Raw genomic sequence first — 72,089 nt, forward strand, 5'->3', positions numbered from 1 at the left:
TCTTAATTTACCGCCTGTTGAAGAAACATATGATCTTCATCCTTCACCTATTGAAGAAACTCATGGTCTTGATAACCCGACACAGGTAGTAAAGGTAAATTCTCTGTATAGATATGATAAAGCTGAAATCCCTCCTACTAAAATTGCTAGCCAATGCTTGGATGAGTTTGATAACTTCATGGTTGGGCAAGAAGATTTTAATGCTTATTTTGGTAGACAATTAAAACAAAATGCTTATATGATTGAACACTTGGGTGATTATATGTCTAGAGTTAAAGGTGAACTTAAACTCATTACTAAACATGCTTCTATGGTTACCACTCAAGTAGAACAAGTACTTAAAGCTCAAAATGGTTTGCTCAATGAATTGAATAGTAAGAAAAATGATTATGATGTTAGAGTGGCTACTAGAACTGGTAAGATGACTCAAGAACCTTTGTATCCTGAAGGCCACCCTAAGAGAATTGAACAAGATTCTCAGAGAAATAATATTGATGCACCTAGTTCTTCTAAAAAGAAGAAAAAGAAAAATGATAGGACTTTGCATGCTTCTAGTGAACCTATTGCTGAAACACCTGAGAATTCAAATGATATTTCTATCTCTGATGCTGAAACACAATCTGGTAATGAACATGAGCCTAGTGATAATATTAATGATGATGTTCATGATGATGCTCAACCTAGTAATGATAATGATGTAGAAATTGAACCTGCTGTTGATCTTGATAACCCACAATCAAAGAATCAATGTTATGATAAGAGAGACTTTGTTGCTAGGAAACATGGTAAAGAAAGGGAACCATGGGTTCAGAAACCCATGCCTTTTCCTCCTAAACCATCCAAGAAAAAGGATGATGAGGATTTTGAGCGCTTTGCTGAAATGATTAGACCTATCTTTTTGCGTATGCGATTAACTGATATGCTCAAAATGAATCCTTATGCTAAGTATATGAAAGATATTGTTACTAATAAAAGAAAGATACCGGAAGCTGAAATTTCCACCATGCATGCTAATTATAATTTTAAAGGTGGAATACCAAAGAAACTTGGAGATCCAGGAGTACCTACTATACCATGCTCCATTAAAAGAAACTATGTTAAAACTGCTTTATGTGATCTTGGAGCCGGTGTTAGTGTTATGCCTCTCTCTTTATATCGTAGACTTGATTTGAATAAGTTGACACCTACCAAAATATCTTTGCAAATGGCTGATAAATCAACTGCTATACCTGTCGGTATTTGTGAGGATGTGCCTGTTGTGGTTGCAAACGTTACTATTTTAACGGACTTTGTTATTCTTGATATTCCCGAGGACGATAGTATGTCTATTATTCTTGGAAGACCCTTTTTGAATACTGCAGGGGCTGTTATTGATTGCAACAAAGGCAATGTCACTTTTCATGTTAATGGTAATGAGCATACGGTACACTTTCCGAGGAAACAACCTCAAGTCCACAGTATCAATTCTATTGGAAAAATTCCATCGATTATTTTTGGAGGTTTTGAATTTCCTCTTCCTACTGTCAAGAAGAAATATGATATTCTTATTATTGGGGATGTGCATATCCCCGTTGAGGTAACATAGTGTTATTCGGAATTTCTCCGGTTCCATGTTATTCGGAATGAGTTTGTTAACAAGACTTGATCAACCTTGTTAGTGGATTCCTTTTGATGAGCATGAGATGGATGAAACTAGAAGGCACAACCTTCTGTACCCTCTTTCTACTTTCCGTTAATTAGTTGAAATAAAGCAAAAATAGTATTTTTCTGTCTGTTTTCTGATTTATCCGTGCAATATAAAATAACCCGAAAATAAAAGTTCTCCAAATGCCCTGAAAATGGAATATGATTTTTCTGGAATATTTGAGAATATATGGCACTGAGAACACATCAGGAGGGGCAAGCACCTGGCCACGAGGGTGGAGGGCGCGCCCTACCCCCTGGGCGCGCCCCCTGCCTCGTGGGCCCACGGTGGCTCCCCTCCACTTATTCCTGCACCCACACACTCCTTCTTCCTCCCAAAAAAATCACCATCCAGCTCAAGCACGAGTTCTAGCTCATTTTGCTGCGATTTTCGATCTCCTTGCTCAAAGCACCTCTCACAAAACTGCTTGGGGAGATTGTTCCTTGGTATGTGACTCCTCCATTGGTCCAATTAGTTTTTGTTCTAGTGCTTTATTCATTGCAAATTTGTGCTGCCTAGGTGACCATGTTCTTGAGCTTGCATGTCAAATTTATATGGTTCCAAGTAGTTCTAATGCATGATATAGGCTCTAGGCACTTGTAGGAGTAGTTGCTATCAATTTTGTTGAGCTTGGTTCACTTTTATTTGAAGTTACTAAAAATTTCAGAAATTTTTCAGAGGAAGAAATATGCTTAGGAAAATGTTCCAAGGTGGTTCTTCAAGGAAGCAAGGACCCAGGCTTGCAATGTGTGATGCTGATGATGAGCCACCAAGGGACGCTCCAGTGCGGCCTTGTGAATGGCCTTCAGAAAACTTTATGGATCGAGCGGGAATCAAGGAAGAATTTAACGCATATTTGCGTAACGCTGATCTTGTGAACTTTGAGGGAGAAAAGTGCCGCCAATACCACTATCTCACTAGTTCCTTTGTGAGGAGGTTTGAATTTTCATCTTCACGTAATTCTCCAACTGTCCTGTTTGATCTTTATGAAAAATCTTATACGATGGACTTAGAGGATTTTACCACTGCTTGCAAACTTCCACAATGGGGTAGTGCTAGTGAACCCCGCAAATCTAAATTTAGAAATTTTCTTGCTAGTATAACTGTGGGGGAATCTAGAGACATAGCACAAGCTACCATAGGGAGCACTCACTTTCCTGTTATACATTATTTTGCTCTCTTCATAGGTAGGTGCATAAATGGTAAAGATGAAGCATGTCACATGTGTGTCCCTGATCTCAGTATTCTTAGGAGTGCTGTGTTAGGAGACAAATCTTATAATTTGGGAGCCATTGTTGCGCGTAGGTTGCATCATAATAGATTTAATGGAGATTTCTTTGGAGGAATTTATGCAACCCGCTTAGCTGATTTTCTTGGTGTGGACATACGTGAGGATGATATTGAGTTGCCTCCTACTTATTTAGACTTTAATGTTATGGTTCACTACCAGTTTGTCGAGAGGAATGAATCGCCTCTCCGGTATCGCTTAATCTTTGACAGACGTCGTGCCGTCCGTATTACTCTCCCTGCTCCTGCCTTCTTTGATTATCAGGCAAGAGGAAGACATTTCATTACCAAAGAGGAGGCAGATGAGTATGAGAGGAGGGCGGAGGCAGCTCGCCGCCACGCTGCAGCTCAGGAGGCAATAACTGCCACAGCTCAATACGACCCCGGCTACAACTATGGATATCCGCCAGGCCATCTGTGGCAATAAACCAACTTAGGCCAAAAGCCTAAGCTTGGGGGAGTACGTATCTCTCGCCGACATTACATTTATGTTCACACACTCATTGCTAAATGTCGGTGCTCATACTCTTTCACTGTAATATCCATGCTAGTTTATTTTCTTTTTCTTGCTTTCTTCTTGTGTGTTTGATAAACCTTCAGAAAAACCAAAAAAAATAGTGTAGCTTTTAGTTAGTTTACCTTTCTTGCTGTAGTAGTAATAATTAAAAAGAAAACCCAAAAAGATTTCCTGTTCTTCTTTTGCTTGTTGGGAGCTTTCCCGTGTAAATAGTTTTATTTCTTTTCTTTTCTTTGGGGGTCGTTAGGAGAAGACCATAATTAAAATTGTTGAAGTGGCTCTTATATGCATTATTGTTGATTTACCCAAGAGCCCATATTGCCTTGTCTTCTCCTATTTATTGAATGCTCGCAGATTCCAGCTTAGTCCAATGCACGTGCACTCTTATTATTATTCACTTCGTCCGGTCGTGCAAGTGGAAGGTAATTATGACGATATATGATGGACTGACTGAGATGAGAGAAGCTGGTATGAACTCGACCTCTCTTGTTTTTGTAAATATGATGAGTTCATCGTTCCTGATTCAGCCTATTATGAATAAACATGTTTGCAATGACAATTAGAAATCATAGTTGCTTATGCCATGCTTGATTAGCTATGAGTTATAATGGTTTACCTTGCGTGCCAACATGCTATTAAAATGGTTGTGATGTGGTATAGTGGGGTGGTATCCTCCTTTGAATAATTTAAGTGACTCGACTTGGCACATGTTCACGCATGTAGTTGAAACAAATCAACACAGCCTTCACGATATTTATGTTCATGGTGGATTATATCCTACTCATGCTCGTACTCAATGTCTATTAATTTTAATGCATGTTCATGACTGTTGTCGCTCTCTAGTTGGTCGCTTCCCAGTCTTTTGCTAGCCTTCACTTGTACTAAGCGGGAATACTGCTTGTGCATCCAATCCCTTAAACCCCAAAGTATTCCATATGAGTCCACTATACCTTCCTATATGCGGTATCTACCTGCCGTTCCAAGTAAATTTGTATGTGCCAAACTCTAAACCTTCAAATGAAATTCTGTTTTGTATGCTCGAATAGCTCATGTATCAACTAGGGTTGTCCGTATCTTCCATGCTAGGCGGGTTATTCTCAAGAGGAGTGGACTCCGCTCCTCACTCACGAGAAAATGGCTGGTCACCGGGATGCCCAGTCCCATGCTTTATGCAAACTAAATCAAAATAATTGGAAACAAAACTCCCCCTGGGACTGTTGCTAGTTGGAGGCACTCGTTGTTTCGAGCAAGCCATGGATTGATGCTTGTTGGTGGAGGGGGAGTATAAACTTTACCATTCTGTTTGGGAACCGCCTATAATGTGTGTAGCATGGAAGATATCGCCATCTCTTGGTTGTTATGTTGACAATGAAAGTATGCCGCTCAAAATATTATTTATCTCTATTTCAAAACCGAGCTCTGGCACCTCTACAAATCCCTGCTTCCCTCTGCGAAGGGCCTATCTTTTTGCTTTTATGTTGAGTCATCACCCTCTTACTAAAAAGCACTAGCTGGAGAGCGTTGCTGTCATTTGCATCCATTACTATTAATTTATATTGGGTATGACTATGACTGGATCTCTTTTACCATGAATTACAATGTCTAGTCAATCCTTGATCTTTAAAGGTGCTCTGCATTTATGTTTTGCGGTCTTAGAAAGGGCTAGCGAGATACCATCCTGTTATATCATATTATGATTGTTTTGAGAAAGTGTTATCATCCGAGATTTATTATTATCGCTCGCTAGTAGATTATGCCATTGATATGAGTAAACATGAGACCTAAGAGTTATTGTGAATGTGGTTAGTCATAATCTTTGCTGAAAACTTGAATGCTGGCTTTACATATTTACAACAACAAGAGCAAACAGAGTTTGTAAAAGTTTTTCTTTATCACTTTCAGTTTTATCAACTGAATTGCTTGAGGACAAGCAAAGGTTTAAGCATGGGGGAGTTGATACGTCTCCGTCGTATCTACTTTTCCAAACACTGTTGCCCTTGTTTTGGACTCTAACTTGCATGATTTGAATGGAACTAACCCGGACTGACGCTGTTTTCAGCAGACTTTCCATGGTGTTATTTATGTGCAGAAACAAAAGTTCTCGGAATGACCTGAAACTCCACGGAATATCTATTTGGAAAATAAGAAGAATACTGGTAGAAAAAGCCATGTCAGGGGGCCCACACCCTGTCCACGAGGGTGGAGGGTGCGCCTGCCCCCCTAGGGCGCGTCCCCCTACCTCGTGGGCCCCCTGACGCTCCACCGACCTCAACTCCAACTCCATATATTCACTTTCGGGGAGAAAAAATCAGAGAGAAGGATTCATCGTGTTTCACGATACGGAGCCGCCGCCAAGCCCTAAAACCTCTCGGGAGGGCTGACCTGGAGTCCATTCGGGGCTCCGGAGAGGGGAATCCGTCGCCGTCGTCATCATCAACCATCCTCCATCACCAATTTCATGATGCTCACCGCCGTGCGTGGGTGATGGGTTGGATGAGATCTATCATTTAATCGAGTTAGTTTTGTTAGGGTTTGATCCCTAGTATCCACTATGTTCTGAGATTGATGTTGCTATGACTTTGCTATGCTTAATGCTTGTCACTAGGGCCCGAGTGCCATGATTTCAAATCTAAACCTATTATGTTTTCATGAATATATGTGAGTTCTTGATCCTATCTTGCAAGTCTATAGTCACCTACTATTTGTTATGATCCGGCAACCCCGAAGTGACAATAATCGGGACCACTCCCGGTGATGACCGTAGTTTGAGGAGTTCATGTACTCACTATGTGTTAATGCTTTATTCCGGTACTCTACTAAAAGGAGGCCTTAATATCCCTTAGTTTCCACTAGGACCCCGCTGCCACGGGAGGGTAGGACAAAAGATGTCATGCAAGTTCTTTTCCATAAGCACGTATGACTATATTCGGAATACATGCCTACATTACATTGATGAATTGGAACTAGTTCTGTGTCACCCTATGTTATGACTGTTACATGATGAACTGCATCCGGCATAATTTTCCATCACCGATCCAATGCCTACGAGCTTTTCACATATTTTTCTTCGCTTATTTAATTTTCCGTTGCTACTGTTACAATCACTACAAAACCCAAAAATATTACTTTTGCTACCGTTACCGTTACTTCCATATTACTTTGCTACTAAATACTTTGCTGCAGATATTAAGTTATCCAGGTGTGGTTGAATTGACAACTCAACTGCTAATACTTGAGAATATTCTTTGGCTCCCCTTGTGTCGAATCAATAAATTTGGGTTGAATACTCTACCCTCGAAAACTGTTGCGATCCCCTATACTTGTGGGTTATCAGGGCCCTCTCGGTAATACACATCATAAGCTTGCAAGCAAATGACTAAGGAGTTAGTCACGAGGTTATGTATTACGGAATGAGTGAAGCGACTTGCCAGTAATGAGATTGAAATAGGTATGAAGATACCGACGATCGAGTCTCGGGCAAGTAACATACCGATGGACAAAGGGTATTACGTATGTTGTCATAACGGTTCGACCGATAAAGACCTTCATAGAATATGTAGGAGCCAATATGGGCATCCCGGTTTCGCTATTGGTTATTTACTGGAGAGGTGTCTCGGTCATGTCTACATAGTTCTCGAACCCGTAGGTTCCGGACGCTTAACGTTCGATGATAATATAATATTATATGAGTTATGTGATTTGGTGACCGAATGTTGTTCAGAGTCCCGGATGAGACCGCAGACATGACGAGGAGTCTCGAAATGGTCGAGAGGTCAAGATTGATATATAGGACGATGGTATTCGGACACCGGAAGTGTTTCGGGGGTTATCGGGTACTTATCGGGTCACCGGAAGGAGTTCCGGGCACCCCCGACAAAAGATATGGGCCTTATGGGCCAAGAGGGGAAACGCACCAGCCACAAGGGGCTAGTGCGCCCCCCATATGGGCCGGCCTAAGAGGAAAAGGAAAGAGGGTAAAGGGAAAGGAAAGAGTGGAGTAGGATTCCCCCTTCCTTCCCTTTCCCCCCCTCTTTCCTTCCCCCTCCGACAAATATGGCAGGGAGGCGCGCGGCTTGGGAGGAGCCCAAGTAGGATTCGGTCATACTTGGGGTGCCCCTTGGCCTCTCCCCTCCCCCTCCCACCTATATATATGTGGGAAGGGGGCGCCTAGCACACACCAGATCAATCGTTAGCCGTGTGCGGCGCCCCCTGATAACCCACAAGTATAGGGGATCGCAACAGTTTTCGAGGGTAGAGTATTCAACCCAAATTTATTGATTCGACACAAGGGGAGCCAAAGAATATTCTCAAGTATTAGCAGTTGAGTTGTCAATTCAACCACACCTGGAAAACTTAATATCTGCAGCAAAGTAGTATGGAAGTAACGGTAACGGTGGCAAAGGTAACAGTAGCAGTTTTGTAGTAATTGTAACAGTGGCAACGGAAAAGTAACTAAGCAAAGATCAATATGTGAAAAGCTCGTAGGCATTGGATCAATGATGGATAATTATGTCAGATGCGATTCCTCATGCAACAGTTATAACATAGGGTGACACAGAACTAGCTCCAGTTCATCAATGTAATGTAGGCATGTATTTCGAATATAGACATGCGTGCTTATGGAAAAGAACTTGCATGACATCTTTTGTCCTACCTTCCTGTGGCAGCGGGGTCCTATTGGAAACTAAGGGATATGAAGGCCTCCTTTTAATAGAGTACGGGACCAAAGTATTAACACTTAGTGAATACATGAACTCCTCAAACTACGGTCATCACCGGGAGTGGTCCCGATTATTGTCACTTCGGGGTTACCGGATCATAACACATAGTAGGTGACTATTGACTTGCAAGATAGGATCAAGAACTCACATATATTCATGAAAACATAATAGGTTCAGATCTGAAATCATGGCACTCGGGCCGTAGTTACAAGCATTAAGCATAGCAAAGTCATAGCAACATCAATCTTAGAACATAATGGATACTAGGGATCAAACCCTAACAAAACTAACTCGATTACATGGTAAATCTCATCCAACCCATCACCGTCCAGCAAGCCTACGATGGGATTACTCAGGCACGGCGGTGAGCATCATGAAATTGGTGATGGAGGAAGGTTGATGATGACGATGACGACGGATTCCCCTCTCCGGAGCCCCGAATGGACTCCAGATCAGCCCTCCCGAGATAGATTAGGGCTTGGCGGCGGCTCCGTATCGTAAAACGCGATGAATCCTTCTCTCTGATTTTTTTTCTCCCCGAACATGAATATATAGAGTTGGAGTTGACGTCGATGGAGCCTCAGGGGGCCCACGAGGCAGGGGTGCGCCCTCCACCCTCGTGGACAGGGTGTGGGCCCCCTGGTGTTGATTCTTTCGTCAGTATTTTTTATTAATTCCAAAAATATTCTCCGTGAAGTTTCAGGTCATTTCGAGAACTTTTATTTCTGCACAAAAATAACACCATGGCAATTCTGCTGAAAATAGCGTCAGTCCGGGTTAGTTCCATACAAATCATGCAAGTTAGAGTCCAAAACAAGGGCAAAAGTGTTTGGAAAAGTAGATATGATGGAGATGTATCACCCTCCTCCACCGTTTACACCCCCGGTCATATTTTTGTAGTGCTTAGGCGAAGCCCTGCGAGGATCACTTCACCATCACCGTCACCACACTGTCGTGCTGACGGAACTCGTCTACTACCTCGACGACTTGCTGGATCAAGAAGGCGAGGGACGTCACCGAGCTGAACGTGTGTAGAACGCGAAGGTGCCATGCGTTTGGTAATTGATCGGTTGACGTGAGAAGAAGTTCGACTACGTCAACCGCGTTGTGAAACGCTTCCGCTTACGGTCTACGAGGGTACGTAGACACACTCCCCCCCCCCCTCGTTGCTATGCATCTCCATGGATAGACCATTGCGTGTGTGTAGAATTTTTTTTGTTTTCCATGCAACGATTCCCAACACCTAAAATTTGCAAAATAAGTTAATTGTTAGTCGCCAAATCACCCCCTCTAGTCGACTGTAACGATCATTTCAACCTCGAAGTCTCTAGCAATGGCGTCGTAGAAAAATGGACATTCTGATGCCGAGAGTCGACGGCTTGCGAATTGCTGGCAAAAATGGAGATGCGCCACACGAATCACCTGCCTGTAGAGAGCGATGGGGAGAGAGGAAGTAGGGCGAGTGGGGAGAGAGCGGGGAGGGGGCTCGTTCGCACGGCTGTCTAGAAGAGTGAATTGTTGCAGAACATGACATAATGATGCTCCCCTATGCCGAGATTCATGCACCTCACCCAATGGCTAGCAGAACATTCACTCAGAAACCGTTGTGATCTGATGTCAGATGGTTAACATTTCTGAAAATCAATTATCTCAAAACTATAATTTTCTTTTATGAAATTTGAGGAGGCCATAGTCTTTTGTTTCTTTTTCTTTTGCGGGATAGGCCCAAGTCTCAACTCAGCTCATTGGGGGCCCGACCTAGCAAAATCCACGCAAAAGATGAACACACGTATCCTATGTAGTATTCTCCTACTCCCTCCTTCTAAATGTGTAAGAGCAACTCCAATAGTATCCCTAAAAATCTTTTCGTACATTCATTTTTTTGGCTTCCCATTACTTTTAGGGGAAATTGTCTAGGAGCAACTTTTGTCAACTCCCGTAAACTTCTTCCCCTAAATCTATTTTCATTTTACTTTTTATTTGACAAATTAGCAAAATGGCCCAGGGCCCACCCAGTCAGAGACACGCGTGAAGGCCATGGGCAGGCAACGATGCGAGGCAGTGCGGGGAACATCGACGGGCGGCAAAGCAGGCTCGTGGTAGTCTCCGGAGAGGGGCGGCGTGGCCGCGGGTGGCATCACGAGCGGCTGGTGGTGGCATTCGGTGGCGACGGCATGAGCAGCGGGCAGCGGTGTGAGATAGTGTCGCTAGTAGAAAAAGGGTCTATTGTCCCTGTTGGTAAGGGCCTTTTGTCCCGGTTTTTGAACCGGGACTAAAGGGTCGTTACTAATGCCCTAACCCTTAAGTCCCGGTTCTTACATGAACCGGGACAGATGGGCCTCCACGTGGCCGGCGCGGCGAGCCCAGGCAGGAGGGCCTTTGGTCCCGGTTGGTGGCACTAACCGAGACCAATAGGCATCCACGCGTCAGCATTTCAGGGGCTGGGGTTTTTTTTAAGGGGGGGGTGGGGTTTTGGGGGGTTAATTTAGGTGTTTCATATATTGTGTTAGCTAGCTAGTTAATAGAGAGAAGTGTCCTCTCTTATCTCCGTGCTTGGTCGACGCTACGTACTATATACATATGGAGAGGACTAGACACGCTAGCTAGTAATCAAATGAAGGAAACAGAAGATCGTCATGAACATATGCATACAGAGAGAAGTGATATCGACCACCTCTCCTTCTCCGAGAGATTGGTCGAACAACAAGTTCTCGTATATCTATCCGACACTACCGGCTACATATATACAATAATTATCTCTTACAATATAATCTCCTAATTAAATTGTAAGAACACAGGGTCCACATAGTATTCTCCTTTTTCAGCGATCACGTGGTCAAGGAAGAATGCCGTCAATTCCTCTTGAATTGCTCGCATACGATCTGGTGCTAGGAGTTCATCCCGCATCCGAAAGATCTAATTTGAAGAAGGGGGTCAATACATATATATATATGAATAAATGAAACTCAACACAAATGATGGTAATAAAATAAAATTGTGAATATTATTGCTTACGCACTTCATATTGTTCGTCAGAGTAGCCCCGCTCGCAGGTCGTGTAGCGGATGGACTCGCAAACATAGTATCCACAGTAATTATTCCCGGGTTCCTGCCACAACCACTTTACAAGAAATAGAGGTCAATCAAACTGATAAGCAAGCATGCTAAATGGTATTGATGAAACTAGCGCTTGAATCACTAGGAGATGCGCGGAACATGCTACTATAGTACTTACTTTCGGGTGTTTAAATTGCAGCTTCTTCGGCAGTCCCGGAGCTTTTTTGGTGAATTTTCTCCAAACCCTGCCAGACAAAGAAAAAAATTACTTGATATCAGGCACAGCATTCTCTGCCTTCCACTACAGCAATTCCAGTACGGTACCGAGCTTTGTGTTGCCATCTTCGCAATTGGGGTACAACCCTTTTTTGTGATCCTCTAACATGCGATCGAACTTCAGCTTCTCCTTTTAACTTTTGCATTGCGTCCTTGCATCGACAATGACCCGGCGGAGATCATCATCATCGGGCACTGGTTCCTCTTGATCTTCAGCAGCTTCCCCCGTTGCAGCATCATTGGGCACATCGTCTAGTTCCTCTTGATCTTCAGCAGCTTCCCCCGTTGCAGCATCACCGTATTCAGGGGGCACATAGTTGTCATCGTCCTCTTCTTCTTCGCCGTCTTCCATCATAACCCCTATTTCTCCGTGCCTCGTCCAAACATTATGGTGTGGCATGAAACCCTTGTAAAGCAGGTGGGTGTGAAGGATTTTCCGGTCAGAGTAAGACTTCGTATTCCCACATTTAGGGCATGGACAGCACATAAAACCATTCTGCTTGTTTGCCTCAGCCACTTCGAGAAAATCATGCACGCCCTTAATGTACTCGAAGGTGTGTCTGTCACCGTACATCCATTGCCGGTTCATCTGCGTGCATTATATATAATTAAGTGTGTCAAAAACCATTACAGAACATCATGAATAGATAATTAAGTGACCAAATTAATAGAAGTTCATCATCACATTAAAACCAAAGTACATACATAGTTCTCATCTAACAACATATAGCTCTCCAGAGGATCTAATTAATTAAACCATACATTGAAACTATGTAAAACATTTCAATGCGAAAACAAATGCGATCATAATCGCAACCAAGGTAACAATTGATCCAACGGCATAATGATACCAAGCCTCGGTATGAATGGCATATTTTCTAATCTTTCTAATCTTCAAGCGCATTGCATCCATCTTGATCTTGTGATCATCGACGACATCCGCAACATGCAACTCCAATATCATCTTCTCCTCCTCAATTTTTTTATTTTTTCCTTCAAGAAATTGTTTTCTTCTTCAACTAAATTTAACCTCTCGACAATATGGTCGGTTGGAATTTCCGGTTCACATACCTCCTAGATAAATAAAATCTATGTCACGTTGGTCGGCATAATTTTCATAAACAATAAATGAACCAATAGTTATAAAGATAATATATACCACATCCGAATCATAGACAGGACGAGGGCCGACGGGGGCGGATACCAAAACCTCGCACTATATAATAACAAGCACTAAAATAGTAAGAAAATTAGACAAGTATCTATCTAAAGTAAGAATTTTTTTTCTTTCAGAAAGAAGATAAGAACAAAAGGCTCACCACGGTGGTGCCGGCGACGAGATCGGCGCGGGCGATCGACGGCGGTGAAGACGGGAATGGGACGTGACGGGCTGCTAAACCTAGACAAATCTCGAGGAAAATGGAGCTTTGAGGTCGAGCTTCGAGAGGAGAAAGCTTAACTAGTGTGGCTCGGGCATTTCATCGAACACCTCATGTGCATAGGAGGTGAGCTAGAGCACCACAAAGCCCTCCCCTCGCCGGCCAGAGAAAAACAAAGCACTGGAGTGCTCTGCTCGCGGGCGAGGGGTATATATAGGCACCTCATTGGTCCCGGTTCGTGGCATGAACCGGGACTAAAAGGCAGCCTGTGGTCCCGGTTCAAGCCACCAACCGGGACCAATGGTGGTGGGCCAGGAGCGAGGCCCATTGGTCCCGGTTCGTCCCACCAACCGGGACCAAAGGGGCCAGACGAACTGGGACCAATGCCCCCACGAGGCCCGGCAGGCCCCTGGCCTCACGAACCGGGACCAGTGCCCCCATTGGTCCCGGTTCTGGACTGAACCGGGACTAATGGGCTGACTCGGCCTGAACCAAAGCCCTCTTTTCTACTAGTGTGTGGCTGCAGACAAAGGCACGAGCGGCGAGTGGTGGTATGGGGACGACGGCGCTGCAACATTCCTATGACGTTACAATCCCGCCAAAAAGATAGAGAAAGGACATCTTCCCGTAAACTTGTGGGGAGAAGAGGCCTCTTTTACGGATCCTCTAAAGTTAAAGCCAGTTTATGGAAACTGTTGGAGAGGCTTTTTTGCCCTAAACTTCCCGTAAACGATTGTTATATTAGAGATAGGGAACTGTTGGAGTTGCTCTAAGAGCATCTACAATCGGAAGCCTCAATTCTCCGCACAGGTCCCAGCGAAGAGCGCATTCACTGCTCGGACAAGAGATAGAATAAAAAATGCCAACCCCCCCCCCCCCCTCCCGACCAGTCCGTAAATCCCCATACCCAGCCCATATATGGGGATGTCCTGGTGAGTCCGGATAGTCGGTCATGTAGGATGCGAACCACTTCTTCTCGTTTTTTATTATTTCGTTTATCTCTCTCTTCAACTTCATTAATCACATGCATGTGACTGAACAATTTAGAGAGTGTGGTGTTCTTCAAAGAAATTAGGAGGTGGGGGAGGTGTCAAAGCCGACATGTCCGGGTACTGACCGAGCGCGTCCGTGGAGGTTTGAGGTTTTTTTAGGGGTCAGGTTATGTTCTAAAGCCCCATCCTATTTTCGGCCTAACTTATACTCTATTTGCCGGGAATAACTTATACTCTATTTTGTGCTATCTAAATATGGAACGCGCAGTCAGAAAGGTTTCTCCTTTCTTCTTCTTTTCAAATGTGGAAAGGCAGAGGGGAGGGCTACTTGCAACCATGGACGGATACGGCCGGGTAAACTTTCTGTGTGCATCGTTTCTCTGTTCCGAATAGCAAACAAATAATACTTTCCACCCCCTCAAATAAAAAAGGGAACAATTCTTTCCATATGAACGGCAGACTTACCTTTGATTCTTGTATCTACTGTATGTTGTACTTATAAATTACACGGTGAAGAAAGAGAGAGCGTCCATCAATCAAATCAAAGAAAGAAGAGGACGCTGGAAATCAGAAGCGGAGGAAACTCGCCGAGCTCTCTCGTGCCTGCGACGAAAATCAACCATGGCCTGGTCATTGTTTGATGGGATCATCACCTTGGGGAGAGGAACTACGGGCTCCTCTGCCGTACGTGGCGATAAGTCGTCTATCCACTCTGTCGAAGCGTCGGCCGGTGAAGTGCTCTGCGCCGGAGCATTGGCAGCTGTGTGCTGGGCGGCGTGGAGGTACTTCCAGTACAGTAGATGCCTGCGCACCTACGGCCGGGACGTGACGGCCTTGGCCGGCAAGGCTGATCCCGTGATTGGGCGTGATGATGAGATTGATCGTCTCATACGCATCCTCTGTCGCCGGACTAAGAACTGCGCAGCGCTTGTGGGCGCCGCCGGGGTCGGCAAGACAGCCATCGTTGAGGGCCTCGCCCAACGCATCGTCGCCGGGAAGGTCCCATCCAAACTCGCCGGAGCGCGTGTCATTGAGCTCAACCTCGCGGCGATCGTGGCTGGTACAACGTATGTTGGCATGTTCGAGGAGCGTATGACGGACTTTGTCAAGAAGGTGGAGGCTGCACGCGGCAAGGTGATCTTGTTCGTCGACGAGATGCACATGCTTCTCGGCGCCGGAGCGGTCACAGGCACCCAGATGGACGCGGCCAACATGCTGAAGCCAGCTTTGGCTCGTGGCCATATCCGATGTGTGGGCGCCACTACTGACGAGGAGTATTGCATGTATATCGAGAAGTGCAAATTTGACAAATTTGACCTTAGGACGAAATCAAATCACAGAATGAACTGTCCGTGAAACTATTTCACGCGGCTGACCTTTTTGTGTGACGCCCGACACGAAGGCGTCACACTACACTGTGCAACGCCTCACAGATAGGCGCTACACGCCTGGACAGCGTTGCACCCCAGACTGCCTAAAAATTGTTAAGTCACTGTGCAGAGCCTAAGAGCTAGGCGCTGCACTGTATAGTGTGGCGCCTAGCTCTCAGGCGCTGCACTAGTGGTTGCACTACAAAATGAAGCAACCACTAGTGCAACGCCTAGAAGCTAGGCGCTACACTGTATAGTGTGGCGCCTAGCTCTCAGGCGCTGCACACTAACTTAGTAATTTTCGGATCACACGGGTGCGACGCTAGCCAGACGTGTAGCGCCTATCTGTGAGGCGTTGCACAGTGTAGTGTGACGCCTTCGTGTCGGGCGTCACACAAAAAAGTCAGCCGCGTGAAATAGTTCCACGGACAGTTCATTATGTGATTTGATTTCATCCATAGGTCAAATTTGTCGATTTTGCCATCGAGAAGGATCCTGCACTCAAGCGGCGGTTTCAAAAGGTGCATGTTAAGGAGCCCAACACGCATTCCACCATTGCCATCCTCCAGGGGCTTAAACCCCGGTACGAAAAGCATTATGGCTTGGAAATTCGTGATGCTACCATCGATGCTGCTGTACACCTCGCTGACCGCTATATTTCAGGTGGTTGATTTTACTGCGTTCATTTTATTACAGTTGTTTCGAGACGAAAATTTACTTATGAGCTGAGTTGTGATATCATTGTTGTGTATGTGTAGGTCGTCGGTTTCCTGATAAGGCAATTGATCTCATTGACGAGGCTTGCACGACAATAGAGCTAGGAAGAGGAAATTCAGTTGTTGTGCCGGATCATATTGCACAGGTTGGTATGCACATCACTTCTATTATTTCAGCAGTGTGCTTGTCATGTATATGTTTGAACTAGGTTTTCTTGTTTGAAGGTTGTGAGCGGATGGACTGGAATTCCTATAACCACGCTTAATGAAGAGGAGAGTATCAAGTTAATCCACTTAGCCGATAGATTGCATGAGAGGGTTGTTGGGCAGAATGAGGCCGTCAATTTAGTTGCAGAAGCAGTGTTGCGTTCAAGGGTTGGCCTTCACCAAGCTGGCCAACCGATAGGCTCCTTCCTTTTTTTGGGCACAACAGGTGTTGGAAAAACAGAGCTTGCAAAAGCTCTCGCCGAACAACTATTTGGTAGTGAGAAGATGATGCTTCGCTTTGATATGTCTGAGTATGTTTGTCCCGAATCCGTGCTACGTCTCGTTGGAGCACCCCCAAGGTTTCATTTATAATACACACACCTTAATTTCAAGCATTATTATTATATCACAATATTTAGTTTTACTCATACAATGTTTTCTTTCATAACACCATAAAGCAATCATGGTTATGAAGATGGTGGACAACTGACCGAGAAAGTTAGGAGGCGCCCATACAGTGTTATCCTTTTTGATGAGGTGGAGAAGGCATATCCGTCAGTGTTGAATGTTTTTCTTCAGCTCCTTGACGATGGTGTGCTGACTGATGGTAAAGGACACAATGTAGATTTCAAGAATACAATTATCATTATGACCTCAAATGTTGGGGCAGAGCACCTAAATGTAGGAGTGGCTGGAGAAAAGACAACGACTGCTTCGCGAAACCTTCTCATGAAACAGGTTTGTGAATCACAGATAGTCCACTTGGAATTTAGTAAAGCAGATGCTCACTGATTCATTATGACATATATTTGTTGGTGCAGGTTAAAAAATGCTTCAAGCCTGAATTTCTCAATAGATTAAGTGAAATTGTAGTATTTGAGCCGCTCTCACGCCATCATCTGAAAGAAATCGTGAATATCGAAACTGAAGAGTGCTCTTGCTAAAATAGCTGGCAAGGGCATATCTGTTGTTATAGATGATGCCGTGTTGGATGTCATTTTGTCGGAATCACACGACCCGGTAAGTATTTTTCTTTTCAAAGTAATCATACGATCTAGCTTGTCTTTTCAAATAGCAAATAGTAATCCACTTTCCCTATGTTACTGAATCAACACTACTTGGATTTTTACAGGCGTACGGTGCAAGGCCCATAAAAAGGTGGATAGAAAAGAACATAATGACAATTATCTCCAAGATGCTGGTCAACGCAGAAGCCACTGAAGGATCAACAATCTCCATTGATTCTACCAGCGACAAGAAAGGGTTGAAATACGAATTGGCACAGAAGAAAAATGTGACGGATTACTGAAGCAAGAAATCTTCCAAGTAACTCCGGAGAACAACGACGATGGCTTGATCTTGGTTGCGGTTTGTATAGAAGGAAAAAAGATGTGCAGCTTACCACTGAGACCATACAATTTCCACTACGTGAAACCATTTTTGACAACTAGTCTTCCTGCATGTGTCTTGTGTATATCAATATATGTATGACTAGTACTACTGTATTAGATTAGATTTTGTTTCCAATACTAAATTCAGTTGTCGCGTATTTTCCTATTTGACCGATCTTCAAAACCTTTTGAAGGAGTTATGCTTGTTGCTATATGCATATGGCCACCCCCCCCCCCCCCCCCCCACACACACACACACACACACACACAATATGGAATGAGGCCGTCAATAAGCCTTGATCCTTCACTGATCAACACACATCGCCAATCTTATTAACGTCCCAGTACGACAAGATGGGGAATGAACCTAACATGCACTACCACCACATGTAGCGGTCTCGAGAAGGAGTTAACGCGCGCACCTGCTTGATGGGCTGACACACCAACTCAACATGGCATCGTTTCTTCCTGAGCGCTATGTTGGTTTTAGTGATTTATTTGGATGCTTCGATTTCCACTCGGTTTATTGTTTACATGTAAATTAAAATATATTTTATAAATCAAAAGATTTTTCATTACATGATATTTTGAATCTCTATGAACATTTGTAAAAATCATAGAAAATGTGTAAACATTTTGTAAGTTCACAACACTTTTGAAATTCATGAATATTTTCAAATAAGCATATCTTTAGTTTTGTTTTAAAAAATAAGATGTGTGATAATTGGAAAACCCTCTGTTTCCACCGGCTGATAATAACGAAACTTAAACCTCCTGCAGTGCTTGCCACGTGCCCCCTGGACCCATCCATCGCTTTGCTCCAGCCTTATCTCTTCACATCCCTTGTCCTCTGTACGTTTTCGCCGCTCATCTTTTTCCCCTCCCCATCTCTGGCCCTCCCGCTCGAAGGAGAGAATCTCCCATGGGCCATGGCAACGCCGGCCACCCCCGCCCAACCAAAAGACCGCGACGCGAGCCCCTGCCCCGCCCCTCTCCTCGCTCCCGTCCCCATCGCGATTTGATTCGTCTCCCCACCTCCCGTTCCGCTGCCCCATGCCTCCCGCGCGCCCCCTGCGCGCCGACTCCTCTTGACCCCGTCCCCGGCGACGACGACGCCGCCGCCACCATGGCCGTCGATTCCGACAGAGGTATTGCTCCACTGATCCCTTTGGTCTGGTTTGATCGGACCCTCTAGTTGTGATCCTTACTTGTGCTGTGTTGGGTGGGCGCAGGGGAGGGGGATTTGGAGATTGGGTTGGCGTCGCCGGGGTCGGAGGGAGGGGTTTCGCCCGTCGCCCCAGGCCGCCGGGCGCTCGAGTCCTTCCTCTCCGGGAAGTGTCTCGACCAGTCGCCGTCGCGGGCGGTCAGGCGCCCCGCGCTAGTCATGTCCAGCTCCGGGAAGCGCCTGGACCAGTCGCCCTCGCGTCGGTGCTGGTCATGTCCCACTCCAGCAAACGCCTGGACCAGCCGCCCGGCCGCCCGGTGCTGGCCATGTCCCGCTCCAGCAACCGCCTCGACCAGTCGCCGGCGTCGTCGTCCTCCCCGACGCCGGCGAAGGGCCCGGCGCTCGTCATGTCCGGCTCCAGCAAGCGGCTGGAGCAGTCGCTCGCGTCCCCGTCCCCGTCGCCCAAGGCCGGCGCCGCGACGCCGCCCGTGCTGGTGCTCTCCAACTCCGGCAAGCGGATGGACCAGGCGGACATGAACCGCTCTTGCTGTGATGCAACTCGTCCACGACAGCCGACATCGATGCCCGCTGCATGGCAGCTATGGCGGCGCCGCGACCGCTGCATCGCACCTCCGCCAGCGTCGACGACCGCTGCATCGCAGCTCCAGCGGCCACTGCATAGCAGCTCCAACGAGGTCGGCGGCCACTGCATCGCAGCTCCGGCGGCATCGACGCCTGCTGCATAGCAGCTCCGGTAGCATCGACGATCGCTGCATAGCAGCTCCGGCGGTGTCACGGCCGCTGCAATGCAACTCCGGCGGCGTCAAGGACCGCTGCATCGCAGCTCCGGCGGCATCGACAATCGCTGCATAGCAGCTCCGACGGTGTCACGGCCGCTGCAATGCAACTCCGGCGGCGTCGAGGACCGCTGCATCGCAGCTCCGGCGGCATCGATGACCGCTGTGTAGCAGCTCCGGCGGCGGCGGCGTCGTCCGCTGCATCGTAGCTCCTGTGGCCGTTGCATCATAGCTCAGACGGCGTCGAGGCCGCTGCTGTCGTGCTTGGAGCAGGACAGTGGGAGCTGTGGGTGATGCATGCGCTGCGCGAGGGGAAGATAGCACTGAGGGGAAGTGCGATCCATGGAACACCAAAGAAACGGCTAGGATTTGCTCCATCGAACGGTTATCAAGGCGGTTGATAACTCTGAGCTATCCGCCGGCTTACGCCTAGCATCGGCCGTGATAATTACTTTAGTAAACATTTTTCAACTCCCAAATATATTTTAAAGTCCATGAGAAGTTTTTTTAACAAATTCTTGGGCATTTTTTTAATTTGCACGTCTTAATTTTTTGTCTTGTAAAAATATGAAAACAAAGATTGAAAAGAAACATATAGCTGGAAGGAAATTGCCTCGAGGGGGGGGGGATGTTTTGGCACTTTTAATTTTGCCTATTTTTCAACGAAACAAAAGTAGAAGAATGGGAAACTTAAAAGTAAAATAAACCAACAGATATCAAAACAAAAACTTAATATTGGGGAATTGAAAAAATTAAAAGATAGATTTAAATAGAAAATAATGTATCTAATTTGAACTGAAACAAACAGCTGTAGAAGGAAAAAAACTGAAAAATGGACAACAAAAAAACAGAAATTGTTTTTGAGCAAAACCGGAACCAAGATATGTGTAAACAAAAGAAATGAGAAAATTAAGAAAAATAAAGAAAAAAATTGCAGCAAAACTGACACCAAAGGATGTAAAAAACGAAAACAAAAAATAAACCATAAAATAAAAATAGTAGCAAAACTGAAACGTGCAGATGTATAGACAAAAGAGTTGAAATAAACAGAAAACAGAAAATCTGAACAAACACATAAACCAGCAGATAATGAAAGCGAAGGGGCCTCCTATGTGACACGCTCCGCGTCAAGTTGCAACCGAAATCGAATGAGCACTGTGGCTAAAAAAACTATATGCAGTTGCGGGGATTCAAACACATGATGCACTGCTAAAAACGGCGAGTTCCTACTAGCCAAGCTAGAAGTTGTAGCTGATTAAAGAGTAGCATCAATTTGAAAGAACCAAACACGCTGCACATATCCAAATTAATTTAGGAATTTCGAAAGTAAATTTTTTTCAAAAATCGGAATGTTCTGTGAAACGCAAACACTTTCCAAATTTGCAAACTAATTTTCAAAAGCTATAACATTTCTCAAAAACAAGAACATTTTTTGAAAATCTTGAACAATTTTCTTGAAAGGAGAACATTTTTTCAAATTTCAAAACAAAATTTGGAAACGTGAACAAATTTTGAAATTCCAGAACGAAATTTGCAAACACGATTTTATAAAAACTTGTGAACAATTTTTGAAACTGGAACATTTTTTGGAACTCCAGAAAAAATGAAAACATGAACAATTTCAGAAAATAGGAACATTTTTGAAAAATTGTTAAAATTTTGAACAGAAACATTCCAAACATTTTTTGTAAAACAAGAACTTTTTCTGAAATGCCCAAACAACTTTTGCAAAATGCGAACACTTTTTGAATTTACGAACTTTTTTAAACACGAATATTTTTTGCAATTTTGAACATTTTGTAGAAAACAAACAAATTTTGAACTTTCTGAACAATTTTCAAAAGAAATGAAAAAACAAACAGAAAACAGAAAAAAGGAAAAGAAAGAAGAAAAGGAAACAGAAAACGGAATGAAGAAAAAGAAAAAACGAAAAACGAAAAAAACCAAAGAAGAAACAGGAAAATCGGTCAAAAAGAAAAAAACGGTCTGGGAACCTTCTAGAAGGTTCGCAAAACCGGCTGGCTAGCTCTCGTATAATGGGACGGCGGGGTATCACCTGTGCGTTCTGACGATAATTTGACGCAGTGAGCAGCGCATAGGGTTTTCCCGCTGGTTGTACAGGAGCTCATATACGACCCTTCATGCGCCCGCCCAACGCACGCCCCGGCTCGTTTTTTTTTCTCCAGAAAAATACTTTCATTGTTCATTCTTTGGCTGGTCGCTGGGTCGCTGCTCAATAGTCACGGTTGACCGGTAAACCGTGGACTTTTGAAAAATAAAATACAAAAAAGAATCATGACTTCAAAATTGTTCATTGATTTTTAAAAGAGTTCACAAACTTCAAAAAATTAACAATGTTGAATAAATTTTGTATCAATTTCGGAAAAAGGTTCATCCTTTTTTAAAAAAATCATCGATTTCTAAAAAATAATTTAAATTTTTTAAAAAGTTACAAATTTCAGAAAAAGTATATCAATTTTAAAAAATATTTCTTAGTTTGAAAAAAAAGTTAATCTATTTCTATACCACTATATAGTGTGCCAATAGCTTCAAATATTGGTCGTTGGATATGCCCATCCAACGGTCAAGAGAAGGCAAATCCGAGCATTATCATCCATTGGATATAGTTTTCAACTCATAGGATTCTGCCACGTGGCCTTCTAATTGAACCCCCAACTCAACCATCTCATGTGTTCTAGAAGCATCTATTCACATGCTTATCTGATACTCTAATAAAAAGAGTCTAGAACAATCTGGATTCTATAAAGGTAAGAACCAAGTTGGATCTTGTCCGATAGGATTCTAGGAAAGATAATACATATTCAAATGTATTTTCCCATGCTTTTTATATATATTTCAATGGCGTGCAAAGCACGTACAATTTACTAGTGGAAAATAGTTCGTCAACCTTGAAAAAAGTTCATCGATTTTGAGAAAGGATTAGCGATTGAAAAAGTTCAGAAATTTAAAAAGAGTTTATCAATTTGGAAAATGTTGAAGGATTTGAAAATTAGTACATCGATTTTACAGATGATTGCGAAATTGAAAAAGTTCACGCATTTATTAAAAGAGTAAGAACAAGGAAAAAAGAAAGAAAAATGCAAAGAAAACCGTTCAAAAAAACAATGAGTAATAAACTCAAAAGAAGGTAACCAGTCACGTCCAAAGGAGTATGTTGTGTGGTTATCACGGCATACACTTGTCCATCCACTGGGGCTGGGCCTATTTACTTATTTATTTGTGTCGTTGCACCCCGTGTGTCGGATTAATGAGCGGCTTACTTATTCAGTTTTTTGAAGCATCCCAGCTCGGTTTTGGGAAGCTTCTCGAAGCTTCCAATCTATTAATTTTCTTCTTTATTTCGGTTTACCTGCTTCAGTCATCTTTATTCTTTTTTGGGCATTTTTGTGTTTTCCATCTTTTTCTAAAAATTTTTCTTTTTTCTTTTTAACATTGGGATTGTTTTACTTTGAAAACATTTTTCGAATTTTGTGAAATTTTACAATTTCGAGAACTTTTTTCAAATACAAGAGATTAATAAAATTAATCATGTTTTTTTTAAAAATTCCTGATATTTTTCAAATTTATTAAATTTTCAAGGTCATTTTTTTAATTCATGAGTCTTTCCAATTGGAGAACCATTTCAAATTTGTGAATATTTTCAAGTTCGTGTTTTTTTATAAATTCATGAACTTTTTCAAGTTCATGATTTTTTTTCAAATTCTTAAACTTTTTAATATACATGAAGTTTTTTCAAATCATGAACTTTTTCATATCCATGAAGTTTTTCCAAATGCATGAACTTTTTAAAATTCATGAACGTTTTCAAATTTGTGAACTTTTTCAAATTCATGATTTTTTTTCTCAAATCCGTAAACTTTTTTCAAGCTTGCAAACTTTTTTATATCCTTGATATTTTAAAATCCATGAAACTCGTGAACTTTTCTACAATTTGAAATTTGTTTTTCTTCATATTCATGTTCTATAAGTTAGGAATCTTGTTAATATCCTAAAAAAAATTCTAACGCTTATTGGCCGCGGCCCGTGTAGCTCCACGTGAGCGTTGGTTATGGTTCGGGGCGCCATAAACACCAAGTAGGAAGTCTGCCGACTATTTAACGATGTAACAATCAGAGAAATCCATCGTCATGTCATAATTCAAAAGGCTAGCCGACATTAGAGCGTGTCCATTTGATGATTTATTTTACATCATCATAATATAGTGCGAGTAAAATATACATCAGAAAACATTCTTTTTACATCACCGAAAAACATCCAACTCTAACATATGATGTAAAATACAATAGCCACGCGGCGGCCGCTCCAACAGGTGATGTAAAAATAGGACAACGGTATCGCAACAGCAACTGAACAGTAGCCAACAACAACAGTAGCCAATTAATTCATAAACAAATAAAACAACAATTTCATCAGTCCACAACATCAAATTATCACATAATTCATCAAATCCATAACATGAAATGAAACTAGGAGAATTATTCCCCATGCAATTTCCACCACTCCTCCATGAGGTCTTTTTTAAGATCATTGTGTGTCTCGGCCTCTCTGATGTCATGACACACCTCCATGAAACATCGGATTTGGTCTTCCCTTCTAATCGGACGAACGTGTATGCCCATGATGTCATAGAAGATGTAATCCAAATCATGTCCATGCTCATTCTCGATGAGCATGTTGTGCATGATCACGCAAGTAGTCATGATGTACCAAAGGTTCTTCTGATCTCATAACTTGCCAGTCCTCGCACAGTAGCAAATTGGGATTGCAAACTCCCCAATCCCCCCTCCACATCTTCACTAGCCGCCGCTCGAGCATTGTGAAAATAGAGTTCTTTCTTAGCTTGGTTGCTTGAGGTTGGCTTCATGAAAGTAGCCCACTTCGCATAGATCCCATCGGCAAGGTAGTACCCATAGTTGTAGGTGCATCCATTTGCTTCGGAGGTCACTGGTGGAGCTTCTTCATGCTAACTTCGTAAAAATAGGTGATCGGTTGAGCATATTGATGTCATTGCAAGATCCAGGCATGCCAAAATATACGTGCCAAATCCATGTCTCCCTATCGGCAGTGGCCTCAAGAATGATGATGACATTCTTGGAGCGTCCTCTGAAGTATCCATGCGATGTTGTAGGATAATTCTTCCACTTCCAGCAGTGCATGCAATTGATAGACCCAGGCATACCTGGAAACCTATGGCCTTTGTTCATCTCCAAAAGCCTCCGAGTGTCCCGAGCATTGGGTTCTCCCAAGTACTCTGGACCAAACACTTCTGCTATAGTCTTTGCAAATTGTTTGGCATAAAGGATAGAAGTGTTCTCTGCCATCGCCAAATTGTCATTATTATAGTGTACCGAAACACCATAGGCCATCATGTGCAAAGCGAAGGTGTCCTTCTGCTCAGTGCCATGTCCAAGCAAACTAGCGCAATTCCTCCTCTGATCGAATGCTCGGCCATCTTGCTTCACGGAATTGCAAATGTGAATAAACAAATCTTTGAACGTCTTGAAACGGCAAAGAAAGTACCTCACGGGGAAAACTGGTGGAGTACCAAAATAGTTGCATATCAACCTTTCGAGCGCCTCTACCCGTTCTCTCCGGATGTACTCACGGCCAAACACAGAACCGTCGTGCTTCAACTTCTTCCTCTTGTGCATTGCTACTAGCATAGCAATGTCCTCTTCTTCCGTCTAAATGAATTCCTCATCCAACGAGGAATCATCCACAAAAACAGGATTCACATGAGCTCATCTGCAATACGGAAATCTCCATCAAACTAGATCTTCAAGCCCGATAGAAAACCCAACAAGTTTAACCAAATTTTTATCTTGGGGGGATTTTTTTGAACATGTTGTGTCCGACGAGAAAGAAACTGGTTGGTTGCTGCTCGGAGCCTTGATGGTGGGCGCTACTGCCAGTGGGGGTGGGCGGACAGGTCTACTATGGCTCCTCAACGACTAGCGGCTGGTGGAGGAGGCTAATTGCGGCGAGGGAACGCCAACTGAAGCAAAACCGCTCGGTGGGGTCGTGGTGGTCACGCGACTCCACCTACTAGCTCCGGTGGCAGAAACGCTACTCCGAACGGTGGCCACGAGCTTCGGGAGCCATCGAGTCCGTTGGCGCTCTAGCGAACAGCTGAACCGCCCGAGAAATGATAGCGGCAGCGCCTCCGACGGCGCGGCTGGCGGAGGGAATGGGCGTCGGGGTCGCAGTGAGGTCAGGGTGGACGGACGAGCGCTAGCGGCGGCGTACCGGGACGAAATCCCCGGCGGCGGGATATAGGTGTACGAGCGGCTGCGACGCGGGGACTTTTTGCCTAGCTGTTAGGCGTTCGCACAACGCAACGCTATTTTACTCGGCAACGGTTGGTAATGTATATTTGCATCAACAATGGATGTATTTTACATCTAGAGTAAACTTGGAGTATTTCTTTTACATCTACATCTGTTGAAGCGGTGTTTTAGGCATTCGTCATGTAAAATGTTGTCATTTATGCATCTACACTATCTATTGGAGATGCTCTTAACACACGGGCATAACTATGTCTTGCTAGCATGCACTCGGGTGAGGCGGCTCCCTAAATGGGCCGGCTCATTCCAGAGGAGGCCACAGGGTCACTGCCTCGTTTTCTCCCTTTTTATGTTATTTTTTCTCGATTACACCCCAAATGTTTGAAACATCTATATTAAACAAATATTTTGCAATTTTTTTTTAACCAATCATTTGAAATGTTAAATGTTCATGGAGAAAATGTTTCTCAGGTATATGAAAAAGGTATTAAAAACAATGTGTAAGAAAAAAATTTGATCATGTGTTTAAAAAATGTAATCAAGCATTTAAAAAATGTTAATCTAGCACTTAATAAATGTTCAATGTGTATACAAAAAATGTTTGTCATGTATGCAAAAATTATAAACAAAATACAATGTATATGAAAAAATGTTGGTCATGTACTTAAAAAATGTTTAACATGTATAAAACAATGTTCCTGGTGTATATGAAAAACGTACACATTACATTAAATGAAAAAAAATAAAACATATATTTTAATTTTTTAATGATGCATTAAAAATAGTAAACATCTATATAAAATCGTTCTTGATGTAACGGAAACATGTACATAAAATATGTTTTTCTGATGTATATAGAAAATGTTGAATGTGTACTGAGAAAAGTTGACATGTTAAACAAAAAACACACTGATTAAAACCAACAAGGTAATAAAGAAAACCAAAGAAAAAAAAAGAAAAAGGACTAAACAAGAACGTCATCCGCGCGAGACTCCAGCCAGTGATCGAACGTAGGTAGCGATAAAAAAATTTGAAATAGGCCGACCTAGTTACAAAGGGAAAGAAAAACCTTAACAAACAGAAGCCACACTCGCAGTAAGTGAGGTATAGTCTTCTTGTTAACAGACACAAGAAACAAGACTTACGGCCAGTTCTTTTGCCGGCTTCTAAAATAAGTTGTACCCTATCCAGTTTATTTTAGAAGCCCAACCAAATTTATTGTTTTACTAGAAGGCTACTAATTAAGACTTGACTAATAGGCTTCTAAAAATAATAATTTGGTTGTATTCTACAATAAGTTGGGCAGGGGTTGCTTATTCTAGAGCCCCAAAAGGGGACAAAATAATTGGCCTGCCCGGCCAGGTAAAATATGCAAAATAAAAATGTGTTTTTAATAAGAAGAAGAAAGAAAAAAAAGGCTTTAGCAGTCTGTTCCACACGCCCGCCGTCATGGGTCAGCCCGCCTCGGCTCGATGCTGTTGCTTGCCAGCCTCCTCCTCTCGACGGACGGTCGGTCCATACTCGACCATTCGACACGTCAACGTTGGAACCAACGCTCTAGACCCGCGCGCCAACCGGGCTCGTCCAATGCCACCACGCCCTCATCGGTCACCCCCTCATCAGCATCGATCCACGAACGGGGATCGCCCGCCCGCCGGTGCAACGCAACGGAGCGGATGGATGGGCGCCCTCGTACGCCGCGAGCCCACGCACGCTCCCTTCCCCGGAAACCCAACCCGTCCCGCGGGCTCGTCACAGAACCACACGCGCCCTCGGTGTTGACCCCGCCGGGTGATTGGCCCGGCGGCGGGCCTTCCGTTCCGTTCCGTCCGAGACATACGACGCCCGCCGCTGCAACTCCAGTGGCCATGGTGCCGCGCACGTGGTAGGGGCACGGGGAAAAGAAAAGGCTGTGCTATGCTGCTAGGAAGACGAACCAAACCAGAAGGGAGAGCAACAACAGGCAGGCCTTTCCCTCTGCCGCTCAGATGTTTCGACCGAAACACGCACACGCACACGCACACGCACGCACACGGGCCTCCAAAATCGATCCATCTCGTTGCCTTTTGTTCAAACAGATGATTCGCACATCATGTGCCGAGCATACATGCCAACCGAGAGATGCCAAGCACCGCAGATGCAAGATAGGCTACCATACTCTGATTTCCACTCCTCGGAGTAGCGGTACTAGTATGTTCATGTGGAAAGTTTGCAGCAGAGATAACCATTTCCGGCTCCAGGTTTTCAGCGGCAAAGCAGCTTGTGAAAACTCGGAAGTCTTGGCAAGGCCAGGGCGCCTCGGTCGTGCGCGCTATGCCTCGGAAACGGCGATTCGTGCCAATCCGTTTCTCAATCCCAGCAAATTCGGGGTGCATGGGTTTTGAACCACTGTTGTGTGCGACTGTGTGGGAGGTGATTTGACACCCTAATTTATGGTTCGGAATGATGGACCTGCCGCTGCGGTGGCCGATGGAACGAGGTCAAGGGGCAGCGCCACTCGAGTAAGTTTAGTCAAACACACAAGGAAGTAATGAGTGGGTAGTAGTTTTATTCATTTTATTTTCTTATACAATAGTGCACGTACCATGCATGCATGCATATCCCTGCTACTACTAGCCCCCTGCCTCACAGTCAGAGCTTTTACCATGGACTGTGGCTGAGTTGACTTCAGAAGCCTGAGCACAGTAGTAGGAGCACGTACGGTGAAACCCATGCACGGTCACGGAGATATGGCGATATCAAATCGTACTTGCGCCAAGTACTCCTGCACACACAGTACATCCTCTCTTTTTTTTTTGCGATTACACGCAGTAGTAGTACATCCCTGCGCGTCGTGTTAACATCACGCGCTGCCAGCGGTACCAGCAGTTTCGTGCTAATTTCCGAGACGTACGCAGTGCGACGCCTGACCCGATCTTGATGTACGTGAGTACGTCCGCGTGCGTGCATTCTGCCGTAATTATATGTGAAAAAAAACTGCATATTTTTTTAAGCATACTGATCGTCTCGGACTCTCACGTCACGGGCCTGGTTGGTGCACATGTTACCTCAGCCCGCGTAATTTTTTTGGCAAGGTTTCGGCCTTGTGAAGAGATGGAAAAGCTTTTTGGCGAGGTTTAGAATCTCATCATGGCCAGCTTCTTTGGCTCGTTGCCGAGATGCGAATCCGTATATATTCCCTCCCAACACCCCATCGCTGTACGTCCATGGTGATGCTCCTCCCTGCGCCTCCCTTTACCTCGACCGATCGGTGACGTCTCCGCAAAGATCCTTCGTCCCCCCGGTGCCGCCGCACTCACGGCACACTCCGGCCACCACCACGCTACTACTGTACCTGACGAGTACGTACATCCCCAGCAATGGAGTAGCCATGAACTTTTGAAAAAAAGATACTAGCGGAGTAGCCAGGTGCTAGAGGTCAAATTGCCACTCACGAGAGCGGCAGTGCAGTGCAATGGAAAAGCCCGCCCACACACTCACTCGGAGGAGAGCAAAAAAGCTTCCACTACTGCTGCCGGCTGCCCTGAGTTGCCCAGCACTGAGAAGATCACTTTTCCGGAGAGAGAGAGATGGATCAGAGCCCTCCCTCGTGGCAGGTTAATCTATACGTTTTCACCGTCGTACGCGTGATGGTTCTCTCCCTAGATCAATCACGTGTCTCCTTGTAATGCGATGGGGAGGTGCATGGCGAGGACGAGGGGAGCGGCGGAGCCGGTGGCTGGCCACGGACTCGCGTCACGTACGCCTCTACCTGTGGCACGCACTGTGAAAAGACGAAAGGAGACGCCGCCCAAAAGTCCAAACCTTTGCGTTTCTCACCGTCCCGTGCTTCTTCCCTTTGACACATGCATGGCGGCAGGGATCTCCACCATGCAGCGCCTACCCGAAACTGCGTCACGAAGTACTTCCATATCGCAGCCCGCTCACCACTCGTTCGCTTTCGGGCCAGACTTCACCGGGCCGGGCCACTAGATAAATTTTGTTTCTTTCTCATCAGTACTACTCACTGCTCTTTCCTCGACGACACTGACCTTTCGAGCTCGCAAATCGCAACGTGGGTGCATGTGTGTTAGTGTCCATGCAGATTAGTAGTACTACCACGAGCTGACCACACAGCTTTGCAGTTGCAGCAGCCATGGGAGAGGAGGACATGGCTCCATACACTCCCTTGCGCCAATCTTTTTGAACTATCGCTGCGTCTTTTCGAACGCCGAGCTCAGCTCGGCACCAAACCAAATCCCTCGCTTCTCGCTTGTTCTCATGCTCCCGTGGCATGGCAGAGAGCGTTGCATGCATTCCCATCTCTTGGCATCACGCCGCATTTGTTTAATCCCATCTATCTAGGCCGCGCAAGGCGACTCGCTCGCTCCTCACTCAGCAGCAGCACCATGCATGCGAGCATTAATGAGTAAGACTTGTGAGTAATTTTTTTGTTTGTTTTCTTGGAGGCACTATTGTTTTTGTCCTGTAATGCCCCTCCCGTTTCCTTTTATTTGGATCCCGCTCCCCACCCACTGGCCTCCACTCCATAGCCGTTTCCCTCTCTTATTCAAACCTGCACCGCTTCTCACGCCTCACGCCTCCTTCCTCTTCCACTGCACTTCACACACACGCCTCAGTCTTCTTGAGTAGTTGCCCACCTGAGTTGCCTTCTCTGGGGGGCCGGGGCTGCGGGTTCCGGCGATGGGCAAGGCGGCGAGGTGGCTGCGCGGCCTGCTGGGCGGCGGCGGGAAGAAGGAGCAGGGGAAGGAGCATAGGCGGCCGGCCACGTCCACGGCGCCGCACGGGGACAGGAAGCGCTGGAGCTTCTGCAAGTCCACCAGGGACTCAGCCGAGGCGGAGGCGGCGGCCGCGGCCGCCGCGCTCAGCGGCAACGCGGCGATCGCGCGGGCGGCCGAGGCGGCGTGGCTCAAGTCCTTGTACAACGAGACGGAGCGGGAGCAGAGCAAGCACGCCATCGCCGTCGCCGCGGCCACCGCGGCGGCGGCCGACGCTGCCGTGGCCGCGGCGCAGGCCGCCGTGGAGGTCGTGCGGCTCACCAGCAAAGGGCCGACGTCGACGGTGCTCGCCGGCGCCGTCGCGGAGCCCCGTGGCCGCGCCTCCGCCGCTGTCAAGATCCAGACAGCGTTCCGTGGCTTCCTGGTGAGTAACTTCCGGCCGAATATCGAGTATCGACGCCATGATTTCCGCAGGATTAAGCGCTGACTAATCGAATCAATGCGTGTTGAATTACCGCAGGCCAAGAAGGCTCTGCGCGCGCTCAAGGGGCTGGTGAAGCTGCAGGCGCTCGTGCGCGGCTACCTGGTGCGCAAGCAGGCGGCGGCCACGCTGCAGAGCATGCAGGCGCTCGTCCGCGCGCAGGCCTGCATCCGCGCCGCCCGCTCGCGCGCCGCCGCGCTCCCCACGAACCTTCGCGTCCACCCCACTCCTGTCCGGCCGCGCTACTCGCTGGTAAGTGGCCACGGCCGGCATCGTCGCTTGCGACCAAAGCAATCAATCTCAATGTCTCCGACCGTCCGAGGTCGCGTTGTTCTAGCTAGCCGACCGTAACAAACGTGCGCGTGCGCGGTTTCTTGCTTGTGTCTGCAGCAAGAGCGGTACAGCACCACTGAGGATTCCCGGAGCGACCACAGCGTGGCGCCGTACTACAGCCGCCGGCTGTCGGCGAGCGTGGAGTCGTCGTCGTGCTACGGGTACGACCGGAGCCCCAAGATCGTGGAGATGGACACCGGCCGGCCCAAGTCGCGCTCCTCCTCGCTCCGGACGACCTCCCCCGGCGCCAGCGAGGAGTGCTACGCCCACTCGGTGTCGTCGCCGCTCATGCCGTGCAGGGCGCCCCCGCGGATCGCCGCGCCGACCGCGCGCCACTTCCCGGAGTACGAGTGGTGCGAGAAGGCCCGGCCGGCGACGGCGCAGAGCACGCCCCGGTACGCGAGCTACGCGCCCGTCACGCCGACCAAGAGCGCGTGCGGCGGCTACACCTACAGCAACAGCCCGTCGACGCTCAACTGCCCCAGCTACATGTCGGGCACGCAGTCGTCCGTGGCGAAGGTGCGGTCGCAGAGCGCGCCGAAGCAGCGGCCGGAGGAGGGCGCGGTGCGGAAGAGGGTGCCGCTGAGCGAGGTGATCATCCTGCAGGAGGGCCGGGCGAGCCTGAGCGGCGGCACGCAGAGGTCGTGCAACCGGCCGGCGCAGGAGGAGGCGTTCAGCTTCAAGAAGGCCGTGGTGAGCCGCTTCGACCGCTCGTCGGAGGCGGCCGAGAGGGAACGGGACCGGGACCTGTTCCTGCAGAAGGGATGGTGATGAACTGATGTTCTCGGATTCACTCGATCGTGAAGTACAATTAATTACTGCTACCTCCAGTAATAGCCTGATAGGGTAGGGGGAATTGTTAATCTCTAGTTACCGCTTCTCACCGTTGTTTGTTTATGGATCGTGTTAACCTCTGTGGCTGTGGCCATGACTCCGTTGTGTGTCTAGGTTCAGAAATGAAACTCTGCAATTTCTCTTGCTTTGTGTAAACATGTTTGTGCGTGCATGGGAAGCTCAAGGAAGATTTAGTACTGTGCTAAAGTTTCAGAATTCAGATTTAGCAGTACACCGGCTTCAGCTTGCAAGTACATCCTTTTTCTGGCTCCTATCAATTCAACCAAGTGAGTGGGCATACCACCATCAGGCTAGCAAAACGCTAAGGCCAACCCCGCCGCGCGACCCCAAACGTAGGTCCGGTTTGCTCGGATTTTGTCCGTCTGGGTAGGGCGATGGGGCGTGTCTGGATCTGTCCTGGGATGCGGTGGCCGTGCGTGCGGCCGCATCCCTTTGCCCATCCTGTCCGCCAGGGCCAAAAATGCTATTTTCATATGTAAACTAGTTTGCACGTCCAAATATTAATTGTCCGAAAATAAAAATAGTTTTACAACCCAATCGAAATTGTCTCTAACAAAATTGTTTTACAACCAAATCGAAATTGTCTTCAACGAACATAAAATGAACCAATATATCTATTGGTTGCCAATATGATCCCACACGTACTCATCCAAGTCATTTTGAAGATCCAAATGAGTGTGCCAATCACGCAGCTCGCGATGGAATTGGACAAACTGTTCAAATGTGGCCGGTTCTTGGTGCAGGGGCTCAACATTTTCACCTTGATAATCAAATCCTTGGTCGAAGATGCTCTCATCACGCTCGTCCTCGACGATCATGTTGTGCATGATGACACAAGCAGTCATCACCTCCCAAAGCTTCCTTTCATCCCATGACAGTGCAGGGTTTCGAACGATGCCCCACCGGGATTGAAGCACACCAAAAGCACGTTCCACATCCTTTCTAGCACTCTCTTGCATTTGGGCAAATCTCTTTCTCTTCTCACCTTGGGGTTTGAAATTGTCTTCACAAAAGTTGACCACTGAGGGTATATACCATCAGCTAGATTGTATCCCTTGTTGTACTGGTGGCCGTTGATCTCAAAGTTGACAGGTGGCGAGTGGCCTTCTGCAAGCCTTACGAAGACTGGAGAACGCTGCAGCACGTTGATATCATTGTGAGAACCTGCCATGCCGAAGAAAGAATGCAATATCCAAAGATCCTGCGAAGCCACCGCTTCTAATATGACAGTGCACGCTTTGACATGCCCCTTGTACTGGCCCTGCCAAGCAAATGGACAGTTCTTCCACTCCCAGTGCATACAATTTATGCTGCCAAGCATGCCTGGAAAGCCTCTAGCTGCGTTGGTCGCCAACAATCTCTCTGTATCAGCGGCAGTGGGCTGCCTCAAGTACTCCGGGCCAAACACCTTGATCACAGCCTGGCAGAACTTGTACATTGACATCAGACATGTTGTCTCACTCATACGCACATACTCATCCACCAGATCCCCTGGAATTCCATATGCAAGCATGCGGATGGCCGCGGTGCATTTCTGGTAAGAGGAGAATCCAAGCTTGCCAAGGGCATCCGTCTTGCACTCGAAGTATGGGTCATGAGCAACCACTCCCTCTCGGATACGATTGAACACATGCCTTGCCATTCGTCAACGGCGACGGAATTTATCCGGCTTGAAGAGTGGGGTGTTGGCAAAGTAATCGACATAGAGCAGGGCGTGGCCTCTCTCCCTGTTGCGGTTCAGGTTGGGAGCACGGCCAGGGAGTGACCCCATGTACCGAGGAAGCTGCCGTTGAATGTGGTCGTGAATGACCAGTGCGGCCACTACAAGATCTTCATCATCCGACGACGAATCGTCCAATGAACAAATGAAATGGTGGAAGAAAAACTCATTTCCACTGTCCATACCTTTGTGGGCAAAGTGTCGAACACCTTGCGGTCGTGGTGGCAAAGAGGCCGCAATGATCACCTCGACGCAGCAGGGGTGGTTGGCGGCCGGCTACTGGCCGCTCTGGAGCTCTCGTCGGAAGCTGCCGCGGCCGCCGTGGTACGTCGCCGGCGGTCGTATCCCCTCTGCCAAACCTCCTCCGATCGACGGCCAAAACTACGGCGAAAGCGCGGGCGTGTTGGCGGCCATGTCGAGACGTGGTTTGGTATGGACGGTCGTGGCCTGCGCAGTGAGGAGGCGGCCGGAGAATAGCGGCGGCGCCGGGGGGGGGGGGGGGAGGGGGAGGAGAGCGGGTGGAGGCGTTGGAAGCGAAGGGACTGCTAGTGTCCCCGACAAGCGGGCCACAGGAGGACAAGGACGTGCGGCGAGCCCGTCCGCGCGATGTCCGTTTGACCCCAAACTCGGCGCAAGTTTGGGCCAGGAATGGGTCGAAAACGGACGGAATCCAGACAATTGTCCGTTTGGGGCCGTGCGTTGGGCCGCGCTATTCGTCCGTTCTACCCCAAACGGACGCACCTGGACAAGATGGGGTCGCGCAGTGGAGTTGGCCTAAGAGCAACTCCAACGGGCCGACCCAAAACGGCCGGCGATTTTGTCCGCTTTTTGTACGTTTAGGTCGGTCAGGCGGACACGAATGTCCGCTTCCGCGTTTGGGTCGGCGCGTGCGCCCAATGCTGGCCCGACCCATTTTGACGTCGCTAGAAAAAAAGAACGCATGCATATTAAAAACATTAATTAAACATTCAAGCCGGCCCCGAAGGCCGGCGAGAGTCCACGCGTCCACATTTGCATTTAAGAAAAATAAAAACAACCTAAACTACGAGGCGGCGCGCTGCCCTAGGCGTCGTCGTCGTCCTCGGGGTCCGTGAGGTCGATGCGCGTCGGCGCCGGACCGGCCCAGGGGAATGTCTTGCTCCAGAGCGCGTTCATGTCGGGCGCAGGCTATGTCGGCGCGGGGGGCGAGGGCTTTGCGGCCGCCTGTGCAGCCGCGGCCTCGCGCGCCTCCTCCTTGAGGTCGCGCTCGAGCATCTCGAGGTACTCGCCGTCGCACGGTCGGCTTAAAAAAGGACGACCGCCGTCGCTGACGGGGGAGCAAAGCTTGCTAGATGTGGACGACGAGTTTGGATGAGGACGGCCCCGCCGCACGGTCGGCTTAAAAAAGGACGACCGCCGTCGCTGACGCGTCGACCCGTGGTTATAAATTAAGCTGACCGCGTGGGCAGCGGGTAGTTGGACAGCTGCCAGGTGGGGACACGGACAACGAGAAGGCGCGCGTGGCGTCCGTTCGACGTCCGTGCCGACGCAATTGGGGCGCAAATTTGAGCCACAAATGCGTCGGCACGGGCGCGAAGAGGACGTGATTTGGGTTTGGGTTGGCGCGTTGGGCCGCCACTTTTGTCCGCGCCGACCCAAATGGGCGCAGGCGGACGAAATGGGTCGGCCCTTTGGAGTTGCTCTAACAGGCTCAACGAGACGTATGGGCCTCAGGCCAACTCGAACGCATGACCCTATCCCATCCGTCCTAGTCCGTTTGGAATAGAACAGACGAATAGCGCGGCCTAACGCGCGGCCCCAAACGGACAAATGTCCGGTTTTCGTCCGTTTTTGACTCGTTCCCAGCCCAAACATGCGCCGTGTTTGGGGTGAAACGGGCATCGCGCCGACGGGCGGTACGCACACGCTTGTCCTCCCTGTGGCCCGCTCTTGGGGAAACTAGCGCTTCACTCACCTCCAACGCCTCCACCCGCCCTCCCCGCCACATCCCGCCGCCCGCGCCGCCACTATTTTCCGGCCTCCTCCTCAGTGCTCACCCCCTAGCCGTACATACCAAACCACGTCTCGCCTTGGCCGCCACCACGCCCGCGCTTTCGTAGGAGTTTTGGCCGTCGTTTGGATGAGTTTTGGCCGTCGCCGTCGTATCCAGTGCCAGTGGGGATACGACCGCCGGGGACGCCTATGGACCACGGCAGCTTCCTTCCGGTGCTCCAGAGCGACCTGTATCCGACCGCCAATCGCCCCTGCTGCATCGAGGTGATCTTCGCGGCCTCTTTGCCACCACGGCCGCAAGGTGTTTGACACTTTGCCCACAAAGGTATGGACAATGGAGATGAATTTTTCTTCAACCACTTTATTTATTCATCGAATGGTTCGTCCTTGGATGACGAAGATCTTGTGGTGGCTGCACTGGTCGTTCAAGACCACATTGAATGGCAGCGGCCTCGGTACAGGGGTCAGTCCCTGGCCGTGCTCCCAACCTGAACCGCAACAGAGAGAGAGGCCACACCCTGATCTATGCCGATTACTTTGAGAATACCGCGCTCTTCAAACCGAAGAAATTCCGTCGCCGTTTTCGTATGGCAAGGCATTTGTTCAATCGTATCCGAGAGGGAGTGGTTGCTCATGACCCATTCTTTGAGTGCAAAACGGATGCCCTTGGCAAGCTTGGATTCTCCTCTTATCATAAATGCACCGCGACCATCTGCATGCTTTCATATGGAATTCCAGGCGATCTGGTGGATGAGTACGTGCGCATGAGTGAGTCCACATGTTTGCCGTCAATGTACAACTTCTGCAAGGCCGTGGTGGCAGTGTTTGGCCCTGACTACTTGAGGCAGCCAAATGCCTCTAATACAGAAAGGTTGTTGGCGACCAACGCAGCTAGAGGCTTTCGAGGCATGCTTGGCAGCATAGATTGTATGCACTGGGAGTGGAAGAACTGTCCATTTGCTTGGCAGGGCTAGTACAAGGGGCATGTTAAAGCCTGCGCTGTCATATTAGAAACGGTGACTTCGCAAGATCTTTGGATATGACATTCTTTCTTCAGCATGGCATGTTCTCACAATGATACCAACGTGCTGCAGCGTTCTCCAGTCTTCGCAAGGCTTGCGGAAGGCCACTCCCCACCTGTCAACTTTGAGATCAACGACCACAAGTACAACAAGGGATACTACCTAGCTGATGGTATATATCCTCAGTGGTCAACTTTTGTGAAGACAATCTCTAACCTCTAAGGTGAGAAGAGAAAGAGATTTGCCCAAACCGTCACTCCATACCCAAACCTCTAAATTTGTATAATTTCACACAACGTAGACAAATTCAACACATTACATTCATACGACCAAACATTATAGAACCAAACATAGGAAGCTCAATAAACTTGATATATCCGCAAAAGGTAAAACTTGATATACTCTACGACTAGATACAAGTTGATAGGGATAAATCTCACCCCCTTCCTTGCCGGGCCCTTCCCCATTTCCTGAGTGGCGGTAGGAGGCGACGAAGTCGCCATACATGTCCATTTGTGAGCCATTCGGACTCCCCGATGTCGAGCCACAATGCTTTTGTATTTTGGGGGCGGTGACTGCGATAGTCTGTCTCGGCCGTGGTCAAGGACTGGTGGATGACACTGAGGGCGAGCTCATCCTGCGAGTCGGAGGGTAGGGAAACCAACGTAGATCTGCAATGCCCATGGACGGACCGGCTAGATCCACAGACAAAACCTCACTTCCTACGCCTCCGACTCAAGGAGCCACACCCGTAGGCTCGGAGGTGCTTCGTCTTTAGGTGTTTTTTAGGTTGTGTTGGTGTTGTGTCCAACTTAGAATGACGAGGTGGCGACGCCTATGAGGAGATGAAATAAGGTTCTCCCCTCCCCGCCCTTGCCCAGTGGCGCGTCTAGCATCGTCGGATGGCACATGTAGGTGTGTCTCTAGCGGATCTCATGAGAGTCGGTCGGCGTTTGTCTTTGCTGGATCTGTTTAGATCCTTTCTTTGTTTGTCTGCATTCGTGTGTTTTCAGGGTAGATCCTATCAATCTACACTTTTTTTTCATCGACGATGTTTTTTGTTCTGATGTGTTTGTACTTTAGGCTCTAGCATGACAACTTTCCATTTGTGAGTGATGGAGGCAACCGGGGGCTAGTTGTGCCCATGGCTACTCCCATGCCAATTTTTCTCTCAAGCCAGCACTATATACATGAATTTGTGGAGTAAGTATCTAAATTTACACGTTTGGCCTCTCCATGCCCTACATGTTTCATTGGCCCGCCTCATATAAATTTGTTGGCTTCGTCCCTGCCGATTGTCACTGCAACAAGATCTGCTCGGCTTTGACAAGGAAGGCGTAATGACGGTGACGCATCTCCGACTCGCTTCATTTTCCGTATTTGTCGCTCGACGGTCTGTCAATATTGGCGTAATAAAATTGTTTCTCGCGTTCTTCGTACTCTCATGGTGTTTGATGAATACGAGTTGATCGATTTTTTTTCTAAAAATAAAAATCTGATCTCGACGTGTACGGCGCGGGCATTGTCCCGTGCACGGAGCGGATCAGAGGTGTGAGGAGACTGGACGTACGGTACGGTTCAGTTCGTGGGCGGCGCGCCTGTGGATATCGCCACCCCACTGCATCGTGCGTGCGCCGACCGGGGGCACTGTGGCGGCCGATAAGATCGGGGTCCAGTCCGGGTCGGACCCTCGCCTGCTCGGCTGTTCCCTCCGGTCCCGATGGGAGCAGAGCAGAGCGACGACCGCGGTGACGTCGCCTCGCCCGTCTCGGAGGAATTTCAAGCGGCCGCGCACTGTGCCCGCCAATATTATACCCGGCGTGCGCGGCTGCGGGGCGCTGTTCCTCTTGTTCGGTTCCGTCCATCGCCTTGTTCCGGTCGCTGTGCCGAGTTTTTCCTTTCTTTTATTGTGGCTTGAGCTACAGCACGCTGCCGCTGTTCCTGTGCAGCCACATGCAGACGTACTACGTTCACCGGCAAGCCCCTCGTGTAAGATTACCGCGATGTTCATTATACGCCCAGAAACAGATCACTGTAATCTCGAACGCTCTCTTGGCTGAGGTGATGAATGGCCGGAGCGGGCCCACTTGTTCGTCACTCTCTTAACGTTACTTGATTTGTGGCTGCACTTGATTGCGCTGGACATCGAGACCTGACCTGACCGCACGTCATGAAGGAAGGACTAGCACGAATGAATTCCGCATGGTCACTGTTGCCGCAAACAAGCAGATGCATCGATACTCCGGGTTACGGGAAACGCGACATTCACAAGAACCATCCCGAATAGAACCCACCCGTCTCGCATTGAAAGCTCAATCCGCTATACACGCAGCAGTAGTGGTAGCACTGTGCCCCCTCTTCACTCACCCCTGCCGTACACAAACGGTGGCCGTTGTCGTGCCGAATCGAGCGAGCAGGGCCCGGACCCTTTTCTGATCCTACAGTACTTCCTCCTTTCCTAAAATATGAAACGCGTTTGATTATTTGATCTTTAATGCATAATTTTCACCACGATTTTTGCTTATAACATGTCTACAAAATTACTATTACGATGTATGATATTTGTTTTTAAAAGATAAATACAATTATAAGGACATCTCCAACGCGGACCATCACATCGCCATATATGCCCTTTTTAGGGTTCCCTCAGTCGTTCAATGCTATCCCTCAAACTCGTCTGCGTCTGTGTCCGGACATCTGTATTCCAGCAAAGTGGTACTCCATTCGTCTCGGTGCATAAAGCATGCACGTAGTTCTAGATCATCAAAGTGGTGCTCCTTCCGTCTCGGCGCATAAAAGCATGCACATAGTTCTAGGTCATCAATTTAACTAGTTAAACATGCATTATATGTAGTAATGAAAATGTAAATTTAGAAACTAGAACTACATTCGCATATCAATCTAGTGATATGCTTTTGATGACATATAATATACCTTTAGTTGGTCCAATCAGCGACCTAAAACTATGTGCACGCCCTATGCGTCGAGACGAAGGGAGTAGAAAACTTAGGGGGCTTTGGGGGAGTATGGACGTCCTCCTAGCCAATCAAAAGCCACCACGTCGGACATCCAAATATCCTCTCTCTCTCCTCAACCATGATATGTACATCCATATATTTTAATCAACTATGAGAGCTAATTTTGCATTCAAATTCAATTTTTCAAAAATGAATTTTATTATAATTTGGCAGCAAATTGAAATATAAGACAAGTTTTGAAATCTACAGATTTTGACAATTATGCATGTCGTCACGAGCGTATGGACCCACATGCAAGCAACCATGTCACTCACGTCTGGTCTGACTTGTAAGCAGCAACGCTACCGTCTTCCGGTGTTGGGGAACACACTAGTTTCAAAAAAATTCCTACAATCACGCAAGATCTATCTAGGTGATGCATAGCAACGAGAGGGGAGAGTGTTGTCTACGTACCCTCGTAGATCGAAAGCGGAAGCGTTATGACAACGCGGTTGATGTAGTCGTACGTCTTCACGATCCGACCGATCCTAGTACCGAAAGTACGGCACCTCCGCGATCTGCACACGTTCAGCTCGGTGACGTCCCACGAACTCTAGATCCAGCTGAGTGTCGAGGGAGAGCTTCATCAGCACGATGGCGTGATGACGGTGATGATGAAGTTACCGACGCAGGGCTTTGCCTAAGCACTACAACGATATGGCCGAGGTGAAAATCTATGGAGGGGGGCACCGCACACGGCTAAACAATCAACTTGTGTGTTCTAGGGTGCCCCCTGTCCCCGTATATAAAGGAGCAAGGGGGAGGCCGGCCGGCCCTATAGGCGCGCCAAGGAGGGGAGGAATCCTCCTCCTAGCAGGAGTAGGATTCCTCCTTTCCTAGTCCTACTAGGAGGGGGAAGGAAGGAGACGGAGAGAGGGAGGGAAAGAGGGGGTGCCGCCCCCCTCCTTGTCCAATTCGGACTCCTCAAGGGGGGGGGGGGGTGCGGCCAGCCCTAAGGCCCCCTCCTCTCTCTCTCTCTCACAAGGCCCATGTTGGCCCATTAGTTCCCCCGGGGGTTCCGATAACCCTCGGCACTCCGATAATTATCCGGTGACCCCCGGAACTCATCCGGTGTCCGAATATAGTCAACCAATAAATCAATCTTTATGTCTCGACCATTTCGAGACTCCTCGTCAAGTCCGTGATCACATTCGGGACTCCGAACTACCTTCGGTACATCAAAACACATAAACTCATAATACCGATCGTCACCGAACGTTAAGCGTGCGGACCCTACGGGGTTCGAGAACTATGTAGACATGACCGAGACTCATCTCCGGTCAATAACCAATAGCGGAACCTGGATGCTCATATTGGTTCCTACATATTCTACGAAGATCTTTATCGGTCAAACCGCATAACAATATACATTGTTCCCTTTGTCATCGGTATGTTACTTGCCCGAGATTCGATCATCGCTATCTCAATACCTAGTTCAATCTCGTTACCGGCAAGTCTCTTTACTCATTCCATAATGCATCATCCCGCAACTAACTCATTAGTCACATTGCTTGCAAGGCTTATAGTGATGTGCATTACCGAGAGGGCCCAGAGATACCTCTCCGTAACACGGAGTGCCAAATCCTAATCTCGATTTAGGCCAACCCAACAAACACCATCGGACACACCTGTAGAGCATCTTTATAATCACCCAGTTATGTTTTGACGTTTGATAGCACACTAAGTGTTCCTCCGGTATTCGGGAGTTGCATAATCTCATAGTCATAGGAACATGTATAAGTCATGAAGAAAGCAATAGCAACAAACTAAACGATCAAGTGCTAAACTAACGGAATCGGTCAAGTCAATCACATCATTCTCTAATGATGTGATCCCGTTAATGAAATGACAACTCATGTCTATGGCTAGGAAACTTAACCATCTTTGATTCAACGAGCTAGTCAAGTAGAGGCATACTAGTGACACTCTGTTTGTCTATGTATTCACACATGTACTAAGTTCCCGGTTAATACAATTCTAGCATGAATAATAAACATTTATCATGATATAAGGAAATATAAATAACAACTTTATTATTGCCTCTAGGGCATATTTCCTTTAGTCTCCCACTTGCACTAGAGTCAATAATCTAGATTACACAGTAATGATTCTAACACCCATGGAGTCTTGTTGCTGATCATGTTTTGCTCATGAGAGGCTTAGTCAACGGGTCTGCAACATTCAGATCCGTATCTATCTTGCAAATCTCTATGTCTCCCTCCTTGACTTGATCGCGGATGGAATTGAAGCATATCTTGATGTGCTTGGTTCTCTTGTGAAATCTGGATTCCTTTGCCAAGGTAATTGCACCAGTATTGTCACAAAAGATTTTCATTGGACCCGATGCACTAGGTATGACACCCAGATCGGATATGAACTCCTTCATCCAGACTCCTTCATTTGCTGCTTCCGAAGCAGCTATGTACTCCGCTTCACACATAGATCCCGCCACGATGTTTTGCTTAGAACTACACCAACTGACAGCTCCACCGTTCAATATAAATACGTATCCAGTTTGTGACTTAGAGTCATCTGGATCAGTGTCAAAGCTTGCATCGACGTAACCATTTACGACGAGCTCTTTGTCACCTCCATAAACGAGAAACATATCCTTAGTCCTTTTTAGGTATTTCAGGATGTTCTTGACCGCTCTCCAGTGATCCACTCCTGGACTACTTTGGTACCTCCCTGCTAAACTAATAGCAAGGCACACATCAGGTCTGGTACACAACATTGCATACATGATAGAACCTATGGCTGAAGCATAGGGAATGACTTTCATTTTCTCTCTATCTTCTGCAGTGGTCGGGCATTGAGTCTGACTCAACTTCACACCTTGTAACACAGGCAAGAACCCTTTCTTTGCTTGATCCATTTTGAACTTCTTCAAAACTTTATCAAGGTATGTGCTTTGTGAAAGTCCAATTAAGCGTCTTGATCTATCTCTATAGATCTTGATGCCCAATATATAAGCAGGTTCACCGAGGTCTTTCATTGAAAAACTCTTGTTCAAGTATCCTTTTATGCTATCCAGAAATTCTATATCATTTCCAATCAACAATATGTCATCCACATATAATATTAGAAATGCTACAGAGCTCCCACTCACTTTCTTGTAAATACAGGCTTCTCCAAAAGTCTGTATAAAACCATATGCTTTGATCACACTATCAAAACGTTTATTCCAACTCCGAGATGCTTGCACGAGTCCATAAATGGATCGCTGGAGCTTGCACACTTTGTTAGCATCCTTTGGATTGATAAAACCTTTGGGTTGCATCATATACAACTCTTCTTCTAGAAATCCATTCAGGAATGCAGTCTTTACATCCATTTGCCAAATTTCATAATCATAAAATGCAGCAATTGCTAACATGATTCGGACGGACTTAAGCATCACTACGGGTGAGAAGGTCTCATCGTAGTCAACTCCTTGAACTTGTCGAAAACCTTTCGCAACAAGTCGAGCTTTGTAAACAATAACATTACCGTCAGCGTCAGTCTTCTTCTTGAAGATCCATTTATTCTCTTTGGCTTGCCGATCATCGGGCAAGTCAACCAAAGTTCATACTTTGTTCTCATCATGGATCCCATCTCAGATTTCATGGCCTCAAGCCATTTTGCGGAATCTGGGCTCATCATCGCTTCCTCATAGTTCGTAGGTTCGTCATGGTCAAGTAACATGACCTCCGGAACCGGATTACCATACCACTCTGGTGCGGATATTACTCTGGTTGACCTACAGGTTCAGTAGTAACTTGATCTGAAATTACATGATCATCATCATTAGCTTCCTCACTAATTGGTGTAGTAGTCACATGAACTGATTTATGTGATAACTACTTTCCAATAAGGGAGCAGGTACAGTTACCTCATGAAGTTGTACTTTCCTCCCACTCACTTCTTTCGAGAGAAACTCCTTCTCTAGAAAGGATCCATTTTTAGCAACGAATGTCTTGCCTTCGGATCTGTGATAGAAGGTGTACCCAACAGTCTCCTTTGGGTATCCTATGAAGACAAATTTCTCCGATTTGGGTTCGAGCTTATCAGGTTGAAGCTTTTTCACATAAGCATCGCAGCCCCAAACTTTAAGAAACGACAATTTAGGTTTCTTGCCAAACCACAGTTCATAAGGTGTCGTCTCAACGGATTTAGATGGTGCCCTATTTAACGTGAATGCAGCCGTCTCTAAAGCATAACCCCAAAATGATAGCGGTAATCAGTAAGAGACATCATAGATCGCACCATATCTAATAAAGTGCGGTTACGTCGTTCGGACACACCATTACCCTGTGGTGTTCCAGGTGGCGTGAGTTGTGAAACTATTCCGCATTGTTTCAAATGAAGACCAAACTCGTAACTCAAATATTCTCCTCCACGATCAGATCGTAGAAACTTTATTTTCTTGTTACGATGATTTTCCACTTCACTCTGAAATTCTTTGAATTTTTCAAATGTTTCAGACTTATGTTTCATCAAGAAGATATACCCATATCTGCTCGAATCATCTGTGAAGGTCAGAAAATAACGATACTCGCCGCGAGCATCAATATTCATCGGACCACATACATCAGTATGTATGATTTCCAATAAATCTGTTGCTCGCTCCATTGTTCCGGAGAATGGAGTTTTAGTCATCTTGCCCATGAGGCATGCTTCGCAAGTACCAAGTGATTCATAATCAAGTGATTCCAAAAGTCCATCAGAATGGAGTTTCTTCATGCGCTTTACTCCAATATGACCCAAACGGCAATGCCACAAATAAGTTGCACTATCATTATCAACTCTGCATCTTTTGGCTTCAATATTATGAATATGTGTGTCACTACTATCGAGATTCAATAAAAATAGACCACTCTTCAAGGGTGCATGACCATAAAATATATTACTCATATAAATAGAACAACCATTATTCTCGGATTTAAATGAATAACCGTCTCGCATCAAACAAGATCCAAATATAATGTTCATGCTTAACGCTGGCACCAAATAACAATTATTCAGGTCTAAAACTAATCCCGAAGGTAGATGTAGAGGTAGCGTGCCGACGGCGATCACATCGACTTTGGAACCATTTCCCACGCGCATCGTCACCTCGTCCTTAGCCAATCTTCGCTTAATCCGTTGTCCCTGTTTCGAGTTGCAAACATTAGCAGAAGAACCAGTATCAAATACCCAAGTACTACTGCGAGTATTAGTAAGGTACACATCCATAACATGTATATCACATATACCTTTGTTCACCTTGCCATCCTTCTTATCCGCCAAATACTTGGGGCAGTTCCGCTTCCAGTGATCAGTCCCTTTGTAGTAGAAACACTCAGTCTCAGGCTTAGGTCCAGACTTGGGCTTCTTCAGTTGAGCAGCAACTTGCTTGCCATTCTTCTTGAAGTTCCCCTTCTTCCCTTTACCCTTTTTCTTGAAACTGGTGGTCTTGTTGACCATCAACACTTGATGCTCCTTCTTGATTTCTACCTCTGCAGCCTTTAGCATTGCGAAGAGCTCGGGAATCGTCTTATCCATCCCTTGCATGTTATAGTTCATCACAAAGCTTTTGTAGCTTGGTGGCAGTGATTGAAGAACTCTATCAATGACACTATCAACCGGAAGATTAACTCCCAGCTGAGTCAAGTGATTATGATACCCAGACATTTTGAGTATATGCTCACTGACAGAACTATTCTCCTCAATTTTGCAGCTATAGAACTTATTTGAGACTTCGTATCTCTCAATCCGGGCATTTGCTTGAAATATTAACTTCAACTCCTGGAACATCTCATATGCTCCATGATGTTCAAAACGTCGTTGAAGTCTCGGTTCTAAGCCGTAAAGCATGGCACACTGAACTATCGAGTAGTCATCAGCTTTGCTCTACCAGGCGCTCAGAACGTTCGGCGTTGCTCCTGCAGCGGGTCTTGCACCTAGCGGTGCTTCCAGGACGTAATTCTTCTGTGCAGCAATGACGATAATCCTCAAGTTACGGACCCAATCCGTGTAGTTGCTACCATCATCTTTCAACTTAGCTTTCTCTAGGAACACAATTCAAAGGAACAGTAGCACGGGCCATTGATCTACAACAACATAGACATGCAAAATACTATCAGGTACTAAGTTCATGATAAATTAAAGTTCAATTAATCATATTACTTAAGAACTCCCACTTAGAGAGACATCCCTCTAATCATCTAAGTGATCATGTGATCCAAATCAACTAAACCATGTCCGATCATCACGTGAGATGGAGTAGTTTTCAATGGTGAACGTTACTATGTTGATCATATCTACTATATGATTCATGCTCGACCTTTCGGTCTCAGTGTTCCGAGGCCATATCTGCATATGCTAGGCTCGTTAAGTTTAATCCGAGTATTCTGCATGTGCAAAACTGGCTTGCACCCGTTGTATGTGAACGTAGAGCTTATCACACCCGACCATCACGTGGTGTCTCGGCACGACGAACTTTCGCAATGGTGTCTACTCAGGGAGAACACTTGTACCTTGAAATTAAGTGAGAGATCATCTTATAATGCTACCGTCGAACTAAGCAAAATAAGATGCATAAAGGATAAACATCACATGCAATCAATATAAGTGATATGATACGGCCATCATCATCTTGTGCCTTTGATCTCCATCTCCAAAGCACTGTCATGATCACCATCGTCACCGGGGCGACACCTTGATCTCCATCATAGCATCGCTGCCGTCTCGCCAACTATTGCTTCTACGACTATCGCTACCACTTAGTGATAAAGTAAAGCAATTACATGGCGATTGCATTCCATACAATAAAGCGACAACCATATGGCTCCTGCCAGTTGCCGATAACTGTGTTACAAAACATGGTCATCTCATACAATAAAATTTAGCATCATGTCTTGACCATATCACATCACAACATGCCCCGCAAAAACAAGTTAGACGTCCTCTACTTTGTTGTTGCAAGTTTTACGTGGCTGCTACGGGCTGAGCAAGAACCGTTCTTACCTACGCATCAAAACCACAATGATTTTTCGTCAAGTGTGATGTTTTAACCTTCAAGACCGGGCGTAGTCACACTCGATTAACTAAAGTTGGAGAAACTGACACCCGCCAGCCACCTGTGTGCAAAGCACGTCGGTAGAACCAGTCTTATGTAAGCGTACGCGTAATGTCGGTCCGGGCCGCTTCATCCAACAATACCGCCGAATCAAAGTATGACATGCTGGTAAGCAGTATGACTATTATCGCCCACAATCTTTGTGTTCTACTCGTGCATATAACATCTACGCATAGACCTGGCTCGGATGCCACTATTGGGGAACGCAGTAATTTCAAAAAACTTCCTACGGTCATGCAAGATCTATCTAGGTGATGCATAGCAACGAGAGGGGAGAGTGTTGTCTACGTACCCTCGTAGACCGAAAGCGAAAGCGTTATGACAACGCGGTTGATGTAGTCGTATATTTCACGATCCGACCGATCCTAGTACCGAAAGTACGGCGCCTCCGCGATCTGCACACGTTCATCTCGGTGACGTCCCACGAACTCTAGATCTAGTTGAGTGTCGAGGGAGAGCTTCGTCAGCACGATAGCGTGATGACGGTGATGATGAAGTTACCGACGCAGGGCTTCGCCTAAGCACTACAACGATATGACCGAGGTGGAAATCTGTGGAGGGGGGCACCGCACACGCACTACAAGAAATATGTCAACTAGTGACCTTCTGTCAGTGACCCTGGAAGAATTGGTCATAGATCTATGACCATTTGAGACCTATTGGTCAAAAGCTGTTCGGGGGGCTCCAAACCCTAAACCATTGCGACCATTTTGGTCAGAAAGGTCGTAATTTCCTTACACGAAATGGTCATAAAGCAAACAGCGCTAGTCCGCTGCCTTATTTCTAGTTGTTAACGACCAATATAGATGGTCATAGCCTTGTAAATTGTGGTGGGTTGCGATGACTAGGCGCCATCTCATCAATTTTGCCTATGTGTCATGTCCATGTGTCAATTTTTGCCCTAGGTTGTGAAGCAACCTATATTTCTGTTATTCCAAAAATTCCCAAAAAATTCTCATAAATTGTTTGGATCATATATTCATCAAATATGTCAAAAACCTTCCTTGCCTAGTTCAAAAATAATTCAACAATATTCATTTTCCTATTTTGTTCAAAGCAGCACTTTGTGAAGGAAGTACCACTTTGGCATGTCCAAATAGTATCTATTTTCTACAGTGCTTTCCTATGCCCAAATAACCATCCTCCACAAAATGCCAGCTCAATCCATTCATTATTTTGAGCGCAGCTTCAACATTCGTATTTTTGTCCAATGTGGTACTTTGCAAAACAAGTACCACCTAGGCTCCTCCTTTTGAGCTGAAAATTTGTGAAGACGGTCTTCTTAGTAACTGATCATCCTCGGCCAAAACTCACGCCCATTAGCCATGTACATTTTCCGTACCACTAATCAAACACTTGGCTGCTAATTCATGTTTGAGCATCGATCGGTCTCCTCGTGAGAATCTTATGTTGTAATTTTCTTCCTAGCACCTACCTGGGGAGTGCCCAACCCACTAGACATGCCTAGGCCACCCAGAACACATGGCAACGCCACGGTCACGCGGTGACCACGCGTCGGGCATGCGAGTTTACGCGCTCTAGAGTTGGGGCCCTCGGCCACCGCCCAAACCTCGACGTATCGCCACCAAACCATGTATTTATGATTAAATAGGTACTTATGTAACTAGAAATGATTTTTGGAAAAAATAAATAGCAAACTATGAGGTAGCTGCAGTTCAAATTTGACCCGCTTCCAACTGAATCGGCAGAAATTTGTCTTTTTCACGAGAGGTGGATCAAAACTTTTTACACCAAACCATTTTGTCAATTGTGCATTAAATATGTCCTAGTATTTTAGAAAATTGATTTGGTCCAGTTTTGCAACAATTATTTGGGACGTCCTTCACAAACAAGCCTCCTTTTGGGCACTCGAAAAATAGAAAATGGTTTTTTCGTCCAAAGAAAATGAAAACTTCCTTAGGCAACATTGTTTGCCATTCCAATATGTACCCTTGTGCACAATATGAGATCATTTGAACAAACTATGCCATGAATGTGGCCATAAGATTGATCATTTGGCTTGAAAGCCATTGATCTCCACACGTGATAGCTCGTTTCTGAGAACACTTTTTTAAAATAATTGCCGTATTACAAGTTTGTTATTTTTCCTGGGAACTTGGCCACATATAATGACACAATGCGAAGGTTTCCCATTTTTTTGATTTTTTTTTTGAATTTTTTATGCCCGTTTCAAAATGCGGTCAAAACGGTGGAAATGACCGTTCCTAGCTAGTGGTTGAATCTTAGAATTTTTTTGGTGTTTCTCTGATTAAATAGATACTTATGCACCTAGAAATGATTTTTGGAAAAAATAAATAGCAAACTATGAGGCAGCTGCAGTTCAAATTTGACCCGCTTCCGGCTGAATCGGCGGAAATTTGTCTTTTTCACGAGAGGTGGATCAAAACTTTTTACACCCAACCATTTTGTCAATTGTGCATTAAATGTGTCCTAGTATTTTAGAAAATTGATATTGTCCAATTTTGCAACAATTATTTGGGAGGTCCTTCACAAAAGAACCTCCTTTTGGGCACTCAAAAAATGGAAAATGGTTTTTTCGTCCAAAGAAAATGAAAACTTCCTTAGGCAACATTGTTTGGAATTCCAAGATGCACCCTTTTACACAATATGAGATCATTTGAACAAACTATGCCAGGAATGTGGCCATAAGATTGATCATTTCGCTTGAAAGCCATGAATCTTCACGCATGATAGCTCATTTCTGAGAACACTTTTTTAAAATAATTGTCCTATTACAAGTTTATTATTTTTCCTGGTAACTTGGTCACATATAATGACACAGTGTGAAGGTTTCCCAATTTTTTTTATTTTTTATGCCCGTTTCAAAATGCGGTCAAAACGACGGGCTTGATCGTTCCTAGCTAGTGGTTGAATCTCGGATTTTTTGGGTGTTTTTATGATTAAATAGGTACTTATGTAACTAGAAATGATTTTTGGAAAAAATAAATAGCAAACTATGAGGCAGCTGCAGTTCAAATTTGACCTGCTTCCACCTGAATTGGCGGAAATTTGTCTTTTTCACGAGAGGTGGATCAAAACTTTTTACACCCAACCATTTTGTCAATTGTGCATTAAATGTGTCCTAGTATTTTAGAAAATTGATATTGTCCAATTTTGCAACAATTATTTGGGAGGTCCTTCACAAAAAACCCTCCTTTTGGGCACTCGAAAAATGGAAAATGGTTTTTTCGTCCAAAGAAAATGAAAACTCCCTTATGCAACATTGTTTGGAATCCAAGATGCACCCTTTTGCACAATATGAGATCATTTGAACAAACTATGCCATGAATGGGGCCATAAGATTGATCATTTGGCTTGAAAGCCATGAATCTTCACGCATGATAGCTCATTTCCGAGAACACTTTTTTAAAATAATTGTCCTATTACAAGTTTATTATTTTTCCTCGTAACTTGGTCACATATAATGACACAATGTGAAGGTTTCCCAATTTTTTGATTTTTTTGAATTTATTATGCCCGTTTCAAAATGCGGTCAAAACGGCGGGCTTGACCGTTCCTAGCTAGTGGTTGAATCTTGGAATTTTTTTGGTGTTTCTCTGATTAAATAGATACTTTTGTACCTAGAAATGATTTTTGGAAAAATAAATAAATAGCAAACCATGAGGCAGCCGCGGTTCAAATTTGACCCGCTTCCTGCTGAATCGGCGGAAATTTGTCTTTTTCACGAGAGGTGGATCAAAAACTTTTGACACCCAACAATTTGGTCAATTGTGCATTAAATATGGCCTAGTATTTTATAAAAATGATTTGGTCCAATTTTGCAACAATTATTTGGCAGGTCCTTCACAAAGAAAACCTCCTTTTGGGCACTCAAAAAATGGAAAATGGTTTTTTCGTCCAAAGAAAATGAAAACTTCCTTAGGCGACATTGTTTGCCATTCCAATATGCACCCTTGTGCACAATATGAGATCATCTGAACAAACTATGCCATGAATGTGGCCATAAGATTGATCATTTGACTTGAAAGCCATTGATCTCCACACGTGATAGCTCGTTTCTGAGAACACTTTTTAAAAATAATTGTCGTATTACAAGTTTGTTATTTTTCCTGGGAACTTGGCCACATATAATGACACAATGTGAAGGTTTCTCAATTTTTTGATTTTTTGGAATTTTTTATGCCCGTTTCAAAATGCGGTCAAAACGACAGGAATAACCGTTCCTAGCTAGTGGTTGAATCTTGGATTTTTTTGGTGTTTCTCTGATTAAATAGATACTTATGTACCTAGAAATGATTTTTGAAAAAATAAAGAGCAAACTACAAGGCAGCTACAGTTCAAATTTGACCCGCTTCCAACTGAATCGGCGAAAATTTGTCTTTTTCACGAGAGGTGGATCAAAACTTTTTACACCCAACCATTTGGTCAATTGTGCATTAAATATGGCCTAGTATTTTAGAAAAATGATTTGGTCCAATTTTGCAACAAATATTATAGGTCCTTCACAAGAAAACTTATTTCGGGCACTCGAAAAATGGAAAATTGATTTATAGTTAACTACGACCAATTTTGTAGTTAACTATGACCAATTTATATGGTCATGACATTGTACGCGTGTACTGCATTTTGATTGGTCCGTGGGCGTTTCACGCGGATCGTGGATGGAACACCGTTGGATTTTGCCGGATCTAACGGTTGTCCTCACCCCAAGCCCGCCTAAGCCGAAACCCTAGTCCTCGTGGACATTTTTCATTCACCCCCCGCCTCCTTTCTTTCTCCCCTCGCTCTCCTCTCCTCCTCCCCTCCCCGCTCTCTCCCATGGCAAACCCCGCCGCCTCCCCTCTCCTCCTTCCCTCCTGCGCGCGTCGGCCACCTCCCTCCGGCGGAGCTCGACCCCCACCCCCAAGCGTCGCTGCTCCACCCTCTCCCGCGCCCCTCGATCCCAGATCCCCGTCTCCAAGTCACCCTCTCCCTCCCTCAGATCTTGATCCGCCGCCGCCCACCATCGACGACCCTCACCATAGACGAGATCGAGCTCCTCCCTCCCTCCCGTTCTCCCCTAGCCTTATCCACTCCGAGCCAACCAACCACTCCGTCCTTGGGATTTTGTCGCGCGGCGCCTCGTCTCGCCGGCCCGACGACCACAGGCAGGCAGTCCACGGCCAGGATGGCGGCGTGCCCCGCCACGACCACGTACGCGCACGACACTCCGCGCCTCCCCTCCCTCTCCTGCGGTTCCTAACATATGCGCTCCTCTCCTCTCCTTGGGTGACATGCAGGGCTCGCGTGGGAGAAGCGCACGACGGAGGCCTCTGGAGGAGAAGCGGGAGGAGCCCGACCGTCCTCGCGCGCCCGACCCATGGTAGGAGCACCACGGCGCGCACGTCGGAGCTGCAACATCTCCTTCGGTGACTTCGTCTTCGGCATCCTGCCGGCCACGCTCGTCGGCGTCGGCATCCTGGCGACTTCCTGTAATCCAATTCGGCAACGCGTGCTGGGAACTTTACTGCCTCGAGCACGGCATCCTGGTTCGTCATACCCCATCTCATCCCATCTCTCGCCCCTTTTGATGTCAGATCTTCTCTGGTCTGGAATATTTAGGCTGTAATTGATGCGCGATTTCAACCGTGATGGGATTACTGGATTACCTTCCTGTGTAGGTCTAATTGTTTTCCCCCGAGAATGCGGCAATTAGTGTTCGATCTGTGCGACCCTTCTGAATTTGTCAGGAACATGAACTGTTCGTAGTTCCTAATTTAAGCCTGCGATCTGTGATGTCTAGCCATTTCGTTTTGTAGTTTAGATCTGATAAGCAATTGCAGTACGAGGATCGTGCTTTTCATGAGACATGGGTGCACTTCTGTACTAGTATAGTTGCCACTTGTGTGAAATCTCAGATCTAGTTAGGCCATTATCATGCTTTACATAGTCATTTAGTGGTCCAATGTTGCATTGCATCTCCGGACTTGCATTATTGACGAGGGTGTATTTGGTCTGGGGCTCCATTGAAAAGGGAAGCATAAATATTCTGTCTGCCACCAAATTCTTTATGGCTTTCTGTACTGCAAACATAGGACCGGGATGTTATTGGTGTGAGCAATATGAAGGAAGCAATAAAACATGCTGTCTTGTGTACATTTCACCATCCGTTGATCATTTTTTATATCATCATCTTATTAACGTGACCAAAACTTACTCTTGTTCTTGCCCTTGCAGATCGAGGATATTGTCTAAGCGGCCAGGCGAGCCTACTACAGAGCTTTGCCCATGGCGGCAACTGCATGATCGAAATTAGCTTAAGTTTTGCTAGGATGTGTCATTGTGTTTGTAGATAACAGTATTGATATGTTGATCTGCTTTATTCCTGATGTGGTAGTAGAAATAAGATAGACAGATTGGACAATGTTATGGCTTTGATTTTCCTAGGTTGTAGTTTGTTCCATATCGTGTTAGGTTGTATTGTATAATCTGCATTATAAGTGTGGTTTCTAATGTGCTTATGCTAGATTAATGCATCAACCTGACATGTTACAAACCTTGAGCCAGAACCTATGACATCTCATTTTAAATGGTAATCATTGTTGTTAAAATGCTACTGTTTGATTTCATACAAGTATGTGCCCCCAACTGCTGTATAGTTGTATCCATATTTGTTTTGTACAAGTATATGACGAGCTGATGAACCAGCTACATACCCTGATATACAACGACTGATCGTTTCCAAATGAACTAGTCCGTTATAATTTTCTAAAACACTAATACTCGATGATTACAAGCAGAAGTAGTCCCTGTTTTTGCGTTACTCACTTTTCTTGAAAGTTGCATACACGTTTTTTTAATTCAGATGTGTGTACCACTGGATATGCACTCGTAGTACAACACAGATCAGTAAACACTTGGTCAGGATTATGTTATCCTTGTTATCCTTTTTTAATTCAGAGGTGTTTTCACTTTTTGGTGCTGAGAATAGTAGCAAGTAGCGTCACCTGAGATGGAATTCTTGCTTCAAGGGTGAATGCTTGTCATTTTCTGCAGAATGCTAACACGAGTGCTACTTGAATCCTTAGAGTTGGTTTTTATTTCAGTACATCTAGTATCAAATATGGTATTTGTCATAACTAACGAATTAGGAGCCAATTACCTTTCCCTTCTTGCTGTTTCTTAAGAGTTGGGTCACTTGCAGAATTGTTCTTTAGATAGGCTTGTGAAGGAGCCAATTACCTTGCCCTTCTTGCTGTTTCTTAAGAGTCAAGTCACTTGAAGAATTGTTCTTTACATAGTCTTGTGAAGGATAGGGAAGCACCTTACCTATCATTGAACCCATCTATACTCGCTTCAGCTGCAACTCTATGTTTAATACCGTGCTTGGGATTACTAACTGAGTCGTTCTACTACATCTTGTGATGAACTAAAGAAGATGATTTCTTTTTTTGCAGATAGCGTGCAAGAATTTCCCTCACTTGCGGCATTTATGTTTCGAATTGCCCTTCAGCACCACTGCTCACCCGAAGCATTGTGTAATGGCAAGTCACAAGCATTTTCACCCCCTGTACATGATTCTGTTTGTAATATGATTACAATAGCAGAGTTGACAACAGCGCGTTTGTAATGCGGCCTCGTTGCTGTTCTCTTTTTCATATGTAGTGCTACTGTTATGTGTGTGATGCTCCAGCTCCATGGAAGCACCGGGGCAAAGGGCTCTGTCAAGCAGGTCTCCGTGGTAAGCGTCTCAGTTCCGCTCCGTCCCCCATCTGCCTCTGTCTGTTCATTCGAACTGGTGGTGCTGCGAGATGGGTTTGCTTGTGGATTCTTGTTTTGGTAGTAGTTTGCTTTGCTATGAGTAAAATGCCGGTACTTTGCTTGCCATGTCTGGTTCTTGTTTTGGTGGTAGTTTGCTTTGCTTATCCAGTAGTATCAGTCAATTGGCCAGCCTGTAGCAGCTTGCTGTTGTACATGATGGTGTTAACTGTGAAGATGCCAAGTGTGAGAAAATTAGACCAGCTGTCCATTTCTTGCCTGAATGCATTCTTTAAATGAGATGATGTGCTAGAGGCATGCTACTATATTGCCTTGCTGTAAACAAGATGGTGTTTACTGTATTGTCTTTCATGCACATTTGGTGTTTTATATTCTGACCTGCCGGTGTCATGTGTACTGTAATTCAAGAACTATCTTCACTGTTTCTCCCTGCTGCATTGTCTCCCCCGTTCTCCTTCTATCTTAGTCTTGATATAACTCTGCAATTTACTTGAATCTGCAGTTCCTTTCAAAAGTATATGCAAAGTGTGTGTGTGTGTATCCAGTGAGCAAATCTGTAGTAATTACTGAATATACTATCTGCTTTCTTTTAGTGGCTATTTTCTGCTTAGTTCTCTTTTGACATATAGTTTCTTCTCTTTGAATGTGCAGATAGTACGCTATGCTGGTGATGTTTTTTCGTTGCTGGGATCATTTGAACCTGGATGTCATGTGTTATGTGATCTGAGCCATATGGCATATTGTAAAAAAATTATGTATGATGTTTTTTCGTTGCTGGGATCATGTGAAGATGTACGTTTGAAATGCTGCTTTGACAACAAACTTGTATTCCTGTGTACATCCTGCTTTGACAGCAAAATTATGAAAATTTCTCAACAATATATATTGGTTAAATATCTGTTTTTCAATTTTCTCTGCTTAAAGTTGTACTGCACCTAAAAAGGCTACAACCAAAAGTTATAAAAAACAAAATGAAAAGGGGGGCAAAAACAAAACGAAAAGGCCAACAAAAAAAGAAATTTACTAGAAAAAGGAAAGGGCCCAGAAAAGAAAAGGTCGTAAAATTTGGCTTGGCCCATTTAGTTAACCATGAAAAAAAACACAAATAGGCTGAATTGTTGGGCTCGGCCCATGTAGAACACCGAATCGGACTGGGCTGAATCTTGTCAGTGACCTTTTCAATTGGTCGCAATTTTGCCACGTCAGAATTGCCACGTCGGATCCGACGTGGCCTGGGCAGATAGCCAGTGACCAAAACAAAAGGTCATGGGTTCAACGACCTTCTGTTTCGGTCGTAAACGTGTACGACCTTCTCACAGAGAAGGTCGTTAATTTCGGTTTACGACTGCCAGCTTTTGACCTTCTGTTTTTGGTCACAAAAAGGTCGCAAATGAAAAACAATGACCTTTCAGTGACCAATAGTCAAGGTCACAAGTTGACATATTTCTTGTAGTGACGGCTAAACAACCAACTTGTGTGTTCTAAGGTGACCCCTGCCCCCGTATATAAAGAATCAAGGGGGAGGCCGGCCGGCCCTATAGGCGCGCCAAGGAGGGGAGGAATCCTCCTCCTAGTAGGAGCAGGATTCCTCCTTTCCTAGTCCTACTAGGAGGGGGAAGGAAGCAGAGGGAGAGAGCGAGGGAAAGAGGGGGTGCCGCCCCCTCCTTGTCCAATTCAGACTCCTCAAGGGGGGGGGGGAGCGGCCAGCTGTAAGGCCCCCTGCACTCTCTCTCCAAGGCCCATGTTGGCCCATTAGTTCCCCCGGGGGTTCCGATAACCCCTCGGCAATCCGATAATTATCCGGTGACCCCCGGAACTCATCCGGTGTCCGAATATAGTCATCCAATATATCAATCTTTATGTCTTGACCATTTCGACACTCCTCGTCATGTCCGTGATCACATCCGGGACTCCAAACTACCTTGGGTACATCAAAACACATAAACTCATAATACCGATCGTCACCGAACATTAAGCGTGCGGACCCTACGGGTTCGAGAACTATGTAAACATGACCGAGACTCATCTCCGGTCAATAACCAATAGCGGAACCTAGATGCTCATATTGGTTCCTACATATTCTATGAAGATCTTTATCGGTCAAACCGCATAACAAGATACGTTGTTCCCTTTGTCATCGGTATGTTACTTGCCCGAGATTCGATCGTCGGTATCTCAATACCTAGTTCAATCTTGTTACCGGCAAGTCTCTTTACTCGTTCCGTAATGCATCATCCCGCAAATAACTCATTAGTCACATTGCTTGCAAGGCTTATAGTGATGTGCATTACCGAGAGGGCCCAGAGATACCTCTCCGTAACACGGAGTGACAAATCCTAATCTTGATTTATGCCAACCCAACAAACACCATCGGAGACACCAATAGAGCGTATTTATAATCACCCAGTTACGTTGTGACGTTTGATAGCACACTAAGTGTTCCTCCGGAATTCGGGAGTTGCATAATCTCATAGTCATAGGAACATGTATAAGTCATGAAGAAAGCAATAGCAACAAACTAAACGATCAAGTGCTAAACTAACGGAATGGGTCAAGTCAATCACATCATTCTCTAATGATGCGATCCCGTAATCAAATGACATCTCATGTCTATGGCTAGGAAACTTAACCATCTTTGATTCAACGAGCTAGTCAAGTAGAGGCATACTAGTGACACTCTGTTTGTCTATGTATTCACACATGTACTAAGTTCCCGGTTAATGCAGTTCTAGCATGAATAATAAACATTTATCATGATATAAGGAAATATAAACAACTACTTTATTATTGTCTCTAGGGCATATTTCCTTCATCCGGGCCTATCTGCTAGTACCGTTCAGTGGTCAAACATGACACCTAACTTATTATTCACAGCCACCATCGCTGATAAAACAATAGCCGGACTCACATGGAAGCAGTCACGTCAGCACCCGCTGGGCCCATTTGTCAAACTCATTGACCGGTTAAACCGATTACTGGTGACGAATTATTGTGACCACGATTATAGGTGACGATTTATTGTCACCATAAACGAACTTAGATGACAAGTGAGCCTATCATAAATGACAGTTTTGACCGTCACCGACAATGGCCATTCATGACAAAAAATGGTCCGCCGCCTAAGACAAGATCTTAGGTGACAAAATAAGTTTTACCATGAGATTATTTTTTTGACAACACTTCGGTGACGGTGGAGGTGACAGCCGAAAACCGTCACGAGAACATTTTCTTTAATGAAAATCAATTTTGCATGAGACAAGTGGGTCGTCACAAAAAAAGCCTCGATCTTGTAGTGACAAATACCAAACTTCCTCAGCAGCCAAAAGGACTAGTATGGATGTCAATCTCACTAGCTTGCTAGTTATACATGTTGGGAAACGTAGCACGCAATTTCAAAAATTTCCTACGCTTACGCAAGATCTATCTAGGAGATGCATAGCAACGAGAGGGGGAGAGTGTATCCACGTACCCTCGTAGACCGAAAGCAGAAGCGTTTGACAATGCAGTTGATGTACTCGAACTTCTTCTCGTTACAACCGATCAAGCACCGAATGTACGGCTCCTCCGAGTTCTGCACGCATTCAGCTCGATGACGTCCCTCGAACTCTTGATCCAGCAAAGTGTCGAGGGAGAATTCCGGTAGCACGACGGCGTGGTGACGGTGATGGTGAAGTGATCCGCGCAGGGCTTCGCCTAAGCACTACGTGAATATGACCGGAGGCGTAAACTGTGGAGGGGGGTGCCGCACACGGCTAGGAATCAATGTTGTGTGTTCTGGCGGTGCCCTCCCCTCATATATATAGGTTGGAGGGGAGGAGAGGTAGCCAAGGGGGTGCCCCAAGTAGGAGGAATCCTACTTGGGTGCCTCCCAATTTGGCCTCCCCCCTTCCATATTCATCCACAGGGGGAAGGAAGGAGGAGGGAGGAGAGAAGGAAGGGGGAGGCCGAATCCCTCCCCTTCCTTTCTCTCTTCCCCTCTTTCCTTCCCCCTTATTTTGGCCTACATGGGATGCACCAGCCCCTAGGGGGCTGGTATGTCCCCTTCTTGGCCCATTAGGCCCATGAAGTTGCCGGGGGATGCCCGGAACTCCTTCCGGTGCCCCGATATGCACCGGGTACCCCCAAAACACTTCCGGTGTCCGAATATCATCGTCCTATATATGAATATTTACCTCTCGACCATTTCGAGACTCCTCGTCATGTCCGTGATCTCATCCAGGACTCCGAACAACATTCAGTTACCAAATCACATAACTCATATAATACAAAATCGTCATCAAATGTTAAGCGTGCGGACCCTACGGGTTCGAGAACTATGTAGACATGACCGAGACACCTCTCCGATTAATAACCAATAGCGGAACCTGGATGCTCATATTGGTTCCTAGATATTCTACAAAGATCTTTATCGGTCGTACCACAACGACAACATACGTAATTCCCTTTGTCATTGGTATCTTACTTGCCCGAGATTCGATCGTCGGTATCTTCATACTTAGTTCAATCTCGTTACCGGCAAGTCTCTTTACTCATTCCGTAATACATCATCCCGCAACTAACTCATTAGTCACATTGCTTGCAAGGCTTATTATGATGTGCATTACCGAGAGGGCCCAGAGATACCTCTCCGATACTTGGAGTGACAAATCCTAATCTCGATCTATGCCAACGCAACAAACACCTTCGGAGATACCTTTAGAGCATCTTTATAATCACCCAGTTACGTTGTGACATTTGATAGCACACAAGGTATTCCTCCAGTATCCGGGAGTTGCATAATCTCATAGTCAAAGAAATATGTATATGACATGAAGAAAGCTATAGCAATAAAACTGAACAATCAACATGCTAAGCTAATGGATGGGTCATGTCCATCACATCATTCTCTTAATGATGTGATCCCGTTCATCAAATGACAACACATGTCTGTGGTTAGGAAACTTAACCATCTTTGATTAACGAGCTAGTCTAGTAGAGGCTTACTAGGGACACGGTGTTTTGTCTATGTATTCACACATGTATCAAGTTTCCGGTTAATACAATTCTAGCATGAATGATAAACATTTATCATGATACAAGGATATATAAAATAACAACTTTATCATTGCCTCTAGGGCATATTTCCTTCAGTCTCCCACTTGCACTAGAGTCAATAATCTAGTTCACATCGTCATGTGATTTAACACCAATAGTTCACATCTTTATGTGATTAGTTCACATAGCCATGTGACTAACACCCAAAGGGTTTACTAGAGTCAATAATCTAGTTCACATCGCTATGTGATTAACACCGAAAGAATACTAAGGTGTGATGATGTTTTGCTTGTGAGAGAAGTTTAGTCAACGAGTTTGCCACATTCAGAGTCATATGTATTTTGCAAATTTTCTATGTCTACAATGCTCTGCATGGAGCTACTCTAGCTAATCGCTCCCATGTTTAATATGTACCTAGATTGAGACTTAGAGTCATCTAGATCAGTGTCAAAGCTTGCATCGACATAACCCTTTATGACGAACTCTTTGTCACCTTGATAAGTCTCCAACGTATCTATAATTTATGAAGTATTCATGCCATGTTTACAATAGTTTTATATGGTTTTGGTATGATTTGCATGGAACTAACACGGACTGACACTATTTTCAGCAGAAGTACCATGGTGTTGTTTTTTGTGCAGAACTGAAAGTTCTCCAAATGAGCTGAAACTTTTTGACGATCTTTTTTGCAACAAAAGAGACCCCGAAGCTTCGTGGGAGGGCCAGAAGAGCCACGAGGAGGGCACAACCCACCAGGGCGCGCCTGGTGGGCCTGGCTTGCCCCGGTGGGTTGTACTCACCTCGAGGCCCATCTTAGCGTGAAACCAACGCCAAAAAATCCTATAAATAGAGAAACCATCAGGGGTTAACCTAGATCAGAAGTTCCGCTGCCGCAAGGCTCTGTAGCCACCGAAAACCAATCTATACCCTGTTCCGGCACCCTGCCGGAGGGGGGAATCATCTCCAGTGGCCATGTTCATCATCCCGGCGGCCACCACGATGAGGAGGGAGTAGTCCACCCTCGGGGCTGAGGGTTTGTACCAGTAGCTATGTGTTTAATCTATCTCTCGTGTTCTTGAGATGTCACGATCTTGATGTATAGCGGGCTTTGCTAATATAGTCGGATCATATGTTGTTTTCCCCTCTCTATCTTGTTGTGATGAATTGAGTTTTCCCTTTTAGATTTCATTGTTATCGGGGCGAGGTGACATTAGGGTAATCTATGCATAGGGATTGCTGCACGTTCTTGTCTTTGTTTCTCCGGTAGAAATCTCGGGGCACCCTTTGAAGTTCTTTGTGTTGGATTGAGTATTATGAATATGAATTTGCTTTGGTGTTATTTTACTACAAACTCTAGGATAGATCGAACGGAAAGAATAGCTTTGTGTTATTTTAGTACGAACTCTTGAATAGATCGAACGGAAAGATTAGCTTTGAGGTGGTTCCGTACCCTACAAACAATTTATTCTTATGTTCTCTGCTAGATAGGAAATTTGGAGTGATTCTTCATCGCACTTTGAGGGGTGGTTATATGATCCAATTATATTAGCACTGTTGAGAGATTGCACTAGCGAAAGTACGGCCCTAGGCCTCATTTTCAAGCATTGCAATACCGTTTTTGTGCCCGTTTGCTATTTGCTACCTTGCTGTTTTTATTTATTCAGATTATAAAAATATATTTCTACCATCAATATTACACTTTTATCACCATCTCTTCGCCGAACTAGTGCACCTATACAATTTTCCATTGTATTGGGTGTGTTGGTGACACAAGAGATTTCTTGTATTTGGTTGCAGGGTTGTTTGAGAGAGACCATCTTCATCCTACACCTCCCACGGATTGATAAACCTTAGGTCATCCACTTGAGGGAAAATTGCTACTGTCCTATAAAACTCTGCGCTTGGAGGCCTAACACGAGTCTACAAGAATAAAGTTGCGTACTGGACACCACACCTCCATAACCGAGAAACATTTCCTTAGTCCTCTTTAGGTACCTAAGGATAATTTTGACCGCTGTCCAGTGATCTACTCCTGGATCACTATTGTACTCCCTTGCCAAACTCATGGCAAGGTACACAATAGGTCTGGTATACAGTATGGCATACTTTATAGAACCTATGGCTGAGGCATAGGGAATGAGTTTCATTCTCTCTCTATCTTCTGCCGTGGTCGGTGCTTCACTTATATCTTTTTGAGCACGGTGTGTTTTAGTATTTTTGAAGAAATTCTCTCTTGCTTCACTTAAATGAATATGAGAGAAAGAAATATTATGCTCATGATCTTCACTTATATTTGTTTGAGCTTATCAAAAGCAACATATGAAAATTAATTTCAAAGTGATAGATATCGAAGAAGGATATAATAAAAACTTTCATGAAGATCATTGGACAAAATAAACTTAAACTGTCACCGTATGAACTTTGGTTTAGCAAGAAACCTAAGCTATCGTTTCTTAAAGTTCGGGGTTGCGATGCTTATGTGAAAAAGCTTCAGACTGATAAGCTCGAACCCAAATCGGAGAAATGCGTCCTCATAGGATACCCAAAAGAAACTGTTGGGTACACCTTCTATCAGAGATCCGAAGGCAAGATCTTTGTTGCTAAGAATGGATACTTTCTAGAGAAGGTGTTTCTCTCGAAAGAAGTGAGTGGGAGGAAAGTAGAACTTGATGAGGTAATTGTACCTTCTCTTGAATTGGAAAGTACCTCATCACAGAAAACAGTTCCCGTGATGCCTACACCAATTAGTGAGGAAGTTAATGATGATGATAATGAAACTTCAGATCAAGTTACTACCGAACCTCGTAGGTCAACCAAAGCATGTTCCGCACCAGAGTGGTACGGTAATCCTATTCTGGAAGTCATGTTACTGGACCATGACGAACCTACGAACTATGAGGAAGCGATGATGAGCCCAGATTCCGATAAATGGCTTGAGGCCATGAAATCTGAGATAGGATCCATGTATGAGAACAAAGTATGGACTTTGATTAACTTGCCCAATGATCGGCGAGCCATTGAGAATAAATGGATCTTCAAGAGGAAGACGGAGGCTGATAGTATTGTTACTATCTACAAAGTTCGAATTGTCGCAAAAGATTTTCGACAAGTTCAAGGTGTTGACTGCGATGAGATTTTCTGGCTCATATCGACTCTTAAAGTCTCTTCGAATCATGTTAGCAATTGCCGCATTTTATGAAATCTGGCAAATGGATGTCAAAACTGCATTCCTTAATGGATTTATTAAAGAAGAGTTGTATATGATGCAACCAGAAGGTTTTCTCAATCCTAAAGGAGCTAACAAAGTGTGCAAGCTCCAACGATCCATCTATGGACTGGTGCAAGCATCTCGGAGTTGGAATATACGCTTTGATGAGTTGATCAAAGCATATTGTTTTATACAGACCTGCGGTGAAGCCTGTATTTGCAAGAAAGTGAGTGGGAGCACTACAACCTTTCTGATAAGTATATGTGGATGACATATTTTTGATCGGAAATGATGTATTTTTTGGAAAGCATAAAGGAGAGTTTGAAAGGAGTTTTTCAAAGAAAGACCTCGGTGAAGCTACTTACATATTGGGCATCAAGATCTATAAAGATAGATCAAGACGCTTGATAAGACTTTCAATGAGTACATACCTTGATAATATTTCGAAGGAGTTCAAAATGGATCAGTCATAGAAGGGGTTCTTGCATGAGTTGTAAGGTATGAAGTTGAGTAAGACTCAAAACCCGACCACGACAGAAGATAGAGAGAGAATGAAAGTCATTCCCTATGCCTCAACTATAGGTTCTATAAAGGATGCCACGCTGTATACCAGACCTATTGTGTACCTTGCCATGAGTTTGGCAAAGGGGTATAATAGTGATCCAGGAGTAGATCACTGCACAGCGGTCAAAATTATCCTTAGAAGACTAAGGGGATATTTCTCGGTTATGGAGGTGATAAAGAGTTCGTCGTAAAGAGTTACGTCGACACAAGCTTTGATACCGATCTGGATGACTCTGAGTCTGAATCTGGATACATATTGAAAGTGGGAGCAATTAGTTAGAGTAGCTCTGTGCAGAGCATTGTAGACATAGAAATTTGCGAAATACATACAGATCTGAATGTGGCAGACTCGTTGACTAAACTTCTCTCACAAGCATAACATGATCACACCTTAGTACTCTTTGGGTGTTAATCACATGGTGATGTGAACTAGATTATTGACTCTAGTATACCCTTTGGGTGTTGGTCACATGGCGATGTGAACTGTGGGTGTTAATCACATGGTGATGTGAACTATCGGTGTTAAATCACATGGCGATGTGAACTAGATTATTGTCTCTAGTGCAAGTGGGAGACTGAAGGAAATATGCCCTAGAGGCAATAATAAAGTTGGTATGTATATTTCCATATATCATGATAAATGTTTATTATTCACGCTAGAATTGTATTTACCGGAAACTTGATACAAGTGTGAATACATAGACAAAACATAGTGTCCCTAGTATGCCTCTACTTGACTAGCTCGTTAATCAAAGATGGTTAAGTTTCCTAACCATAGACATGTGTTGTCATTTGATGAACGAGATCACATCATTAGGAGAATGATGCGATGGACAAGACCCATCCGTTAGCTTAGCATAATGATCGTTCAGTTTTATTGCTACTGCTTTCTTCATGTCAAATACATATTCCTCCGACTATGAGATTATGCAACTCCCGGACACCAGAGGAATGCCTTGTGTGCTACAAAATGTCACAACGTAACTGGGTGATTATAAAGATTCTCTATAGGTATCTCCGAAGGTGTTTGTTGGGTTGGCATAGATCGAGATTAGGATTTGTCACTCCGAGTATCGAAGAGGTATCTCTGGGCCCTCTCGGTAATGCACATCATAATAAGCCTTGCAAGCAATGTTACTAATGATCTAGTTGCGGGATGATGCATTATGGAACGAGTAAAGAGACTTTCCGGTAACGAGATTGAACTAGGTATGAAGATACCGATGATCGAATCTCGGGCAAGTAACATACCGATGACAAAGGGAATAACGTATGTTGTCGTTATGGTTCGACCGATAAAGATCTCCATAGAATATGTGGGAGCCAATATGAGCATCCAGGTTCCGCTATTGGTTATTGACTGGAGAGGTGTCTCGGTCATGTCTACATAGTTCTCGAAACCGTAGGGTCCGCACGCTTAATGTTCGATGACGATTTGTATTATGAGGTATGTGTTTTGGTGACTGAAGTTTGTTCGGAGTCCCGGATGAGATAACGGACATGATGTGGAGTCTCGAAACGGTCGAGAGGTAAAGATTGATATATTGGAAGGTAATATTCGGACACGGAAGGGTTCCGGAGTCTATCGGGTACATACCGGAGTACCATACCCCCCGGGGAAAGATATGGGCCATAGGAGGGAGGCTAAGCAGCCCACAAGGGGCTGGCATGCCCCCCACAAGGGACGAGGCCGAATTGGATTAGTGAAGGGGGCGGCGCCCCCCTTTCCTTCTCCTACTCCCTCTCCTTCCCCCTTCCCCCTCCGGAAGAAGGAAGGGGGAGGCCGAATTAGACATGGAGTTCAAGTCGGTTTCCTCCCCCCATGGCGCGCCCCTTGGCCGACCTCCTCCCTGTCCTCCTTTATATACGGGGGTAGGGGGGCACCCCAAGGCACATAAATTATTCTTAGCAGTGCGCGGTGCCCCCGTCCATAGTTTACTCCTCCGGTCATAGCGTCGTAGTGCTTAGGCGAAGCCCTGCGCGGATCACATGACCATCACCGTCACCACGCCGTTGTGCTGACGAAACTCTCCCTCGACCCTCTGTTGGATCAAGAGTTTGAGGGGCGTCATCGAGCTGAACGTGTGCTGAACTCGGAGGTGTCGTACGTTCGGTACTAGATCAGTTGGATTGTGAAGACGTTTGACTACTTCAACCGCGTTAACCTAACGCTTCCGCTTTCGGTCTACGAGGGTACGTGGACACACTCTCCCCCTCTTGTTGCTATACATCTCCTAGATATATCTTGCGTGATCGTAGGAATTTTTTTTAAATTGCATGCTACGTTCCCCAACAGTGGCATCCGAGCCAGGTCTATGCGTAGATGATATGCACGAGTAGAACACAAAGAGTTGTGGGAGATAATAGTCATACGGCTTACCCCCAACGTCTTATTTTGATTCGGCGGTATTGTTGGATGAAACTGTTGGAAATATGCCCTAGAGGCAATAATAAAATGGTTATTATTATATTTCCTTGTTCATGATAATTGTCTATTGTTCATGCTATAATTGTGTTATCCGGAAATCGTAATACATGTGTGAATACATAGACCACAACATGTCCCTAGTGAGCCTCTAGTTGACTAGCTCGTTGATCAACAGATAGTCATGGTTGCCTGACTATGGACATTGGATGTCATTGATAACGGGATCACATCATTAGGAGAATGATGTGATGGACAAGACCCAATCCTAAGCATAGCACAAGATCGTGTAGTTCGTTTGCTAGAGCTTTTCCAAATGTCAAGTATCATTTCCTTAGACCATGAGATTGTGCAACTCCCGGATACCATAAAAGTGCTTTGGGTGTGCCAAACATCACAACGTAACTGGGTGGCTATAAAGGTGCACTACGGGTATCTCCGAAAGTGTCTGTTGGGTTGGCACGAATCGAGACTTGGATTTGTCACTCCGTATGACGGAGAGGTATCTATGGGCCCACTCGGTAATGCATCATCATAATGAGCTCAATGTGACCAAGTGTTTGGTCACAGGATCATGCATTATGGTACGAGTAAAGTGACTTGCCGGTAACGAGATTGAACAAGGTATTGGGATACCGACGATGGAATCTCGGGCAAGTAACGTACCGATTGACAAAGGGAATTGTATACGAGATTGATTGAATCCTCAACATCGTGGTTCATCCAATGAGATCATCGTGGAACATGTGGGAGCCAACATGGGTATCCAGATCCCGCTGTTGGTTATTGACCGGAGAGTCGTCTCAGTCATGTCTGCATGTCTCCCGAACCCGTAGGGTCTACACACGGTGGCGCTAGAGTTGTAGAGATATTAGTATGCGGTTAACCGAAAGTTGTTAGGAGTCCCGGATGAGATCCCGGACGTCACGAGGAGTTTCGGAATGGTCCGGAGGTAAAGATTTATATATGGGAAGTCCTATTTTGGCCACCGCAAAATGTTCGGGATTTTTCGGTATTGTACCGGGAAGGTTCTAGAAGGTTCCGAAGTGGGGCCCACCTGCATGGGGGGACCCACATGAACGTGGGTAGTGGGGGCAAGGCCCCACACCCCTGGTCAAGGCGCACCAAGATCCCACCTTAGAAGGAATAAGATCATATCCCGAAGGGATAAGATCAAGATCCCTAAAAAGGGGGGATAACAATCGGTGGGGAAGGGAAATGATGGGATTTCTTTTCCCCACCTTTGCCAACGCCCCAATGGACTTGGAGGGCAAGAAACCAGCCCCTCCACCCCTATATATAGTGGGGAGGCGCATGGGAGCAGCACCCCAAGCCCTGGCGCCTCCCTCCCTCCCGTGACACCTCTTCCTCCCCGCTTGCGCTTGGTGAAGCCCTGCCGGGATCCCGCTACTTCCACCACCACGCCGTCGTGCTGCTAGATCTCCATCAACTTCTCCTCCCCCCTTGCTGGATCAAGAAGGAGGAGACGTCCCCGCTCCGTACGTGCGTTGAACGCGGAGGTGCCGTCCGTTTGGCGCTAGGATCATCGGTGATTTGGATCACGACGAGTACGACTCCATCAACCCCGTTCACTTGAACGCTTCCGCTCGTGATCTACAACGGTATGTAGATGCACTCTTTTCCCTCTCGTTGCTAGAAGACTCCATAGATTGTTCTTGGTGATGCGTAGAAATTTTTTAATTTCTGCAACGATCCCCAACAGTGGCATCATGAGCTAGGTCTATGCGTAGTTTCTATGCACGAGTAGAACACAAACTTGTTGTGGGCCTAGATGTTGTCAATTTTCTTGCCACGACTAGTCTGATCTTGTTTCGGCGGCATCGTGGGATGAAGCGGCCCAGACCGACCTTACACGTACGCTTACGTGAGACAGGTTCCACCGACTGACATGCACTAGTTGCATAAGGTGGCTAGCGGGTGTCTGTCTCTCCCACTTTAGTCGAATCGGATTCGATGAAAAGGGTCCTTATGAAGGGTAAATAGAAGTTGGCATATCACGTTGTGGTTTTACGTCGGTAAGAAACGTTCTTGCTAGAAACCTATACAAGCCACGTAAAAACATGCAACAACAATTAGAGGACGTCTAACTTGTTTTTGCAGCATATGCCTTGTGATGTGATATGGCCAAAAGGATGTGATGAATGAAATATATGTGATGTATGAGATTGATCATGTTCTTGTAAGAGGAATCACGACTTGCATGTCGATGAGTATGACAACCGGCAGGAGCCATAGGAGTTGTCTTTATTTTTTGTATGACCTGCGTGTCATTGAATAACGCCATGTAAATTACTTTACTTTATTGCTAAACACGTTAGCCATAGAAGTAGAAGTAATCGTTGGCATGACAACTTCATGAAGACACGATGATGGAGATCATGGTGTCATGCCGGTGACGAAGATGATCATGGCGCCCCGAAGATGGAGATCAAAGGAGCAATATGATACTGGCCATATCATGTCACTATTTGATTGCATGTGATGTTTATCATGTTTTACATCTTATTTGCTTAGAACGACGGTAGTAAGTAAGATGATCCCTCGCAATAATTTCAAGAAAGTGTTCCCCCTAACTGTGCACCATTGCGAAGGTTCGTTGTTTCGAAGCACCACGTGATGATCGGGTGTGATAGATTCTAACGTTTGAATACAACGGGTGTAAGCCAGATTTACACATGCAATACACTTAGGTTGACTTGACGAGCCTAGCATGTACAGACATGGCCTCGGAACACGGAAGACCGAAAGGTCGAGCATGAGTCGTATAGAAGATACGATCAACATGAAGATGTTCACCGATGTTGACTAGTCCGTCTCACGTGATGATCGGACACGGCCTAGTTGACTCGGATCATGTTTCACTTAGATGACTAGAGGGATGTCTATCTAAGTGGGAGTTCATTGAATAATTTGATTAGATGAACTTAATTATCATGAACTTAGTCTAAAATCTTTACAATATGTCTTTTAGATCAAATGGCCCACGCTAATGTTGCCCTCAACTTCAACGCGTTCCTAGAGAAAACCAAGCTGAAAGATGATGGCAGCAACTATACGGACTGGGTCCGGAACTTGAGGATCATCCTCATAGCTGCCAAGAAAGATTATGTCCTAGAAGCACCGCTAGGTGACGCACCCATCCCAGAGAACCAAGACGTTATGAACATTTGGCAGCAGCGTGCTGATGATTACTCCCTCGTTCAGTGCGGCATGCTTTACAGCTTAGAACCGGGGCTCCAAAAGCGTTTTGAGCAACACGGAGCATATGAGATGTTCGAAGAACTGAAAATGGTTTTCCAAGCTCATGCCCGGGTCGAGAGATATGAAGTCTCTGACAAGTTCTTGAGTTGTAAGATGGAGGAAAATAGTTCTGTCAGTGAGCACATACTCAAAATGTCTGGGTTACACAACCGCTTGACTCAGCTGGGAGTTAATCTCCCGGATGACGCGGTCATTGACAGAATCCTTCAGTCACTTCCACCGAGCTACAAGAGCTTTGTGATGAACTTCAATATGCAAGGGATGGAAAGACCATTCCTGAGGTATATTCAATGCTGAAATCAGCGAAGGTGGAGATCAAAAAGGAACATCAAGTGTTGATGGTGAATAAAACCACTAAGTTCAAGAAAGGCAAGGGTAAGAAGAACTTCAAGAAGGACGGCAAGGGAGTTGCCGCGCCCGGTAAGCCAGTTGCCGGGAAGAAGCCAAAGAATGGACCCAAGCTTGAGCCTGAGTGCTTTTATTGCAAGGGAAGTGGTCACTGGAAGCGGAACTGCCCCAAGTACTTAGCGGACAAGAAGGCCGGCAACACCAAAGGTATATGTGATATACATGTTATTGATGTGTACCTTACCAGCACTCGTAGTAGCTCCTGGGTATTTGATACCGGTGCGGTTGCTCATATTTGTATCTCAAAGCAGGAGCTGCGGAATAAACGGAGACTGGCAAAGGACGAGGTGACGATGCGCATCGGGAATGGTTCCAAGGTCGATGTGATCGTCGTCGGCACGCTACCTCTACATTTACCTACGGGATTAGTTTTAAACCTCAATAATTGTTATTTAGTGCCAGCTTTGAGCATGAACATTGTATCAGGATCTCGTTTAATTCGAGATGGCTACTCATTTAAATCCGAGAATAATGGTTGTTCTATTTATATGAGAGATATGTTTCATGGTCATGCCCCGCTGGTTAGTGGTTTATTCTTATTGAATCTCGAACGTAGTGTTACACATATTCATAGTGTGAATACCAAAAGATGTAAGGTTGATAATGATAGTCCCACATACTTGTGGCACTGCCGTCTTGGTCACATTGGTGTCAAACGCATGAAGAAGCTCCATGCAGATGGACTTTTGGAGTCTCTTGATTACGAGTCATTTGACACGTGCGAACCATGCCTCATGGGTAAGATGACCAAGACTCCGTTCTCCGGAACAATGGAGCGAGCAACCAACTTATTGGAAATCATACATACTGATGTGTGCGGTCCAATGAGTGTTGAGGCTCGCGGTGGCTATCGTTATGTTCTCACTCTCACTGATGACTTGAATAGATATGGGTATGTCTACCTAATGAAACACAAGTCCGAGACCTTTGAAAAGTTCAAGGAATTTCAGAGTGAGGTTGAGAATCAATGTGACAGGAAAATAAAGTTCTTACGATCAGATCGTGGAGGGGAATATTTGAGTCACGAATTTGGCACACACTTAAGGAAATGTGGAATAGTTTCACAACTCACGCCGCCTGGAACACCTCAGCGAAATGGTGTGTCCGAACGTCGTAATCGCACTCTATTGGATATGGTGCGATCTATGATGTCTCTTACCGATCTACCGCTCTCATTTTGGGGCTATGCTTTAGAGACTACCGCATTCACTTTAAATAGGGCTCCGTCGAAATCCGTTGAGATGACACCGTATGAGTTATGGTTTGGGAAGAAACCTAAGCTGTCGTTTCTAAAAGTTTGGGGATGCGATGCTTATGTCAAGAAACTTCAACCTGAAAAGCTTGAACCCAAGTCGAAAAAATGCGTCTTCATAGGATACCCTAAGGAAACCATTGGGTATACCTTCTACCTCAGATCCGAAGGCAAGATCTTTGTTGCCAAGAACGGGTCCTTTCTGGAGAAAGAGTTTCTCTCGAAAGAAGTAAGTGGGAGGAAAGTGGAACTTGATGAAGTACTACCTCTTGAACCGGAAAGTAGCGCAGCTCAGGAAGATGTCCCTGTGGTGCCTGCACTGACTAGAGAGGAAGCTAATGATGATGATCAAGGTACTTCGGATCAAGTTACTACTGAACTTCGTAGGTCCACGAGGACACGTTCCACACCAGAGTGGTATGGCAACCCTGTCCTGGAAATCATGTTGTTAGACAACGGTGAACCTTCGAACTATGAAGAAGCAATGGCGGGCCCAGATTCCAACAAATGGCTTGAAGCCATGCAATCCGAGATAGGATACATGTATGAAAACAAAGTGTGGACTTTGACAGACTTGCCCGATGATCGGCGAGCGATAGAAAACAAATGGATCTTTAAAAAGAGGACGTACGCGGATGGTAATGTTACCATCTATAAAGCTCGACTTGTCGCTAAGGGTTATCGACAAGTTCAAGGGGTTGACTACGATGATACTTTCTCACCCGTAGCGAAGCTGAAGTCCGTCCGAATCATGTTAGCAATTGCCGCATACTATGATTATGAGATATGGCAAATGGACGTCAAAACGGCATTCCTTAACGGCTTTCTTAAGGAAGAATTGTATATGATGCAGCCGGAAGGTTTTGTCGATCCTAAGAATACTAACAAGGTATGCAAGCTCCAGCGCTCCATCTATGGGCTGGTGCAAGCATCTCGGAGTTGGAACGTTCGATTTGATGAGATGATCAAAGCGTTTGGGTTTACACAGACTTATGGAGAAGCCTGTGTTTACAAGAAAGTGAGTGGGAGCTCTGTAGCATTTTTCATATTATATGTGGATGACATACTGTTGATG

At 45.6% G+C, this 72,089-nt stretch overlaps 2 protein-coding genes and 2 pseudogenes across 2 annotated transcripts; 3 read left to right on the forward strand and 1 right to left on the reverse strand.

The window, feature by feature from the left end:
• Positions 1-14,534: 14,534 nt before the first annotated feature.
• Positions 14,535-17,515, forward strand: LOC109776852 (chaperone protein ClpB1-like; annotated as a pseudogene).
• Positions 17,516-18,459: 944 nt separating this feature from the next.
• Positions 18,460-20,163, forward strand: LOC109776854 (uncharacterized). The gene is made up of 2 exons (XM_020335519.3): positions 18,460-18,745; positions 18,830-20,163. Exon 2 carries the CDS (start codon positions 19,035-19,037, stop codon positions 19,506-19,508), a length of 474 nt encoding a protein of 157 aa, XP_020191108.1. The 5' UTR covers positions 18,460-18,745; positions 18,830-19,034; the 3' UTR covers positions 19,509-20,163.
• A 9,965-nt stretch (positions 20,164-30,128) lies between these two features.
• On the forward strand, positions 30,129-32,386 carry LOC109776853 (protein IQ-domain 26). The gene is made up of 3 exons (XM_020335517.4): positions 30,129-31,006; positions 31,103-31,315; positions 31,454-32,386. The coding sequence occupies exons 1-3, from the start codon at positions 30,548-30,550 to the stop codon at positions 32,165-32,167; spliced, it is 1,386 nt and encodes a 461-aa protein (XP_020191106.1). The 5' UTR covers positions 30,129-30,547; the 3' UTR covers positions 32,168-32,386.
• A 479-nt stretch (positions 32,387-32,865) lies between these two features.
• Positions 32,866-34,022, reverse strand: LOC141042717 (uncharacterized; annotated as a pseudogene).
• Positions 34,023-72,089: the final 38,067 nt, after the last annotated feature.

This window comes from Aegilops tauschii, chromosome 3, assembly GCF_002575655.3.
Source record: "Aegilops tauschii subsp. strangulata cultivar AL8/78 chromosome 3, Aet v6.0, whole genome shotgun sequence".
Classification (NCBI taxonomy): domain Eukaryota; kingdom Viridiplantae; phylum Streptophyta; class Magnoliopsida; order Poales; family Poaceae; genus Aegilops; species Aegilops tauschii.

Excerpts from the sequence above, each read along its gene's own strand:
- LOC109776853 (XM_020335517.4), top strand. The coding sequence starts at position 30,548 with ATGGGCAAGGCGGCGAGGTGGCTGCGCGGCCTGCTGGGCGGCGGCGGG. Across the intron at positions 31,007-31,102 it reads CAGCGTTCCGTGGCTTCCTG|GCCAAGAAGGCTCTGCGCGC; the intron begins GTGAGTAACTTC and ends GAATTACCGCAG. Across the intron at positions 31,316-31,453 it reads TCCGGCCGCGCTACTCGCTG|CAAGAGCGGTACAGCACCAC; the intron begins GTAAGTGGCCAC and ends TTGTGTCTGCAG.
- LOC109776854 (XM_020335519.3), top strand. The coding sequence starts at position 19,035 with ATGTCCCACTCCAGCAAACGCCTGGACCAGCCGCCCGGCCGCCCGGTG.